Below are 72,089 nucleotides of genomic sequence, written 5' to 3'. Positions count from 1 at the left end.
TGTAATGCTATTATTTCATGTTAACCTATTAACACCAACAGACATGAGATTCAGGAGCTAAATATCAACATCTTATATATATCCACATTTTGCACAACGACTTTATATCAAAAGTAGATGTTAGGTTTAATTAATTTGAATTCCCATTTATACATGAGGGTTTAATTGAAGACGATTGTGTCACTGATCATAAGATTGTACATGTTACTATTAAATGTATATAAAGGTATTTAAAAGGTTTTATGTACCTAACTGATTCGAGCTTTATCCCTGTCAGAAACTAAGATAGGTTCCCCTATCATCGTTAAGGCAAGTAGAACTGGAATGTCTGAAACTTTTCAATGGAATAGTTTCAATCACTGACTAAAGAAAAATATAATTGAATGGTTAAATACTGGTTAACTATAAGCATGTTAGCATGTTAGCATGTTTGAAGATAAATACTTATCCCACTATATCTTTTTAGCACTGTAGAGCCTTATCAAGTTTCGATTTCTCAGAATCGTTTTACGTGATCGCCAACAGTATAATAATCAAAAAGATAGCAAGATTAATAGCAAGATTTCCCTGAACATGTTTTTAAATAAGTTATGGTCATAGGTGTCTTACATCGGCAGCACTGGTGGTGATGGGACCGATTACGAACAGATCGGTAGATAGGAAATGCTCAGCAGAATATAGTTCACCAAGAACTCTTCTAATTGTTCCACGTCCTTAATGCAAGTAATTGGATGTGCACTAACTGTAGAAGTCAATAAAAAAGCTAAACGAAAATATAAAATATTACAAATGAAGGTGTCGGCAGTTGCCTTTACTCGAGGTTTGACATATCTTATGGAAGTGCACTAAAGACAAGTGTTAAGGTATTTGCGTCCAGCATAAAGCTGTCAGCATGTCAGATCACCACAATGAATCATCATTTAGTTGTAGCAATTGAAAATTTACTTCTTTTTCCTCGAAGTGGTACGCAACCGATTAAACAGTGGAACGGCCTTCTCAATAGTAGTTTTATCCCTGTGGTTTCAGCCCGTGTCCATTATGATCAAAAGTATGTACTTTAGTTACTTCTACTGGGAAAAACTAAGTTCCTTGTTCGTTCTTCAGATAAATAAGAATATACCGCAGGGTTAATGGAATTATCTCGTCCTACTGGACTTAATGTGATAGGCGTACGATATCCACTCATTGGCCCAAAGTAAACTCTCGTCGAGTGCCTCTTAATCTTATGACACATTCGCAGAACAACAGTCAACATGTTCTGATTACAACATTTTTTAACTGGCAATCACTTTGCTTGGCAAGGTTTTTACTGCAGTGGTCAAATTTTGTCTGGTGCTTTACTCTGTGTTCAAGCCTCCTGGCTAGAGTTTAGAAAGACATCGTCAGCATTGAAGAATTACAGATTCTCGTTCAAAGAAACGAGACAAGCAAACACCACCAGGACAAATTGAGAAGTGAACTGTATCCATAGGACTAAGGTACTCTTGTTTTTTCATCCGGTCCCTGAGCACACAAATCATTATATATATATATATATATATATATATATATATAATTTTAAAAAGTATATATAAATTTAAAAGGGCCCTAAGTCACTTTTTTTTAGGTTTCGAGTTAAGGACAGTATTGAGTTCTTCATAGATAGACGCACATTTTAGTGTAAAAAGGTTTCTCAGTTATGCATTTTAAGTGTGTTATTTCCACTATACTTTTTTCTTACTGGGTGTTAAAAGGGCCCTGAGTCAGTGACTCAAGTACTTTTTAACACTCAACGATTGGGAGCACTGCCACATTTTGTTGCCAGTATTGTTGATCTGCTGTGTCAGTATTTTGTCAGAGAGCAGTTTGGGTTATGTTGTTGAATGTGTGATCTGATGTAGTGATATTTTTAATGCTGTTTTATTGTTTTAACTTAGTAAAATAATGAGTGAAAGTGGTGTAAACAGTGAAGTAGGCGACAGCCCAATAAAATCTAGAAAAAGACAAAAAATGCCCATAAAGTTATAAGCGGGATGTCATAAAAAAGATGAAGCTTGAAGGCAAACAGTACACTGGACACGGTGGAAAAGTAAATCAGGCCAGAAGAACTCAATCACCTTGCAGGTAAACTAGGCCTTCATTATTTTAACAACCAAATTCAAAGTTAATAAGTGGAAACATAAACATAGTAATTCTTGGTTTACCCTTACAATAGATTATGTAGGCCTACAGAGAACGTTTTGTATTGTTTACATCGTGTTTTTTAGGCGACTAATGCAAGCGTATTTGTTTACAAATGTCCTAAGAAATGTTTTGAAAATTTTGATGACGTAGAAAAGGATCTCATCATTCTGCATGGTTCAAACTTCAATGCATACGGACGATTGATACTGTCACACTCATTGATTGTGCTGTGGATAGTTTGAACAGGCTAGAAGTGCTTATAATATCTGAAAGGCCTTTAATTGCGAGAGTCAAGGGGCCTTGTCAAGTGTATAATAGTTGCACCAATTATACACAAGTGGTGTTTGAGGATTGCCGGCTAAATAGATTTCGTCATACCGTAATGGCAGAGAGCAGTGTGTGCAGATAGCGAAAAGCCTGTCAGGCCTAATAAATTGACATTTAGTGTCCCTCAGGGTTCAATTCGGGGGGGGGGGGGCAAATTTTTTTATCCTCTTTGCCAAGATCACGACAATCCAGTACGCCACCTAGGAAACACTAATTTAATAGACTAATCTGCATCGTGCTTCAAAGTAGAACCATCTAGAACATTAGATACCCCCTCAGTCACAATTGTACTCCGGAATTACTTAAAATCGAGTTCGCTGTAAAATTTTTATCTCATTTACAACATTGGCAACGCCTAAATTTAAAATAATTATTAATATTATCGCTAATTATTTACGTAAACATTTTCAAAATTAAATTCCAAACGTCATTTACAAAACTAACTTTAAAGAACATTTTTACCTTAAGTAATCATAGAGACAGTTAATGACATTACCAACTTTCTGTATATTTATGTAATATAAGTATTTGTGTATTTATCGGAAATCATTCTTGTATTTGATCTCGTATTTTTGGACATCCCTGCTTTGAAACAGTTGAATTCGATTCGACAATACAGAGGCTAGGCATGGTCAGTAGCCTTAGCTTTCCCAAAGCAATTTACGACCAGTGGTATTAATTTTGGAGTGATTATGATAGTTTTTTATCCTTGTAGCAAATTTGTATTTAGAACTTCTACCTTATAATCTCAAACTATAAAGAAAGACCAAGATAAGCTGTTTTCAGTACAGCTTACGAGCAGAATTGTACTAGTTCATGTAAGGCATTAGTGCCTGTAGCATGCTTTGAACAGACGTTGTTTATGTGCATTGTAAGTCAGCCTCCCGTTCAGGTGCATCCCCAGAAATTTGCTGAATTCGCCTTCTTTTAAGATAGCTTCATCATTATCAAAGTTGGTTGAATTCTTCTTCTTTTGACTGAGACAAATGTTACTCACTTTTATATTAACATAATTCGTTTTAAAATTTATTGGTCTTTGAGAATTGTCTGAAGTACGCATCCAGTTCAGCATAGATTTGTTCCTAAAACTTTCATTAAATTGTGTTTTATTCAGACAGTTTTTTCGTCTGCATAATGAATCCAATATATTTTAAATTATTGAATTCAAAATTTTAAGTAAAAATTAAGAAAATTGGATCTTCCAAATAAATCAAGTGTATTCTTAAATGTCAATGCCCTTACAGTCAGTGTCTTCCTTTTTTATTAATACACATGGAAAAATATGTTGCAGTTTATCTCAACTGCAATTTACCTTTAAATTTTGTTTTCTTTTTATTATGATCTATAACTAATTCCTCTTAGTAGATTAACTACTTTGCAAAATTATATATAATTTTAGTGACACAGCAGTGTGCTATTTTACATTTAAACCACAACGTTATTAAATACTACTATTGACTGATATTTCATTTTACCTGACACCAATACATATTTGTTGTAAACACTTCAACAATTAAGATATTTTAACTTAAAAACTTTAATTTAATTAGTTAACCTACATTCTAAGCCTCTTACTTTAAAGTTAGCAGCTACAACTATTAACTTACTGATCAATTGTACAAAATGATATTATTATCTTAACGAATGCATTTCAATGTTAGCGATTCACTCTAAAATAAAAATATTGCTAACAACTTTTTATTTATGAAATATTTTGACTCAGTTGTAAAGAGCTTTCATTTCATTAATAGTGACATAATTTGCTGTTTCACATATAACGGGTAGGTATGGTGGGAAGGCTTGACTCATTTTAAATGTTGATTTCAGCTCCGGTTCAACTTCATCTTATCACAGCGTCCGGAATCGGACACTGTCACAGACTGAATTCATTCACAAATAACATAAAGTGTACGGTTTTAAGATTAATATTTAGGGTGTAGCAAAAGGATTTCTGTCTTGTATCCTCATGTTCACAAGGAACTGCATGAACCACCAACTGGAATCAGTTGTCTCGGAAGCCGTCAGTGAAGTAGATTAAATAAATAGTTTTCAATCTTTTACAAAGAAACTTTATAAAAGTTGTCTGTTCAGTACATCGCCAAACAATAAACGTGATTTAAGGGTGTGCAGAAGAGCTCGATATCCAAATGGTTATAATGCATGATTATATCCCTAAAGAGCTTGTAAACGGCTCAATACGAATTCTATACGCACTCAAAGTTACTCAGCAATTTCTTAAGAGCCAAATATAAGTGAAATTATCAGATATGTGGCGTTTGAACTAAGTGTTGCATAATGTTGTTTTCTAAAGACTTTAGATCAGAAAAGTTATTTTTGATCTATTGACAACATCTGACGCGCTTGCAATCATTAACACCTTCATATAAATTTGATATTAAAACGAATGAAGGAAGAAATGTATCGAGGTTTCGGTTCATTTGGATTACGGTTCAAAATTTTAAAATATGCCACATAGTCAGTTTTAATTTCGTTTATTTGGGGAAGACTTTTAACTTAATTGACATGTATAGTTTTAGAAATATGACGATCAGTTTTACCGTATGAATGTTTTCACTTGAAGTGTATAATATATATTTACAAATCGCTAACGTTTAAGTATAATTTTCGTTTATTCATACATTTCATAAGCAAATTTAATGAAGGAGAAGTCAGTTTCCACATAAACCTTATTGTGCGCGTCCTAATGGGCCTCTGACAATCCTTTAGTAAAACTAGTAGTAAAACTCTCCTGTGTCCATCTTTTGGTAAAACTAATTCTAAATATAGCTGACCCAGATAATTAAACCTGTGATCAAATCATCAATAACTTTATAAACATATACAGAAATATAAAATTGATTAAATAATCTTGTTAGGTATTTTTTTTGAAGTACAATAACTACGAAAACGAGAATTTAAGTCAAAAATAATTTAATACAAATAAAAACTTGTTTTTGTGCATTTACATGCAGTTTGCATATATATATATATATATATATATATATATATATATATATATATATGTGTGTGTGTGTGTGTGTGTGTGTGTGTGTGTGTGTGTGTATCCAAACTAAGTGCTACGTATTATGAAAAATAGAGCCTAATATTTACAGGTTTTTGATAAATTAGTGTAAATTTGATTTTTAAATCAATAGATGAGATTTTTCAAACCATAGATGAAATTAAAATAACAAGAGCATTCTCTAAAATCTAAAACGATTTGATTTTTACATTACAATAGGCTTCGTAACATAATGTCACATTAAAGAAATGTAATACAGTAAATTTATTTTTTAACTGAATTCGGGAATTTTAATTTGACACATTAAGACCCAAATCATGTTATTTTATTATTATTTTCATGAAGCATTCTATAGCTTGATTTAATTACCATTGACAATAAATATGATAACATTGTTCACTAATTATATATCTTGCAGCAATAGGGTTTAATAAGCATTTGTTACCAATTTAAGATAAATAAGAGGAATCTTGTTACAATTTCTTACATTTATTATTATTATTAAGTTAGTTTTATTAGTTCCGTCTACACAGTTCTCTTATTATCTTAGCATATATCTTCATATAACATTTTGTTTTTCTTTTCTTGTTGCTTGTTTATTTGCAAAGTTACTTTACATATTATTCTGAAATCGGAGAGGGATATTTTATTCCGTCGTTTGTGTACAATACCTATTCTTTAACGATTAATTTTCCCTCTTTAAGTGAAAACACAAAAATGGTGTTTATGTATTACCTTTCTTAGTCTGAAATTGTAGCGGATACATGTGTTGTTAACATATGTCCCTCTTAAAGTACTCCTCAAGTTGTCATTAAAATCAACAGATAGGCTGGATATACATTAATTTTTGTGTAAATCATCGCAACAAAAAGGGTTATTTTGAAAATATTAATTTTTTAATCTGATGAGCATTAGTTCGTCTTTGAACCTTACCACAACCTATTCACATACATTAAGCTATATTACGACCTTCAATTCTTTTACTTCATCAATATATTCACAAGTACTCATTAAGACTTTTTCAACATAAATACTTGATCTTGTATAATGTTTTCCAGGATGTTTACAGAGATAAATGTACTGATTATTTCTTTATGTAGATAGTTAACATTAGGTATACCATATTTGCATTGCATTATTTTAGGAAACAGGAGAAATTCTGTATAAAATAGTAAGAAGGCTTATATTTCGGTTTCAGATAGGTTGGATTCATTTTTTAGTTTCCAAACTTTTTTCAAAACATGCTTTATTATTTCAGGGATTATTACACTATTTGTTATCGTGAACACTCTAGGCGGGTTAAGTATTAAAAAGATGTTAAATGGATACAGTTCTCAGCATAATTATTTACATTATAAATAGCTATTAAGTGGTAAAATAGGAATACTGGCTGTAGGCTGTACTGCTGGAGTTTGTTAAGATGAAAAGGCACCAAGTTGGTTTTCACTGCGGTAAGCATTTAATATCCTTACTAGATATTAAATGCTTCCTCCAGAGAGAGTATCGTCATGCTACTAGTCGTTTAAACTAGCTACCAACACCTTTATCGTTTCTAAGTCCCCATAAGATAACGATTATTTCGCTAACTGTTCCTTAACTTACAACGGCAATCTAAAATTTAAGGCTAATGTTGTTTCACTTTGTACTGCAGTAAGTTCTAGTTAACTTTCTAAAAGTAAACCGTTCTTTAAATGAACATATTTATCCTGACACACTTTGATCTCCAAAGAGAAACTGCGACTATTTAATTCATTGTAATCGTAGTCTAATAAAATAACTTTTCACTGAGGAGCTTTACTTCCTCTTTGTGATATATTCTTCTAGTAGCTAAATGTTTTCTCTCAAACACTATCATAGGGTTTTTCTAGTTTCATTTTCTGAAGAGATTATATTTATTTAGATACCTCTGTATATCAGTTCATACAGTAATTCGGCCTTTGATAAATCTTCTAACTTAATGGCACTGTGACTGTTTCAACTGGTTTCTTGTTGTTTCATGGTCTTTTAAAGACTTGCGCAGTTACTATATGAACCGAATGGACAAAACAATGGAGTGGATGTGTTGAGGTCACACACCAGTTATAGATATGAAATACAACTATGTAATGCAGCTGTTAAATTCGAAAAACGAAAATAATTGGTATATGAGGTTAGGCCAAGTGGTTCTAATGTTCATTCGAGCATGATAGTCAATTAATATTTTAAAACACTAAAATTGACCTATACAAATTACGGCGTTGACTGACAAACTACAAAGTCAGTGTCGATAGACTTGGCTTGGCATTAACTTTATACATCTAAGCTCAAAGGTTTTCAGGCCTAAATAATCGTGATGCGGTAAACCAAGTTGGGTATAAAATAATTCTGGTAGAAGAGAAGAGAACTCGTATATATCAAAATCGTGACGGGATTAGGCATTTACCAAGACAACATATATTTTCATAAATGTAGTCTCGTCAAACTTATATGACGATGCGGCGAGTGCCGCTACAGATTTGAATTTGGCGCGCGTAATCCTTCTGTAGCCGCGAACGCAATTGCCAGCTGCGCTGACCTCTAGCCCTTAGCTCAAACAATAGGAGCCTCCTACCATCCGGAATTCTTCTGGACATGTTCTAGTAGGATCTTTCCTGCTAGTTTAGCAAGCTGGGACCGGAGGTTGTGCGAGCGAGTCGTTGTGCAGCGATCGGGTGAAGCGGACGGGTAAAGTGAGTGTACGTGGCCTGGGACTTGATATAATTATTGTTAGGGAACCTTTCGGTACTATATCCAAATTATTAGTTATTGTTTAATCATCAAAGCTGGTTGGGTTTTGGATAGAGGGAATCTAGTGGCGGATCCACGGATTATTCCTCTGGAAGGTCCCCCCTTCCGGTCGCGACGACTCGAGGTTGCAAATATTGGTATTGCTGTATTTTTCTCAAAGCTAGGTCAGCCCAAGTTGTTTGAAATAATTGTTTTTTACTGTTATTGTTTTCAGACTCCTCTAGTCTAATAATTACAAAAGTAAACATATTGGTACCAGTTTCCCTTGTATAGCTTATTGTGTTCTTATTTTCGCTCTCTTTAAATATGTATAAACCAGACAATATCCCCAAAACTGTAGCGTGGATTAAAGAGTTAAAAGCAACTCAGGCCCGGGATCAATGCTCTCTATTAGGCATCACACCAGCAGGTACACTTGAGGGAATGAGAGTTCAGCTTCGTGCTTATATTAAAGAAAAATATAAATTAGGTGAAATCGACTCAGACGAAAATATTAATGAGTCCAAATTAGAAACTACAGCAGCCTCGACTGATGTTACACCAACAGTCACACAACAATCTGAGGTACAGTCCAACATAACATACACACCTTCACAAACAATAATAGATCCGAATATACAAAATTTGAGAGTGGCTATGCAACAACTTACACAAACAACAGTTGAACGCACTACAGAAGTAGTGTCTTCACAGATTGCCGAGTTATTCTCAAGCCATAATAGAGATAGTGATGCGACATTTCCTTCTGTTTGTTCGCGAAATGATTAGAGCCCTGCCTATGACTTCAGGTTCGTCCCTCCCAGACCTCGTACAATTTGTAATTAAAGCTACAGAAATATTCAACTTGAACCTTGTAAGTGACAAACTATTTATTACGAATACTATTCCGCGGACTGAGGGTAGACTTCGTGGTATATGGTTAAATGCTATCACGTCTAATCTTAGTTGGCTCTCACTGGTCCAGACAATACGTACTTCACTCTTAACTGATAGAACACTGAGGGAAGCTCAGAATCAGTTTTTGTACCGCCAGCAAACTAACTCAGAGTCCTTAGCTGACTATGTACACAACATTAGTGCCATGTTTACATTTTTAAACCCTACAGTAGATAATGCAGTTGTCTTTACTACTATTATGACAGGTCTCAATCCCTCCACTAGAGCCTGCTTATCAGGACTTATAACACCACACTGCATTAATGATCTTTTAAAAATGGCCCCCACGGTAGATGACCTACGTCTTACATATTATGACACTCCACAAACCAACGTACCCCCACGTACATCCCTTCATAGTTCCGTACCATATAATCAAAGTTTTCAACAGAACAACAGATTGTTTTACAACCGAAGTATTGGCCACTCCAACCATACTAACGGTCAACACCACTACCAAAATTACCGGTCACGTAACTTTAATCGATATAAACCTCAAAATAGTCATAATGGCGGTCATTCACACTTGGAATCAGGAAATAAACCATTCAGGCCAATATAGTACACCAAAAAACAACACAAGTCAGCGTAACTACCAAAACGGTCAGCAGAATAGGCAAGCTAATTATTCTGGTCAGTCCAATTCCAGGCCGAAACATTTAAACTTCCCAGGGAGACATTTTTAGACAGGGAAATTGTCTCCCCTAAACCGAAGGTGAATCGCCCTGTCCGCTCTATGGCACCTTCCTTGCCCAAAGTAGATCCCCTTACTATCTGGCTATCCATAAAAGAAATCAAACTTGAAGCACTAATTGATACAGGCTCCACATACTCAATAATATCTGGGTCAGTCTTTAAGGATCTACAGAAAGGTAAAGGGTTTTACGTCAACTCACTTAACAGCAGAACTCAGCGAATGGTACTTACATGAATTTCCAAAAACAGATTAAATTGCATTTTAAAATTTTACACCTTTCCTGGACTTTTCCTTTCTTTGTATCAGATAGCCTACCGGTGGCAGTTGTTTTGGGTTTGGACTTTGTAGATCACAGTAAAATGGTGATCAATGCGGCTCAGCGTAAAATAACTTTTTCCTTTGACACAACCTTAATTATTAATCAATTCCAGGATCAGTCAGCTCAACCCAACATAGAATCAACTCATACAGCACCAACATTAGGAGAAAACTTGAACACAAAACAAAAACACATTTTAAAAAACCTACTGCAGCAGTACCCGGATACCATAACACCATGCCTTGGCAAAACTAACTTAATATCTTATACCATCCGTATAACAACTAATAAGATTGTCCGCTCAAAACCTTTTCATTATGCTCCTCCCAAACTGAAAGAGCTAAACAGCCATATTAAAGACCTGTTGAGTAAAGGTATTATTCGTTCTAGTGACTCTCCATATTCAAGTCCGGCGTTTTTAGTCCCGAAAAAGAATGGTAAAAGTCGCATGGTGGTAGACTACCGTCTCATAAATAAGATGGTTGAGCTGGAGAACACTCCCATGCCAACGGTGGAGTCAGCATTCCAGTATTTAGGGAAGGCTTCTCATTTTTTCCCACCTGGACCTTGTAAGTGCCTATAATCAAATTCCTCTTGACGAGAATTCCAAAAAATTCACGGCTTTTGTCACAAGCACAGGTTGTTACGAGTACAACTATCTGTCCTTCGGCTTAGCATCCGGTGGCATGGTTTTGGCAAATCTACTTGACAAAGTCTTTGGAGATATAAAATTCAAATTCCTTTTTGTTTATTTTGATGACCTAGTTGTCTTCAGTAACAGTTTCAACGAGCATGTACAGCATCTTAAAATAGTTTTAGACAGGCTTAGAGATGCTGGTCTGACTGTTAGTCCTGAAAAAATGGTTGTGGCATCTCCTAGAATAGAATTCCTGGGTCATATATTTCATAATGGTAAAATCAGTCTAAATCCTGACAGAAGTAAACCTATCGACTCCTACCCAACACCTAAGAATTTAAAACAACTTTCTAGGTTTCTGGGAATGTGCTCATATTACTCGAGATTCATTAAAGGCTTTTCTCAGATTACGGAACCTTTAAATTCTTTAAAAAGAAAGGGCGTTCCATACATATGGGGACCTTCTCAGGAGGAGGCATTCAAAACCCTTAAAGCAATTTTAGTATCTTCACCTGTTTTGAGGCTACCCGACTTTGAAAAACCCTTCACGTTGCAGACCGATGCCTCTGGCACGGCTGTGGGTGCGGTCTTGTCCCAGGAAAACTTTGGATGGCAGCCTAGCACCTGTTGCTTACGCCAGTCGTGCCCTGAACCTCCATGAAAAGAACTACTCAACCTTTGAACTGGAGGCTCTCGCTGTTGTGTTTGCTTTGGAAAAGTTCAGAACTTACTTAGAGCATAGAGAATTTTCTCTTTTTGTGGATAATAGTGCTCTTTCCTGGTTGCTGAACCACCCCAGGCAAATTGGAAAAATAGCACGATGGATTGCCTTAATAAACACATTTAAATTTCAAGTCAGTCACATTAAGGGCAAAGAGAACGTTGTTGCAGACTGCCTCTCTCGTTTGTACGAGGAAGACTCCACAACTCCCCAACAAGATGACACAAGTTCAACACCTTCAAAAAACAAACCCAAAAATCCTACCTCAAAATGTTTAGTTCTTTTCTCTCTACCAGAAGCCTTCCAAGACATAAGAGAACATCAAGCCCTAGACCCAGAATTAAAAAATATAATTAAGTCAATTAAATCTGGACAACACCCTCCAAACTATGAAATAATTGATAATGTCTTAGTCTATAAAACCCCTTCCCAGGGCAGACCGCGTGTTGTTGTTCCCAAAAAACTACACCACATGCTATTTGCCATGTATCACACGTCCCCAGTTGGAGCACATTTGGGAATCTCCAAAACACTAAATCGGTTAAAAAGAATATATTACAGTTCTGATCTTACTGCAACAATAACTAACATGAATAAATCATGCTTGCAGTGCCAGCGCTGTAAGCAAGCCCCAAACACAAAATATGGTTATCTATCGTCTGATCTAGCACAAAGACCTTTTGAAAAGATCATGATTGACTATGTTGGTCCTCTCCCTAGAACAAAACGTGGTCACCAGTGGCTACTAACCATTGTAGACGCGTTTAGCAAATTTTCTGTCATGATCCCAACTAAGAATTCAACAGCTTTAACTACAGTAAATGCCCTTAAACGAGGCCTATTTTCCTACTTTGGGTTTCCCCAGTCTATTGTCTCCGATTCTGGCAGTTGTTTCAAATCTCATCAGTTCAAAAACATGTGCGATGAGCTTGGGATTAAACACATTAGGACTTCTCCTTATTACCCGAAAAGTTCGCACGCTGAACGTGTGAACAAAAATATCGGAGTTGCCTTGCGAATTTTCCACCACAAAGACAATACTCAGTGGGATGAAAACCTACATTATTTTCAAACCGCCTTTAATTCTTCTAAACACGAGAGCACTGGCACATCACCCTCTGAAATATTTTTGGGATACACTATCCGCACTCCTTTGGAAAATAAATGGAATCTTGACCAACTTCTAGAACCTAATTCTGAACCAAGAAACATGGAACAGAGATGGAGTAAAGCTCTAGACAATCTGATCCGTGCTAAGGATAAAGTATCCAAACAGTATAATAAAGATCGAGCACAGGTTCCCTTTAGAGTGGGTGATACAGTTATGTATCGACTATTTAACCTGAGTAATGCACCCAAACACATCTCAGCCAAGTTGCAGCCTATGTGGTCTAAACCTTTGGAAATTGAGACCTTTACTTCCCCTGTAACAGTTGCCTTGCGTGACCCAAAAACCAAGAAATTTGTGAGGTCAGCACATGTATCCCATATTAAAAAGTGCATTCTCCCAACTCCACGACAATGATCTGCCACTAGATATTTCCTCTATTCCGAAAAAGCCATTGTGATATTAGGTTTAATTTGAGTTTATTTTCATTCTTCTTTCATTTTACACCTTACAAATAACATTTCCTTTTCTTTTTCTACTCTTCTTTGGGACCCTGCATTGGTGGCTCTGCCTGGCACTGAGGTGGATTTGGCTAAGGAGTTCACCTGCGTGTGCTCTCCTCTTGCTACCTGGTGTTGGGTTTGGCAATTCTGATGTTTGGTCCAAACTGTCTACTATACACTTACACGGGGATGGGTGGTTATGAGATCTGCCGTTTAGATTTTGTTTGTTTGAAGTATTTACAGCTTCCATGATTTAGCATTTATTTATATATATTTTCTGTAATCAATAATGGGAGCAGCGACAGTCTCATTGCCTCCTATGCGCAAGCCCAAACACACTTCATTAACACATCTTTAACTATCTCTATCCTATTCATTTATTTTTTTTGTTAAGTTATAACTTAAGGCAATTAGGGATAGAGAATAATTTGTATCGATAGCAGCTTTAGAACCGACATTATTTAGCATTTCCCTTATAGTCGACTGTTCAACAAAGTATTCTCCTATATACAACTAGGCTAAAGCTATAGCGAAGCACTCACGCCAGTTAGTCAAACCTTATTTATTGCTATAAATGTTTATCTCTGTGTAATTTAGTGTTCGTGTATGGTTTTTCGTGATAGATATTACTTTGTATTTTTGAGCATGCGTGTTACGACCTTATAATGGTCAGTTATATGTATATTTATTTGTATGTGTTAGTTATATAGAGTGGTTATCCTATCCACAAATTAATGGTTATTACCAATCATATCCTGGCCTACTAACTCTGAGCCAACAGGTTTTTTTTTTCTCTTGAGTTATCGTTTGTTGGCCCATTCCTTCTCGATCTGAACACTCCATTTAGGGAAAACTACTCACCATATGTCACCAAACTATCTTGAGAAACTAATAGGGTAGATAAGTTTAAAGAACTGTGTTAGAAGACCAATTCTCCTCTTTCCTTGCCTCTTATGACTAGTCACTAGGAGACCTCATCATTTAGATTTGGATTTATTCCTCCAATGGCCATTTCATCTTTTCGCCACCTTTCCTGTATTTCAAATATTGAAAGAATATGAACAAAACAATTAATTGTATATGTTCTTCCAGAGAGGTCATGGGGACCTTTCACTCCCTCTCATTCTGCGTCCGGTAGATTGGCTTGTTGGTAGCAGGCTTGTCTCCCGCTGCGGGAGGGGGGAGGGAAGTAAGGGGAACAGGACTAGGATAATGGCCAGCTACGATGGAAGAAATATTCTAATGAGTTACACAAGATTAATATATCCTTAACCTCTCCTTTCCTACTTGGCCTATTTTTGGAGGGAAATCTGAGTCTGGTGATGGGGCTGAATGAAGGTTGTGATTCTCAGTCAAACACGGTATCCAGAATCCTGATTCCTTTTACCTAGATTATCTTCTATAATTTAATTAAACTTTTTAAAGTAGCCCAACCTTAACCTTGGAAGAGTTAGAAGTATATAGCAGGTATGTGACATATTGGTGATGGATAGATCTTTGTTGCTTTCCACTTATGGGTTGAATTTGTCTGTGGTTGAGGACTGGAGCTGTTCAGCGAGAACGGGCGCGGTTTCTGCACCGCCTTTCTGCATGGTAGTGTTTTTTTTTGAAAATTTTGTAAGCTCTGCGTTCTAGTTTAAGATATTTGGCTCAATTTAACTATAACTGGTTCACTTCCAGATAATTTTCCTCTCACCCATTCTACCACTCTTAATGGCTAAGCCTTCGAACTCCTCGGAGAAGGAGGGGAGGATGCGGCGAGTGCCGCTACAGATTTGAATTTGGCGAGCGTAATCCTTCTGTAGCCGCGAACGCAATTGCCAGCTGCCCTGACCTCTAGCCCTTAGCTCAAACAATAGGAGCCTCCTACCATCCGGAATTCTTCTGGACATGTTCTAGTAGGATCTTTCCTGCTAGTTTAGCAAGCTGGGACCGGAGGTTGTGCGAGCTAGTCGTTGTGCAGCGATCGGGTGAAGCGGACGGGTAAAGTGAGTGTACGTGGCCTGGGACTTGATATAATTATTGTTAGGGAACCTTTCGGTACTATATCCAAATTATTAGTTATTGTTTAATCATCAAAGCTGGTTGGGTTTTGGATAGAGGGAATCTAGTGGCGGATCCACGGATTATTCCTCTGGAAGGTCCCCCCTTCCGGTCGCGACGACTCGAGGTTGCAACCACAAGTTTAATCCTTTGAAATTTGGAAACAATATTCCTTACAGGTAACGTAGCTATAGTGGAAAGGTTTGATTCAATTGAATTTTCAGTTCAGCTCCAGTTCCCCTTCCTTTCATTGCAGCGTCTGGTGTTTGACGCTGTTTCAACTTAACTTTTGGAATCTGGAGTCTCATGTTCGTCTGAGATCCAAAGAAACTCGACAAAAAATAATCTAAAAACGAAATATTTACATCGTTTCGACATCAGAGACACCTAGAAATAGGTGAATTAGTAGCAACATTGTCTCATCATGTACATAGTTGAGTGAACTACGATTTGATAGACACAATCTCTACGGGCGGTGACCAACCCTGTGTTCTACACCTAACCCAGCTATGATAGGAAGGGTTGATTTAATTGAATTTTCAGTTTGGCTCCAGTTTACATCGTTTCATAATGTGAGACACCTATAAATAGATGAATTAAACGTTTCGTTTAGAGCTTCTTCGTCGTCGACTTTCTTTGGAGCTCTTCAAACGAACGTTACTCAAAATTCCAGGAGTCAAGTCTGAGATAGCGTCATATACCAGACGCTGCAGCAAAAGGACGATGAACAGGAGCTAATCTCAAAATTCAATTTCAGGTTAGTTAATTACTATTTACACATCCGAATAATTTATATACATTAAAATATCAGCTTCACATGAAAGGGTTAAATTATGATACGAAAAATGTTATTAATACTTACAGAAAAGCACACGAGATGTTTTCTAGTAGCCGGAAAGTCGTTTCATAGAGAAGAGATAAATACGTGTCCATTTTAGGTTATCACTTTACCAATAATTTTGTTCAAAGAACATTGGGGAAGAAATATCAATATCCAGTTAAGAGCAACAAAGTTGTGTAACATTTATGAAATAAAGATACGGTAGTTTCTATAGTGGAAAACGGGAATTATCTTCTTAATATAATTAAATATAATTCAATCTCATGTCCACGGGTTGAATGTTATTTTTAGCAAAAGTTGTAGGTTGTTTCATAATAAACCTTGGAGGATAACCGTTATTAGCGAATAATAATGAATAAAAGATAACAGTTGTGTTCTAAAACATAACTAATCACAATTAAATTTAATGCTAACTTCGAGGTAACGAAGTAATCGTTTTAGTAATTTTATTCCATTAAAATAACATTTTATTTTATTTTCTTACTGGAAAAGAGCTAATTTGATGTTTTAATATCTCAGGGGATATAATAAAACTTTAATACGTTTTAACGTTGTAGTTTTTGGATAGTGTAGATTTTTATGTCTTGAGTGATTTAGTTAAAAAATTTAAAATAGACAAATTTAGATGCTTTTAATTATACTATACAATAGAATATACCCACCATTTTAGAGAAAATGAAGGCCACAAGAATATACTGTAAGTACCATATTTACGTAAATAAATATTAAAGCCAAGTATATTGACTGTCCGTGAATACTGGGCATTTCATTACAAATATGTAATGTCCATAGTCCAGTTTCCAGGTGTAACAAATCCCGAGTATTATGATTATTTAAAATAATATTAGTGAAAATAATAGTGACAAGATTAACTCGCTCTACGAGTTCTTCAGACATTACAAATCAAATCAAATCACGTTTATTTCCACACACAAAAAGAAATAAAATAAAAAATAAACCTTTACATTGAAATGATAACAAATGTAGCATTTGTATATTATCTAATTCATATAAACATACAGAAGTATTCTAGTAATGTTTTCACACCTTAGTAATGTATTACACCTGATATTTATGATGTATTGACCAATTAATTCAGATTTGTGAAGACTTATTTGACAATACAGTACACAAATTTAAAAAAATACATTTAATTTTGTTTACAACATTAATCCCTATTTTTATTACTTTAAACCGAGTTATTTGTTGGCAGGGTTACACAATTAATATTAAGACACATAACGCAACAAGGATATTATAAATTTACAAAGGAAATGAGTTCACTATTATTGTTCACCATATTCTCAAGTTCTATATACCTAGAGATAAGCACAGTTTAAACCAAATGCATATAATGTGTAGTGTAAAGTTTAAAGTTTGCTTATCTATGAATTTTATTAAGAGATGTATTTTGTATAGAGCTGTGTTGACAGAACATTGGTAATAGTTTTAATTGATTCTGTTCGATTAATTATGGGTAACGCCCCGTTGGTAAATCGTTACGGATAGACAAAATATATGTTAACTATGATTTTAGAATTAATATAGTATATATTAATAGATCACCAATTTTTTCCCTTTTAAAAGAAATCCATTTTTTAAATATTAACAGTTAATTTGACCCGTCACCAACTAAGTAATTTAAGGTTTGAGCCCAGAAACTGGAATCGAATATAATTGCAATAGAAATAGAACAAAGTTTGTACCGTGACTTTTCGTATCGTAACGTAACTGACCCAGAAAGTTTCAGTCGTGAAATGGGGTAAAGTATTCCAGGGGTCGGGAGAAGGTAGTTAGAATGGTAAAACAAAAGGCTCAGATTGAGAGCAGTGTCAACCTAAGTGGACTCAATAAAAACGCTCGGTATCATCACAGCCAAGGCTCCAAGTAGGGTATGAGGAGGAGTAATGACAATAGTAATTTGGAAACAAAAGCGTTGGGAAAGAGTCTAACTAAAGAACTAGGGTTCCGCTCGGATTTCTCTAGCGGGGACAGAGAAAGAGGCGCTAGGATTACTCTAGCGCAGGGCGAAGGTTCCGCTTGAATTGCTCTAGCGGGTGAGGGGATAGAGGCGCTCGGATTTCTCTAGCGCAGGACGAAAGATTCCGCTTGGATTGCTCTAGCGGGCGAGATGATAGAGGCGTTCGGATTTCTCTAGCGCAAGGCGAAAGGTTCCACTTGGATTGCTCTAGCGGGCGAGAGGATAGAAGCGCTCGGATTTCTCTAGCGCAAGGCGAAAGGTTCCGCTTGGATTGCTCTAGCGGGCGAGAGGATAGAGGCGCTCGGATTTCTCTAGCGCAGGACGGAAGGTTTCGCTTGGATCGCTCTAGCGGGGAAAGACAAAGAGGCGCTTGGATTGCTCTAGCGCAGGGCGATCATCTTACCTGAGAGTGGCGAAGCGTGGTCGGTCTCGGAGAGCTTCTTGTGGTGGTCTCCCAGGATCTACTGAGCGTTGTATCCGTGGTGAAGTACCAGGAACGAATGAGCTGCTCTACCTGGGGTGGTCTCCCAGAAACAAATGAGCGCTGTATCCGTGGCGAACTCCCAGGAACGAATGAGAGCTGTGCTGGTGATCGGCTCCCTTATATAGCAGCCAGGTTGGCGCATGCGCAGAACCCCCAATATGTTCAGTAGCAGCGGTGCCGGCAACATCTCTCCGTAGGGTTATATGGTCTGCTTGTTCCAACCTGTTTGAAATGGCGACGCTGCTGTTTCTGAATACTCGACCGTATTTTTTATTGCAGGGATGGGGTCGATAGGGGTACGCTGCAGGACGTGTATGGGATGTAGGAATTAGGTGTGCATGTAGGAGTGTTTAGGAGAGGGTAAGGTTTATGGGGAAAGACGCGGAAGGCGATAAGGTAACGGGAAATTTCATCGGCGGCGCAGGGTACTGGCAAGGAGGAGATGTTTTAGGTGTAGCAGAAATAAGGATTTATTGGCGGAAAGAAAACGAAGGGTGTAGGGCTAGACGTAGGGCCGTGAGAGGAGACGCTAAGATATGATAAGTTAAGAACAACAGGATGTCGGTAATAGCGGAAGGCGGAAAATAAAAAGGTCAAGGGCAATAAGGGAAACTGCACTTTGGTAAACAGGGTTTCTATTTGAAAGGGTGAGGATTAAGGACGGGGACGAATAAGGGTCGTTACATCCCCCTCTTTCTTTCGGAAAGAAAAAGAAAAGCGAAAGAAAAAGAAAGATATCTTTAATACCAAACTAAATCTAAAATATAACTTCTAAAACAAATAATCGAAAGGTAACTATAAAAATACTAAAATAACTTAAATTTAACCCTGCTTTGAAAACTAAAAGAAACTATAAACTATAACTATGACTTTATTACTTCAGGTATTTTAAAAACAGGAATTACTGACCACTATGCTGTCACTGTTATGATACGTCTCCCAATTACTTCTCCTCGCGGTTTGGACTCAAACAACACGTACTTGGACATGAAGGTATTGGATGGACTGGTAGCGGCTCAGACGTGGGACCATTTCCTCGGCTTACAAGAAGTAAATGCTAGCTGTAATGCTTTCCTAAACACGTTTGACAAGCTTACCTTTGGCTTGGCTCCTGTGACTGTCGGGTGTTACAGAGGGTGAACCAGTACAAGTACCTGGGAGTCATCATGGATTCAAAATTAAAATGGGAACCACACATCCACATGTTAAAATCTAAACTAAGGAAAATGATTTACGTTTTCCATCAATTAACTGAAATATTAAATCCCAATGAAATTAAAACTATTTATTACGCCTATGCACAATCAATTTTACAATATGGTATTATAGTATGGGGAGGGGCTTACAGGTCTATTTTATATCCGTTAATGACTGTTCAAAATTTAGTTATTAAGGCAGCGTTCAAAAAACACAACAGATACCCGACTATCTTGCTTTATACAGAGACACAATTGTTATCAATTCGGCAGCTATATATTAAAAGCTTACTTGTCTTCGCGAGGAGCCACAGGCAGGAGATAGTCACCCCTGTCACACATAGATATTTTACAAGGAATGCTGTTAGCGTGGGCCTGCAGGTTCCCCGAGTAGTAAAATCGTATAATTACACCAATCCTTATTACATTGCAAATTTCCTACTCAGAAATATTCCGCAACACATAACGGACCTGCAGGTCCCGCTGTCCGCATACAGAAATCTTGTCTCTAACTGGTTGTTGGAGGTCGGCGCTGAACACGCTGAGTCGCTGCTCTCATCTATATACTAGACTAAAATATATGATCACGTTTATTTACTGGACTAACTTACTTTACTACACGCAACAAACTGTTTTTCACTATTGTTGCGATGGCCGTCTTGCGCCGTTTCGCCTCTCCGATGGATTTGAACAATAAAATAATTTATTGTTATTAAGGATAACTATTATGTATGATACCGCTGTGCACAGCAACTAGAAACTGACTCGTCACCACGCACAAGCCTCTATGGCCCATGTGGGAATAATTTCGTTTATATTATGTGTACTGTGCTTGTTTGCAAATTTTGAAATAAATTTGATTTTGATTTGATTTGATTTCCCGTCCGTAGAGCCGGTGATTCGTTTCCCGCGCGGCACGAACATGTCGTTGTAAGCTGCTTTTCCTTCTTACAATAGTAGCAACGTATATATTTAGGTCTTGGACATTCCCGAAATACATGTCCTTCTTCTTCACAATTCCAACAAATCGGCTTCCTTTCATTAGAAAGTGAGAATATAGGATTAGGATTCTCTATCTGGAATGTCAAATTTGAGGTCAAATTTTGTCTCCCATCCTGGAGATTACAAGGAGCTCGTTCTCCCAGAGATGATTCTTTTCTATGAAACCGATCTTGACGTAGAGAGTCTTCTCTTCGTTGATCCGTACACTGACGAGGTCCCGGACCGGCGAGATGATCTACGTGCTGTACTTTCGGCAAAGCGTCGTTTCCTAGGGTTTCTCTCTGGACCAAGACGTCTTTCTTTAGCGTCCCAATTTCGTCTCATTCCATAATTTTCACGTGATCTTTGTGAATCCTGAATATCTTCCTTCTGAAAAGGATGTAACGTCTCCAGGTACACTGGTTCAACAAATTCCAGCCTCCTTTTTCTTTTCGTATAGTAAGCGGTTTCCGGCGTAAGAGACTGTGACGGTGGTGGAGGATGACGAAATGATGCTCTACCTCTCAGTAAACTTTCGTACTCTTCGGCTCGACCAAGTAAGTCTGATAGACTTCGAATGTCTTTTCTTCGTATGTAAAATCGGTAATCAGGTCTCAAATTACTATAAATTCGATCCAAACGAGTTTGATCCTGAAAGCCTCCACGCCGTCGCAGAAGAGTGGAAATAGCAACTACAAACTCTCTACAGCATTCTTTCTCTCCTTGGGTCCTGTCTTGAATTTCTTTGTCCAATTTTTTATACTAGCCTGGAGGTAAGAACTTGAGTTCAAAACTGTGACAAAAGTCATCAAATGTTTGCCATAAATCCCGATTATTTCTCCACCAAAGAAGAGCATACCCTTTTAAAACTTCCGAGAGTGATCTCAAAATTAGGTTTGGAGGAACTTCATATGCCGCAATCAGTTCATTTAACCGTTCCAGGAACGACATGGGATCACTTCTGCCATCAAAGCGGATATTCCATTTGCTTACCAAATTACATAAATTTGCTGTATCTAATGAATGTCCCCTGGGGTTTGTTAACACAGCGGCGTCTGTTTGTTGGTTCTGCGTACATCCATCAAAACTATTCGTGTTCTCGTGACCGATATATTCTCGTTGTTGTGCGGGTAATTCTATACACACGTTTTTCTTGCTACGTCAGGTCCGATAGTCTTTGTCTTAAGGATTTCACATCGGAATTAGGAGGCAGACCAATAATCTCCATTACATTCTCAAGTATTTCATCAGTAGTAGGCTGTTGATAAGTTACAGGAATTACATCAGTTTTCCGTGAGCCACTTGTATCTAAGTCCGGTGTCACATTAGTCCAGGCTCCCTTTGCTCCGGCAAAAGGTGATACTGGAGTACGAATATTTTCCACCAATCTACGTCGAAGTTCGCGCATGCCGGCAGAGCTGTCTAGGTTGCGACGATCTACTTCTGCCTGAAGTTCCGATTTAGATAGTTTGTAGACCCAACTTACAGGTGCTTCGACGGTTCTGGAGGTGAAGGCGGTAGAATAATGAGGAGCTACAGATTCTCGAGTATACTCTGTTAGTGTGACGTTCGAAGTAGTAGGTAAATCCAAATCCGTCACTGAAGTCACCACTGGAGCTACGATGCTGCTCGTTGTCGTACTTTTGGCTTTCCATCGACGGCGGGGGGGCGGATAATGGGGGCTTCGGTGCTTTTGAAACGGAAGAAGATTTCTCCAACTGATCTTTTCCCATAATTTTATGATAAGTATACACTAAAGTAACTACGTAAAATATATCCAAACTAACAAAACAAAGTCCCTGTTCGGGCGCCAAGTTGTAACGTGACTTTTCGTATCGTAACGTAACAGACCCAGAACGTCTCAGTCGTGAAATGGGGTAAAGTATTCCAGGGATCGGGAGAAGGTAGTTAGAATGGTAAAACCAAAGGCTCAGATTGAGAGCAGAGTCAACCTAAGTGGACTCACTAAAAACGCTCGGTATCATCACAGCCCAGGCTCCAAGTAGGATATGAGAAGTAGTATGGACCATAGTAATTTGGAAACAAAAGCGTTGGGAAAGAGTCTAACAAAAGAACTAGGGTTTCGCTCGGATTTCAATAGCGGGGACAGAGAAAGAGGCTGGGATTACTCTAGCGCAGGGCGAATGGTTCCGCTTGAATTGCTCTAGCGAGTGAGGGGATAGAGGCGCTCGGATTTCTCTAGCGCAGGACGAAAGATTCCGCTTTGATCGCTCCAGCGGGGAAAGACGAAAAGGAGCTTGGATTTCTCTAGCGCAGGGCGATAGGTTCCGCTTGGATTGCTCTAGCGGGCGAGAGGATCGAGGCGCTCGGATTTCTCTAGCGCAGGACGAAAGGTTCCGCTGGGATCGCTCTAGCGGGGAAAGACGAAGAGGCCCTTGGATTTCTATAGCGCAGGGCGAAAGGTTCCGCTTGGATTGCTCTAGCGGGCGAGAGGATCGAGGCCCTCGGATTTCTCTAGCGCAGGAAGAAAGGTTCCACTTGGATCGCTCTAGCGGGCGAGGATCGAGGGGCCCTCGGATTTCCCTAGCGCAGGACGAAAGGTTCCGCTTCAAATCAAATCAAATCATTTCTTTATTGCTTTTAGACAATATATAACATTGTATAGCAGTCGTCATATATTCAAACAGCAAATACTCTACACACTCACACACAGTCAGACTTACATTTCACTCATTCACACTAATTCACACTATCTTTGGATCCAGATTTTAAATTTTGGTAATTTAAGATATTTTTAGATATCCCAGCGACTCATCATAAACTCCTCTAGCGAATAAAATGCTTTTGACACCAACAGGCATTTGAGACGAGTTTTGAATTGGATTTGATTAGTTGCATTTTTTACACTTTCAGGGAGCTTGTTGATTAAGCCGACGCCAACCTGATGCGGTAAATGCTGAGATACCGCCAGTCTATGACTATGGACTCTAAAGTTGTCCCTGGCTCTAGTTTCATACTGATGAAAGTCCCTGCCCCGGACTAGAGTGCACTTCGATTGACAGTACAGGATCACATGAAACATATAGAGACAGGGCAATGTCAGCAAACCCAGCTCCCTAAAAGAGTCCCTACACGACTCTCTGTAATTCAACTTTGCAATAATTCTAATTGCCTTTTTTTGAAGCCTGAAAACGCGTTCCATCTTGTGTTTAGCACAGCCCCCCCACAGTCTCAAGCCATACGCAAAGTGCGGATATATGAGACCGAAATATGCCGTCATTAAGACTTCAGGGGAACAGTATTTAGCTAGGCTTCGCAAGGCAAATATGCCAGAAGTAATTCTAGCACATATATTGTTAACGTGGTCGTCCCAGGTCAGACCTTGATCAATGTACATCCCCAGGAATTTCGTGGATCCAGTTTCCTCTAAAAGGACATCGTCCACAAATACAGCAGGTTGCCTTGCAAATTCCCTTGGTCTTAGGCAGAAATTGATGACATTTGATTTTGATTGGTTCGTTTTCAAATTCCTGTCAGTAAAATACTGAATGCATGAAGTCAGTTCCACAAATGATGTGATTTCCAAATCTTGTGTAGTTTTTCCTTTGAAGCAAAGAGTCGTGTCGTCGGCATACTGAATCAGATCACCATGCTGGATCACTGAGTTAAGTCTACAGACGTAAACCAAAAAAAGAATAGGCCCAAGAATAGAACCCTGAGGGACACCGTGGGCTATTTTAATTTTACTAGAGATGACATTCGAAATCTGCACGCATTGATATCTCGATTCTTAAGATAAGAAGCAAGCCACGCGTTTGGCAGACCCCGAACGCCACATTTTTGTAACTGGTGCATCTTTTTTTCCTGAAGCCAAATTGTTCAGGATTTAGAATTTCATTGCTTTCTAGAAAGCTTTCAAGTCTTTCACAGAAAACCTTTTCAGAAATTTTGCTGAAAACTGGAAGAATTGAAATTGGACGATAATTGCTGGTTTTGCAAGGATCGTCTTTTTTAAAAATCTGTATAACTTTAGCTGTTTTCATTAGAAATGGAAATGTTGCAGATTCAAATGAAAAATTTATCAATTTTGTGAGTGGCCTCAAAATGTAAAGCAACGTTTGAGTAACCAAACTGACATCCCGTTAGCGTCACACGATTTCTTTGAATTCAACCCCTGTACGACACGAGCTAACTCCTCCACACACACAGGGGCTAGAGCCATGGATGCAACCGGTTCCCTAACACCAATTTCATGATATCGAGGTTCTGAAATTGACGAATCAGTTAAGGCCACAGAAGAAAAATAATTATTAAACCCGTTGGCAACTTGCAACTGATCATCAATTACGCGTTCATTAATTTTGATTGATATAGACTCAAGGTTTCGGTCCAAGTTTGATTTTTGTGCCGATTCATTGATTATTTTCCATGCAGTTTTAGAAAAGTTTTCACAATTTCTCAAGGCTCTATTGACGTCATGAGCTTTAGCAGCTTGAATGACTTTTCTATAGACCCTTCGATATGATCTGTAAAATGTTTTAAAATTTTCGTTTTGTGTTTGGACAAATATTGAGTGAAAGAATTTGAGTTTATCTCTGGAAATGAGAATCCCTTTAGTTAACCAGGAATTATTTTTGGGTTTGAAATTGTTTTTGGTTTTTTTAAAAGGACACGAAACGTCTAAATAATAAATGAAACGGTCATTGAAAGCTTGATACATGTCATTGACATTCTCAAAGCTGTTCAAAAAGCTCCAGGTTTCGTTTTTTAATAAATTGTTCAAATTGGAAATGTTTTGGAAATTGAAAGCTCTTTTAATTTTAAAAGATGATTTTTGAGTTTCTATTTTACATACATGTATCACAACCTCCTGCGCAAAGTGATCGGAGACAGCCGTATTCAAAACAGAGACCGTGACGTTAGGAATGTTTGTAATGACGTTGTCGATGGCAGTACTCGTCATAGCAGTCATTCGTGTTGGGGAGTTCACGGACCAATTTAGATTAAAAGAGCTTAAAACATCCCGCAGCCGCTGGGTCAGGGGGTCGGTGGGATCCAAAACGTTGATATTTAGATCGCCAATTATAGTAAATTTCGATGAGTTTAAGAAAAGACCATTTATAAGATTTTCCAGGTTTGTAAAAAAAGATTCGGCACATCCATTGGGTGATCTATACAACCCTACGATTGATATTTTTCCAAGAGTATTAGATATGATCTTAACACCACTGGCCTCAAAGTTTAGATCGGTAATGTGATTAATTTTGAAATTTTCAAACTTCAATGGTGCTTTCACGAAAATTGCCACACCGCCCCCTTTAAAGTGCGTTCGACAAAAATTTGATGCCAATTCATAATTTTGAATTTTGAAAAAATTTATTGTTTCAGTTCTGAAACCGTGTTCCGAGACAACAAATACATCAGGTTTGAGTTCGTCACACATGAGCATTAGCTCATCTATTTTATTGGTTGCACGTTGGGCGTTTTGATGTACCAATATAAACTTTTCAGTTTGTTTTGAATTAGAAAACTTTTGAAATTTTGGCAAATTTTGAGTTGGGTATTTTTCTAAATTTTTAACTGGATCCAAAGTTTCTCCTAACCTTTCTTTAAACAAGAGTCGACAATTGAGTTTTTTTGGTTAGGAGAGCGTCCATTTTCATTTTCCCTTTCAGTGAAGGTTCCTGCTACGGCGTCAGCGTAGGTGTCAAACTTTCCGGGACGAACTACTGGATGATGTGGAGTGTTGTCCGTGCATGGAGTGTCTAGAGAGGGCACTCGAATGGGAGAAAGAGAGCTAGTTGATTGGAAGGGGGTGGAGATTGGTGATGACTGCAGTTTGTTTGGAGATGTTGAATCAGGATTATATTTTATAGGAGAGGAAGGGGATTTAGAAAACGGCAAACGACCCACTTCCACCAGACTTCTCACCAACAGTCCGGCCAGAATCCGCTTGCCCGACAACCTCAGATGCAGACCATGGCGAGTGAACCAGCGCCATTCTATGCTGATGATGTTTAGCAGCTGGGCTCCCTCGCATCTGGCACATAGCTCCTCGATATAATGGTTCACGGCGGTGGTTGTCTGGTTCACTATATGGTCGACTGGGAGGTCGTGTCTTTGAGGGATGGTGGCCACAATGGCCCGGGATGAGGCGAGGCGGGCGATTATTCGCTGCTCCAGATGTCGGTAAATGCTCTGAGACTCACCGGTTGCAATATCGTTAGTGCCGGCGAGTATGAAACAGCAGCTCCCAGGTGGTGGCGGGGCGCCGGACGTAGCATCGAGAAGTCCCGCTGAAGGCTTACAGATCCCACTTACTCTCGTAGGCAGTTTCACACGTTGCTGAACGAGACCGGCCAGATGACGTGCATGGCTGTTCCCCTCGATAATAACTGTCTGGAAGGGTAAAGACGTTGTAGGCTGCTCCTCTTGACGATGTTCAACCCCCATCGTATATCCCTCCCGACTAATGGCCTGAGTTGTAGACTTTTTCCGAGGGTTTCTCTTCTTCTTTTTCTTTTTCTTCCCTTTCTCCCCTCCATTCCTTGTTTTTGGAGAAGCAGTCTCATCGAATTCAGGTAAGGTGGCCAGGGGTGTAAATTTGTTTTGCGTCTCGATTGGGATATTCTTCATTGAGACGACAGTCCAAGTCTCAGTGCTCTTCCCGCGGTGGCACTCACATCTATCAGCCTCCGCTCTTAAACACAAGTTGTCGGCTTCTAAGACCTGGATAGTATTTCTGAGGCGTGATACAAGACTGTGAGTTTCCACACACCGTGGATCCTGACAGGCATTGGGCACCTGCTCACACTGCACAGCGCGGTCGATCTTGGATACGCATGATGATGGTTCGATCCGTGAAGTATCTGCCACGAAAATCTGATTGGTGAATTGCAGGAGGCGAGTATCTGATTCCACCGAGTGGTCTAGGACATCTTGGTATTTTCTTTGAAGATCCGCAATCTGCAACCTCAATCTCATGTTTTCGTCCTCTAGTCCACGTAGAGCCACTGGTGCATGTGACCCAACATGCCCCGCTGATGACGCGAGAGGCGTGGATGACGAGGGAGGTGTGGACGACGCGGCAGGTGTGGACGACGCGGCAGGCGTGGACGACGCGGCAGGCGCGGATGAAGCGTCAGGCGCGGACGTCGCGGCAGGCGCGGGCGAGGCAGCAGGCACGGAAGATGTACCAGGTGTGGGAGAAGATGACACACGTGAAGACATAAGGGATCTCATTGTTGACGGGTGAGATCCAGAATGTTTTTCATTAGAAGAGACAATCGATTCCCTATTTACATCCGTCTTCAGCGTAGCTCCACAAGTTCTACCCAAGCAACGCCATATAGTTTCTCCACTTTTTAGTGTATAACTTTCTCTATATTTATAATTATTGTGTATTATGTGAGGTTTGCCGTTTTTTGTTAATTCTATTGAGATACTCATGATTATTTATTTATTTAAATATAGGAAAATTTAAAATTATTACAAAGTTATGCACACGTCAAGTAAAATAAAATAATACATAAAATAAGGTTTAATATAGTTAATAAAAAGTCGACACAAAAAGATAACTGATAGTCCTTGGTATCGAACTCGGGCCCTTGAGTTTATCAGTCAGTGAGCGTTCCACTACACCAAACCTGATTGTCAAATCAATTGCAGGCAATTAATGATAAGGTGCGTCCGAAAAAACGTGCGCTTAGATCGCTCTAGCGGGGAAAGACGAAGAGGCGCTTGGATTTCTTTAGCGCAAGGCGAAGGTTCCGCTTGGACCGCTCTAGCGGAGAAAGACGAAGAGGCGCTTGGATTTCTCTAGCGCAAGGCGAAAGGTTCCGCTTGGATTGCTCTAGTGGGCGAGATGATAGAGGCGCTCGGATTTCTCTAGCGCAGGACGAAAGGTTCCGCTTGGATCGCTCTAGCGGGGAAAGACGAAGAGACGCTTGGATTTCTCTAGCGCAAGGCGAAAGGTTCCGCTTGGATTGCTCTAGCGGGCGAGAGGATAGAGGCGCTCGGATTTCTCTAGAGCAGGACGAAAGGTTCCGCTTGGATCGCTCTAGCGGACGAGAAGATAGAGGCGCTCGGATTTCTCTAGCGCAGGACGAAAGGTTGAGCTTGGATTGCTCTAGCGGGGAAAGACGAAGAGGCGCTTGGATTTCTCTAGCGCAAGGTAAAAGGTTCCGCTTGGATTGCTCTAGCGGGCGAGAGGATTGAGGCGCTCGGATTTCTCTAGCGCAGGGCGAAAGGTTCTGCTTGGATCGCTCTAGCAGGGAAAGACGAAGAGGCGCTTGGATTTCTCTAGCGCAAGGCGAAAGGTTCCGCTTAGATTGGTCTAGCGGGCGAGAGGATAGAGGCGCTCGGATTTCTCTAGCTTAGGACGAAAGGTTCCGCTTGGATCGCTCTAGTGGGGATAGACGAAGAGGCGCTTGGATTGCTCTAGCGCAGGGCGATCATCTTACCTGAGAGTGGCGAAGCGTGGTCAGTCTCGGAGAGCTTCCTGTGGTGGTCTCCCAGGATCTACTGAGCGTTGTATCCGTGGTGAAGTACCAGGATCGAATGAGCTGCTCTACCTGGGGTGGTCTCCCAGGAACGAATGACCGCTGTATCCGTGGCGAACTCCCAGGAATGAATGGGAGCTGTGCTGGTGATCGGCTTCCTTATATAGCAGCCAGGTTGGAGCACGCGCAGAACCCCCAATATTGTCAGTCTACTCCTAGCTGCGGTGCCGCCTACATCTCTCCGTAGGGTTATATGGTCTGCTTGTTCCAACCAGTTTGAAATGGCGACGCTGCTGTTTCTGAATACTCGACCGTATTCTTTATTGCAGGGATGGGGTCGTTAGGGGTCCGTCGGCATAGGGAAAAAAAGTGCCGACTTGTATAAAGCGACGCAGCAGGACGTATGGGAGGAAGGAATTAGGTGTGCATGTAGGAGTGTTTAGGAGAGGGTAAGGTTTATGGGGAAAGACGCGGAAGGCGATAAGGTAACGGGAAGTTTCATCGGCGGCGCAGGGTAGGGGCAAGTGACGGAGGGGCCGGACTGATCGTGGGAAAATAGGACAGGGCTTATTGTAACGTCGGAAAGCGAAGGACACAGGAATTATAAGAGGAAGTGTGTATAGGACGACGCCAACTACCTGAAGGCGACGCCCAAAGCGGATTAGTAGGACACGAGGATAGGAAACGTATAATGGTAAGCGGAAACATGGATAACTGCTAGGGTTCGGGCAAAAGGTCAGAGTAAAAGAGTTACGTGGAACTAGGGCACGACGAAGGGGTAATTAGGACTACGCTGGTTGTTTACTGATAGGAGGGGAGTAGAGGAGATGTTTTAGGTGTAGCGGAAATAAGGATTTATTGGCGGAAGGAAAACGAAGGGTGTAGGGCTAGACGTAGGGCCGTGGGAGGAGACGCTAAGATAAGATAAGTTAAGAACAACAGGATGTCGGTAATAGCGGAAGGCGGAAAATAAAAAGGTCAAGGGCAATAAGGGAAACTGCACTTTTGGTAAACATGGTTTCTATTTGAAAGGGTGAGGATTAAGGACGGGGACGAATAAGGGTCGTTACAAGTTATGGAGCTGGAATTGTGCAGCTAGCCTCGTGCACTGCTGATACAAATTGCTGACTCCAGGGCTAGCTAGCCTCTCACACAGGCCCTAATCCTTTTTAATTGGCCATGGCCGCTGAGGCGACGACCGCCATTTGACCTGCTGAGCCGGTGATCGTCAGTCGCGTTCAAAATTATAGTTAGTTAACATCTCGGTCCGCGTCCTCTCTCCCTCTTTAGTTAATGTAACATTGGTTAAAATCGTCTTCTAAATTTAGTTTGTTTCTAAAGTATTACTTGTATTATTTTATAGCATGAATTTAAAGACCGATTGTATTAGTGAGTAAAGATTCGAAATTAAACTTATTTAATCAAATCCTATCGCCATGTGAGTAGTTCTTCTACCTGAGTCAAAAGCATCGGAAGTTCTGATTAATTCTTTAAACGGGTTCAGTGAAGTTACATATGATTTAAAACTAGAACTTATATTTAATAAACTTAAAGTAATGCGGATATTTATTTATGCAGCCTAAGATTATTGTATTTAATTAAGTTAAAGTAATAAAACTATTTATATACTGAGTACATAACACTCCTACTTCCGTAGGTTCATAATAAAATATATGCCTTATTATCTCTAGTAAAAATACATTCTATATCAAATCCATTATGATGCCTCCAGAGAAAGTATATTGTAGATAAAATCCCTCTAATAGCCAGTAATACGACTATTATTTTCTATAAATAAAAATTATATAATCCAATGGTCCGCTTGAAATAGTTACATAACATCACATATCACTATAACATCTGTAGTATAACGTTACATTTATAGCACGCGATGTTTTATTAAGAATGTTTTCAAGGACGTGCTTATATGCGTGAAAAGACTAGTCATATACGTACCCACTTATAACGGATACCAGGAAATTAGCCATTAACCGGGATGTTGAATGTTGGGAGTCAGTAATTAACTAAATTTAAGGTAAGAGTAAAACATTCATATTGCCGCTTTTAATTTACTATTTTCAGATGTTTCTTAGCTTAGTAACCTTTAGTAATTACGCATAATTAAATATTTATGGCCACTCACAGGGATAAACGTAAGTCTGAGACGACGGGCTACTCTCTGTCTAATGGATATCCTCACCTACTGAAGTGGGGTTTATTAGCTGAGCACGTATAGAATAGAGAGTTTTTCACTATTACTGTGATGTCGTGACGTCCTCAATACGTATAATCTTTTATATTACTATATAACAAAATTATAAAAAAAACTTAATACAAAAGTTTTATTTAACAATGCAATACAATATTACCATATTTTGTTGTATTCTACTATAAAGGTGTTGCTATTGTTTGAAGGTTTTGTAGTGTTTGTGTTTGTATTAGTAATAAACATTAAATGTTATAATGTGAAATTTAATTACTTGAAGTAACGTCCTGAATTTTCTGCAAAATTTACAGTTTTTTATTAAAATATTTGAACACAAACTTTTTATAACGGATAAAGCTTTTAAAGTGCGGGTTGCGGCATACTAAAGAAGTGAAGAATTTATTAGGCCATTAAAATTACGTGCATTTCAAACTATGTTTACATTAAAGAATTTACTGACTCCTCGTAGACCGTTCCCCTATAATAATACTACTATAGTAATAATAATAATACTACCTTCACCTGGTATGGTACAATAAATTATGCCACTCTTGAAATTCCACATAAGATCGGTGTCGAAATTATTAGTTTCGCCACTCTGTTTATAATTAACCTTTTTGAGGTCTGATTTCCAGCATGAAGTTCTACTAATTAAGATCTTTAAAACGGTACGCACATAGACTTATGCTTGCATTTAAGATTTTATGGGCTATACTTCTGAGGTGGCGTAAAACAAATTAATACAATATGTCTACGTATAAAGTTTTATGGTTTTACGTTTACGAGTACAGAAGATATTAGACCGTTTCAAGACTTTTCAACACCCCTGTATGTTTTAGTAGCTATATGGAATTTTACATTAGGATGATCAAAAATTGCAGCGATAAAAAATTTAAAATTAAATGTAATCTTATTTCGGCACATGCAATCAAGCACCACAACAATTGTATACATTCTTTTTTTTAAAGGGTATTTAAGCATATAGAAAATCCAAACAAACTTAAAATTAATTATTTTTAAATATTCAATCAGATGATTCCACAAAATAAACAACCCGATAATTTTAAACTGGATATATGGATAATTATTGAGATAAAATTAACAACTTAAATGAGACAATTAAAACATTCAATAATTATTTTAGTAAATGATATTTCTTGCGCAATGTAAGTTTAAACTCTTTGTAATTAAATTAGTTTTACATCGTATGATTTTTATTATATTTTTGTTAGTATTTATTTATTTATATATCCAACAATCAATCAGATATTACTTACAGTATAATCTACTTTTAATTTATAAACATTCGATTATAAACTGGGGATGATTCATAGGCACAAACATGATTGCATGAGTGTATAGCCATTTTAAGATATAAGTCGATCAAAATTAAAATATAAAAAGATATAAATATAAAAGTTAATATTTGAACGCCAGAAGTCACTAGGGAAAGATCATTTACGCCATCCTGCCATCATATATTTATCTTGTTAAAATACACCCAGAGAAATAGACAGGGATTACGAGCTGTATTTTGCCTTAAATTCTCATCCAGTTAAAATAATCCACTCCTCTTAAAACCAAATCAAGATATGATTACATAATATGTAGATTTCAGTCCCATGCAGTTGACAATTAGCTTCCAATAAATGAAATTGCTCTAGTGTAATCATGTGTTATAATAACTTAGTTCAAATTCAAAAAATAAATCTTAAACTATATTAACATTTATATAAAACCTTTAAGTCATAATAATTATTTAAAAAAAATCTGAATCCATAGTTCTTTTTTTGCAGTCAATAGATGTCCTGATATTAAATGAGAAGCAGCAGCAAATCAAAAATCTCAATATTTTGCCGTCGTTGGTGTAATAATTATTTCAAAAGTTTTTCTACGTTTGCAGGATTTTTTTATGAACGGAAAATAGTCACGTTAAAGACCGAGGTCGAATATCAGAACATTGAAAGTCTGTCCTTTTTAGTTTACATAAGCTACTTACAAGAGCTAAACGTATCCGATTCACTGCATATTTATGTACGCGAATAATGTAACTAAATACATATTTATGAGTAAGTTAGCTGTCAATAAGAAAATAATGAACAACTTTCAGCTGTATGAAAGGCCAGATAACAAAAAGCAAGTTATAGATACATTCATGTAATCCATTATTAAATAACGATCCTTTTTAAATGGAATTCTTTTTTGAACAGTATTTCGTTACAAAACTAAAATTTTGTTAAAAATAATAACATATCATAAATTACTGTCAAGTTGCAGTTACTTTAATTTATTATTAATTCAAGCCAATATAACCAACTAAATTATAGGATTCTACTGGATAATCTAACATTAATAAATATACCAAGGGGCCCAGGTAATTATAAACAACCTATATACGTGTTTGGAGCGAGGGCTGGCTTTCAATCAGACACTCTTATTAAGTGAAGCAGGTTTAATGTTTTAGTAACAATATTCTAACCTAGCCTAAGTTTGAAATGGGAATAAAAAAAAAACATTTTCCTTATATTTATAGTTTAAAAATTTGAAAGCAATAATAAACAAATATTGAAGTAGTAATAAACAACTAATCAATCGTCAATAATTGCGTTAATAACGTGGATGCTTTAAAAATGTTGGACTTGCTTTTAACTTATTGGAGTGTATTTTAGGAGATGGAAATATGACCATGTCGGAATCTTTTTTCACCAGCATTACTGCCAGGAATATTGTGATAGAAATAATAGTCCTATGCTCAACAAAATGGAACATATAATGTTACAAATAATGTGTATATATATATATATATATATATATATATATATATATATATATATATATATATATATCAAAGATATAAAGATTTTACTTTTGTTAAGTAGACTAACTAGACGTATGTCATTGCTTCGTATTTTATTTCATCACTACAAGTTTCATAAAGAGCAAAACGTTTAATAATTAATAGTTAATTGAATTTTTATTTTATCTCCAGTTCACCTTCCTGTTATTGCAGCGTCTGGTATCTGACACTGTCTCAGACTTGACTCCTGGAATTTGGAGAAACCGTGTCTGATACCAGACTCGACAATAAAAGGAAGGTGAACTGGAGCAAAACTCAAAATTAAATTTAATCAACCCTTTTTACCATATCTACGTTACGTGTAGAAGTTTATTGTTATTGTTCAGAGTTATATTTCTAAGGCAGTTGTAATAGTCATAATTCTTTCAGTTCACATACCGAACAAATATCAATGTTGGTATTTAAGCCGTTTTATTTCCATAAAATATAAAAAAGGACACACAAATATTTCAAGTTAATCATATTCGATGTGAGGAATGTTTTATTTCTTAGCTGAATTCATTGGGTGGAGTACGAAAACATTACTGTTTACACGCCTACTACTCTACTACTTACTGTTATAAAAATTACAAATGCCAACGTGCCACAAGAGTATATATCCTCTCAGTTAAACACGACTTTTACACTTGATTACAGGGCTATGGTAGGAATATTAAAAATACAGTTATTTACGAACAACCCGGAACTGCATTGCGATTCATTCAGTTGAAAAACTTGTGAATGGTGAGTTTATCTCTAGTTCACCTTCCGCTTGGTGCAGCATCCGAAATCTAACTCTGTTTCAGGCTTGACTCTTGGAATCTGGAGTCATGTCCGTCTGAATGCATCCAAAAAAGTCGGTGACGAAGAAGTGCAAAACGAAATCTTGGCATTGTATCGAAATCAGAGACACTCAGTCTACAAAAGTGTAATCTAGGTGAAGAGGTGTTCTCACTGTCTCATCAGTGCACTTATTTGTGCCGATATTTTGTATCTCTTCAGACGGAAATAACTACAGATTAACAAATCAAGTCTGAAAACTTTAGATTTCAGGCGCTTCACCGAGTGGAAGGTGAACTGGACTAAACTCAAAATTCACATTGAATTAACCCTTTTCAGCATATCTACGATGTCTACCAGTAGAATTTTAAACTTAATTCAAGAAATGTGTTATTCGCAAAGTGGATATCTAAAAATATGTAAAATGTGCTTTGAAATCTATTTATTCATATTACATTCCCTCCGTGAGTTTAATAGCCATATTAAAATTGGTTAAATGTAAGGGAATATAATCAAAACATTACGTATAAAAATCGTGAAATATTACTTAAACTACGTTCAAACAACGTACGTAATTATGTTATAAATACCTGTTTCTTATAAATTCAAACTGCCAATTGTGTTGCTATTAATTGAAACCAATATAGTTTATAACTGTTTTGTGTACTAAAGTATATTTATACCAGAATTATTCACTTTTAACAATTGGTGTAGTGGTTTTAGATTAATTATCCACCGACACGAAGTACTCGTAATGTAAAGAAACATTCTTTCCGCAATTCAGTGTGAATTGTTTGCAGCAAAATCTCGATATAAAGCGAAATCAAATCTTTTACATATCCGCATTATTAACTCTTCTTTACAATTTTTTTGTTTATCCAATAAAAACATATAACATACATTAAAAGATAGCTTTAATTAGGCATACGTTCGCTATTTAAGTAAACAACCAGGCCCGTAGCTAGGCTGGGGCAACCGGGGCATTGCCCCGGGGCCCCCGGCCAGGGGGGCCCCCAAATGAAGGTGGAAAAATTGAAAATGAAATTAAAGTTTATGTGAAATTTATTGATTACTGTAGGGTCGTAGGGATATTTCATCGAATCATCAAAATGTCTTTATAAAAAAATATTTAAATAGCTTTTCAATATAAAATAATGGACAGATATTGTTCTCACAGAGATTTCGTAACAAAAATAGACAGACTATCAATCAGCCTGTCAGTTGTTAGGCAATTAAAGAAATGCAGTTTGCACTTTTAGTTCACCTTACTCCCCCATCCCCAACAGTAATAAACTCGTCCTGACGTCGACGTGACGTAGACGGCTCCGTCTGCCGACTGCCTCTGCCACAGCTGACAGACGACAGTGAGAGTGACTACGACTAGTGAGCTAGTGACAGACAGCCCGGATAAGGTTATGTTATGTTGATGGTAAACTAACACCAAAAACTGACGTTTTGGCGTTCGTCCGTTACTCGTTTGTTACGGTGTTAAAGTGTTATACAATTTGTATTCTTATTCTTGTATTTGTTAAAATGAAAAGAAGCTATCAAAGTGGGGCAAAGAAAAGGCAAGACAAGAAGAAAAGAGAAGAGGATGCTTCAAAGTGTTCTTCCACCCTATCTGCTTGGTTATGTCCTACTACTAGTACTACTACAACTAAAAGTACTAATGTCACATCTACATCTAGTACTGAAACTAGACCAATAATTGGTGAGTGGTTTGAATTTAGATACGGTATTTAGGCCTAATTAATTAGCTTGGCCAATAACTATATAATTAATATCTTAAAATTTAACTATGTTAAAATTAACTGTGTTAAAATTTAACTAGAGTTTGGATGTTTGATTGAGTTTAGACCACTGTGTCTGACTCAGACTGCAATCTATTCTAATCTAATAAGCAATGTTTGTTTGTGAATTTATCACTAGTCATATATAGGCTACATATTACCTACTATTGTGTAGTGGTCATTTAATTTTTTATGTGATTTTTATGATTCCTTTGGTTTCTACTTCTTTCTGTGTAGGTATTTTATTTGTTTATACATGCACAGCATGAATATCTATCATAGTAATTTTATATCTTTTTGTGATAATATGATGTAAAAAATGCACCACACTCGCTTGCACATTCATTATTTATGAGGCCATGTATCTACTCTTTTTATATTTTTTATATATTTTTATATATTTTTATATATTTTATTATATCTTTACAATGTTATTAAAATTGGCTTTAAATTATATGTTATATGTAACTTAATGTTATTTTGACTTGCTATTTTTTATTGCAGCCTCAGTCCCAGGAAATGAGATTGAAGAGGAAGTTACAGCTCAAGATAACGCTGAAGAAAGTATTGATGAAGAAGTAACATGCCTAGGGCTAGGGCATCAACAAGAAAATTGTGCCAAACCTCCAACAAGTCCTACGTCAAGCAGTGAACTGATCGGCGTAAATGATCAAGTAAGTAGACATGCCAAGTACAGAATACTTATATTATATTTTTCAACATAACAACATATGCTGTTTTATCGCCCTAAACATGGAATCCCTACGATAAAATATTCCATGGTTACATGGAAGTAAACAGTATTACTTCCATGTAAACATGGAATTACAGTAAGTCCCTATTGTTATGATCATGTTTGTAAGAAAAAAAATACTAATGCATTGCAATCTACTTACAGGTGGAATGTAGCCGGACGAATAAAATTAATGAAACTTGTTTAAACACCGGAGAACCCCATTTTCCAGACCAGATCATCGATCCAGAGGTGAAAAAACGAATTATTGAATTAGGACTAGGACCCTATCAACCAGTTGGCCCATTTCCATATGATGGAAAACAAGGTAGGTCCTTTTCAGACAATTATTTTACCCTGAAGTCAAAGTCTGGGCTCAAACTGAAAAGAACTTGGTTGTGCTATTCGTCCAAATTGGATTGTGTTTATTGCCAACCTTGCTGGTTGTTTCCCCAGAAAGGACCTGTAGGAGGATGGGATTCAGGATTAAGGGACTGGAAACATTTGTCTGATCGCATAAAGACACATGAGAATTCACAGCACCATGCTGATTCCTGCTTGGTTTATGAGCAATGGCGACGTCATGGCTCAATAGACGATGCACTAGAAAAAGGTTTGAAGGAGGAGCGGAATTTTTGGAGGAAAGTTTTGAAGAGGGTCTTAGATGTCTCCCTTATGTTGGCAACATGCAACCTTCCTTTTCGTGGGGACAGTTGGCATATCACTGATAGAAATAAAGGTAATTTTCTATCATTGATTGAATTGCTGTTAAAATATGACACTATCCTAGAAGATCTAATTACAAGGCCAAGTGGTACTGTTAATTATCTCAGTCCAACAATTCAGAATGAAATTATTTCTCTGATGGCTAGTGAAGTGCTTAGTGGAATTAAAGAAGAGCTTTTGAGTGCGCCTTTTTTCTCCATAATTTACGACACAACACAAGATGTAAGTAAAGTAGATCAGCTAAGCGAAGTTTTTCGCTATGTAAAGATTGACCATGACCAACTCGGAAAACCTTGTGAGTTGAGAATTTGTGAAACGTTTACATCTTTCACAGCAGTTACTGACCAAAACCGCTTCGGGGCTAGAAGACGTCATCATAAAATCAATTTCAGAAAAAGGCCTTGACATAACAAAATGCAGAGGACAAGGATACGATGGTGCATCGGTCATGAGTGGTGTGTATAATGGAGTACAAAAGAGAATCCAAGAACTTGCACCCCATGCCTATTTCATTCACTGTGCCAGCCATAATTTGAATCTGGTTCTTAAAGATGCCGTTGAATGCAATCGAGAAATAGCACAATTTTTTGAGACGGTGCAAAATATTTACAGTTTTTTTTGGCCACAGCATTGTTCGGTGGCAAGAACTAAAAGTCGTTTCTGGTTGTACAGAGAATCCGAAGGCTCCTGTTCCTAAAGACAAGGTAACATTAAAGACTTTAAACCCTACACGTTGGGCAGGGAGATATGAAGCTGTGTACGCTTTAAATGAAAGGTTCGGTGATGTAATGAAAGCCTTAAATAAAATAATTTTGACAAGCAAAAAGCCAAAGGAAAGGAATGAAGCTGAGGGGCTCAAAAAAAGGTTAGAATCTTTTAGTTTTGTTTTGCTCTTGACTGTCCAGTGCAAAATATTAGGGGAAATAAACATTGCCTCAAAATCCTTGAAAACGGAATCTATTGATTTAATGACAGCGTACGATCTCCTAGGCAATGCTTTATTGAAAGTAACCGAACTTCGTTGGTCCTTTGAAGAAGTCTGTAGTGAAGCAGAAGAAGTATGTTCAAAATGGGGGATTACGATTACCCATGAATTTATTGGCCAACGTGCAAGAAAGGTAAAAAAGCACTTTGATGAACTTTGTGAAGACCAAAGACTGACAGATCCTAAAAGCAATTTCAAAGTGACAATATTCTTCCCAATGGTTGATACTATAGTGTCACAAATTGACAACCGTTTTAAAGGCATGAAGCAAGTGATTGATGCCTATAAAATTGTTCACCCTTCTTTCCTGGCCTCATGTTCAGATGAAGAACTGCGTTGTGAAGCTGATAATTTTGTAAGCAGATTTTCAGATGATGTAACGCCATTGTTCAAAGCTCAGATTTTATCAGTAAGGAATGCTTTTCAATCCAAATTAAAGGATTTCAAAGAAGTAAAAGAAGTTGCAAATCTCCTACTCATTGAAAACAGTTCCCTAGCATCAACCTACCCGGATGTACTAACAGCATGCTTTATGTACCTCACAGTCCCTGTGACAGTAGCCAAAGCAGAGAGATCATTCTCAAAATTAAAACTCATCAAAAACTACCTGCGAAGCTCCATGTCCCAACAACGTCTCACTGATTTGGCTCTTTTGTCTATTGAAAATGACAGAGCCCGAAAAATAGATTTTGACCGAATTATTGATGTTTTTGCTAGTGTCAAGTCAAGAAGAAAGTCTTTTTAGTAAGTTCAGTTGCATTCTCACTATCAAACTAGTTGGGCAATTTTAAACTTGAGAATGAGTGGGTATTACCACCATTGATCATATATAATTAATGGTATTACCAGTATTACCATAAACACCATAAATAAAAAATTTATTGCGTATTCAAAGGTATTACATAATTAATGATATTACTTGTATGTTTATCTACTAAACTACATTGCTTGGATGTAGGCCTAAGAAGAGACTAAAAAGTTTTAAGACATCAGCACTTATGTCTTTATTTATTTATTATCTATTGTGAATAAAATTTGAAAAAATAATTATGTTTTTCATTTTCCTTTCAGCACTATAAATAGAATACCAATCACAATGGTAAGCTGAAAAAATAATGGCTCTAAAAACCAAACTAATGGCACCAGGGCCAGGAGTCATACAAATTTGCATATAAAATCATTACCAGTTTATGACTTACCGTAGAAATTTGTAAACATAGTTTAAGCAAACAATTAAGTATTATAGATTTAATAAGAAAAAAAGGTAATAATAATAATAATAGGATAATAATAAAAAAATGCACATAAATTCTAAGCCTAAAGATCCAATTACTGTATGCTTATATCTATTAATTAAAAAAAGTGCGAAATATATAACAAAGGGGGGCCCCGAATGGACTTTCTGCCCCGGGGCCTCCAAGGGCCTAGCTACGGGCCTGTAAACAACACTTTCAAAAGTGGTCTTATTAGGTCAAACTTGGTATTGACAGGACAAGACGTTATGGTATTGTATTAACTCAAAATTATATGCATAGTAAACGTTTAAGAGTGATTTATATTTTTTTTTTGATGCTAATTAAGAGATTGGAAGGTTCGTGACATTTCATAATTTTGACGTTATTAGGAGAGTAATATCACTAACTTTAGCACAATGGTTTCTATTATTATATAACAACATTCTAATAAACATTTATTTCCTCTTAGTGTACGGTAAATAAAGATATGATTTACACAGATTGTAAAACCTCAGTATCCAACGGTGTTTGCACTTTCCTGTTGGTATTTCAATTCATCATGTATTTTCGAATGTTTAGAAACAAACATAGCAATTTCTAAAAAAAAACGAATAACTATGACTACCCTCTACTAAGTATCACAGTATATATTATGTGTTCATTATTCAAAATACGATCAAGTGCTCGTGTTCATACGACTTATCTGGTGGCGTTGATTTGAAACGCTCGTTTCTTGGTGTACTGGATGAAAGTTTAGTCTAATAAACTAAACAAAGTTATATTTGCGTAGTGGCGCGCCAACGGAAAAATCGTCGACCACCAAGGAAACGGAGTGTGTCCACCCCGACCTTTACCAGATATATAACTCGATAGTTGTTATCGGATACAATAAAGTAGGCTACCGGATGATGAAAGCTGAAGTTCAAGATTCGTCCACCTGAGCTTCGGAGTTCCTGGTCTGTTTTAGCGGAGTGCAGAGTTAAGACAGGTGATCGACCCTCTTCAGCTCCGTGAGAGGATTTCCCTAATTTTCTATATTTTTGAAGAGGGTTCTGGTTTCGTTCCGGACTGTACGTCAGGCAAACTGCACGCGCCTGGACATTGAGCGGCACAGACTGTACGCGGGGTCTACTGTGAGCTTCGCTGACTGTGAGGAGTACGCGCACCTCGCTTCCTTGCGTCACGACTTGACTGGTTGTGGAGTCACGGGCCTGAGAAGTGACTGCGACACGATAAGTCAAACTTTTTTTAAATTCTTGTATGGCCATACTTAAATATTGAACTTGTGTAGGCCTACACATTATTTGAAAGCAGCTGTGGACTTTGTTGACAGGTGCGGGACTCGCTCGCCAGTGGAGTGTCTTCACACCAGCAAGGATATTTTGCTTTCGTCTTTTAGTTTAGTTTTGCCTTAACATTTATGTGTAAAATTGGTACCTATATTTATCTGTGTATTGTCTATGTTTAATTGTATGTCTAGCATGGTGGCCACCTACGTCTTAATTTTCATGCCTCTTATTTATAAAATATTTTACCAAGAATTGGATGGTTTAACTGAAACTGTAGTATTTACACAATTGTTTTGGGTTTATTTGTATAACAAAACTAAGTGAAGTTTGGCACTTCCAGAACATACCTGTTAAATATATTACTTGTCGAGAGCTAGCTAATTATTATACTATTTCTGGTGAAATTTTGGACCTCAGATGTACATTATTTAGTTTATATAAAAATAAAAATCTGCTCTTAAAAATCTTGTTTTAAATTTACATCATAATCTTAATGTGATTAATAAATTCAAGTTATTGATTGGAACTTGGTTGTCACTGAAGTTTACCTTTTCTTATAATTATCTAAATAGTTTAACTAAACTAACATGCGGATAATATTAAAGTACTGAGAATAGGAAACAATTACTCAGAACTTGTGGTATAGGAACTGCTAGATACTTAGAAAATTTTCTTTATTTGTTATAAAAACCAAGCCTAGGCCTAATTTAATTCTAATTGAGAAAGCTATTGGTTTTCAGTTTTGTTCAGGTCCATAAATTAAGTGATTTTGTTGTCGAGGTTTGCATGCATGAATGGTTACTTGTTTAAACTAAGTCTGCCTTACCAGTGAGAGCTATACCAACTACGGGAGGGACAGGTCCCCGTATTGTCCCTAAACAAAGTAAACCGCCACGGGGTGGCGCCCTGATAAAAACCTACATTCAGCCTACACTTGGTATTGGTACCTAGTAACCATAACACTGCCTGCTGACTGTACTATTTCAACCCCGCCTATGCAACCGACTGGGACCCGGGTCGTTTCAGATTTGGACTATGACCAACTTGCTTCTTTTTAACGTAATATTAAACTATAGCATGATAGTCTCAATTACACTCTAACCATTGTAAAAACATTTTTAGATACTATTTTTATGAATTAAACATGCTAATAAAAAATCATGGAATTAGTAACTATTGCAATTGTAGACTATCTTCTTGTATATGTCTGTGTATTAAAGGACTCCACATGTTTCCTCCCCTGTCCGCATATTAGCCATGCTGTATATTGGGTTTTATGTAGGGCTCCTAAATTAGCTGAAATAAGAATTCATTCACTTGACTGAATATCTGCTAGCATGCCAGTTGATATAATAGGCATGATGGCCTTAGGAGAGCATCTGCAGTCATGTAAACTCCAGTGGTCGCTCCAAGAGGCCTCTTATGAACTTGACAGAATTGTCACAAAATAAACACGTTTGATCTTGAAGCCAAACACGTAACAACCTATTCAAGCTATTTTCAACCTATTCGAGTACCACTTCGGTCTTTTCGTTTCTTTATTTTACATGTCAAGAGAGTTACATTCATTAGGTGTAGGAATCAATGAAATGAAGTTTTATGTTTGTTTCAAGAAGTCAATAAACTGGAGGCAACAGAACTTATACTACTGATATTGCAATCCAAACATGATCGCTCTTAAGATCAATAAAGGTTGTTCGTAACTCATAAAATCCAGGTATCGTATGCCTGAGAAATGTTGATTACAGTCTTGAACAGTAGATTACGTACATTGAAATATTGTACTTTGGAATAGAATATTCGTCATAACTTCAAACTTTGTAAACACAATCTCTTGTTCATTCTGTATCTATTATAGTTCCACTTTATTCCCATTGCTTTTAAAGTTATGAAAGCAATGATTGACTACAATTAAGTGGAAAACATTAGAATTTACATATTTTATCATTGTATTTCAAAAGACATTCTTTCATAGATTTAACTGTGTTTTCACCATTAATACATCGGAAAGATTATTCTTTGTTGACATTTCATTATTGACGATAGATTACTTGAAAAGATAATAGTATTTTGGACTGTTACCATCGTTACATATTACAAACTCAGAACACTACGTTTCAAGGGTTTGAAACCTATGCTCTTTTTCAATGCTAGAAAGTCTTAAGACCTAAGGTTATGTAAGCCCAAAATAATATATGATCATTAACTTACCGAATACTTACTTAATATCTCATGAAATAATACTTTAGTTTATATTCTACACCACTACTGTTTTTCATAAAGGAATTTTTATAAAGGAAGAGTTAAAGCATTCAACAGAAACGGAATAATATATTCAGGAAATAACTCTTCTTATTTTGCTAGTCTGATTCTCTATGTCATGCTTTATTATATATATATATATATATATATATATATATATGTGTATATATATATATATATATGTGTGGTGTGTGTGTGTGTGTGTGTGTGTGTGTGTGTGTGTGTGTGTGTCATATTGTAATTTAATTTTTACTAATCCACGTTAAAATTTTATTTAAAATACATGTATACTAAATTCTAATTAGGTAACTTTTACCAGTGTTTGGGATGATTGAAAAGTACTTAAATATGCTATTTAAAATCACAGATAATTGTCTTAGTATGAAAATGAGCAGAACAATAAAACGTGATACTGTACTGCCCTGAGTAATACTTTGTATTAAGAATAAATATCACACACACACATATACAACTTTATGTTTGTTTAATTCGGTTTAAATTCAGTATAACTCCTAGTTGAGTGATTCTTTCACAAAATGTGCACGGTCATATTGCCTTAGATTTAAAAGTGAATGATATATTTTTATCTAAATAAAATTTATTTTACTTCAACACCATCAAACTCAAAATTGCCTTATCAATATCATACTGATTAAACAAATGACATAAATGTTTAAGAAAATAAGAGCAAGTAAACTACGAGGGGCGTTCAATTAAGACTGATAGTGCGACGATATTCGAAAACTGAATTTGGAAAGACTGGGTCCTAAATATTAAACGAGGTCGTGAAACGTTGATTGGAAGGTAGGCATACGATATTAACACCAAAACACCGTGCCGCTTCGTAGAGGGAGCGGGCAGCCAGCTTTGATTTTGTAACTCCGACCACAGAAAACTCCAAGATGTCCTTGCCCTATCGAAGTCAGAAGAGAAGAGGACAAGAAACCTAATTCCAGATATCTAGAAAACCTGAAAATACTAGAACCAATCAAAAAGCCAGAAAGCCACAGAAACATCTAGAAAGAGAACAACCATCTGGTAAAACAGATGGCTCGACCAGCTGTAAGGAAACAGCTCCCGGTCCGTCCAAAGACCAACAAAATAAAGTGGCAAACGCCACATCCTCCCCCTCTACCCCGGGAGAGAAAAGAAAAAAACTCAAAAAGGATAAGGTAGGAAGACAAGGACGGAAAGATTAGAGACTACAACTGGTACTGCTGTCGTTAGCAAACAGCTAGAAATAGCTCTAGTATGGATATCCTGCACGCTCGCGAGGCGCTCCAAAAGCGTAACGGCTAGAATCCATTCCGACTGACCACACTACTCAAGATTAAATCTTTTTAGTTTAAAGAGGCTTGAGGAAAAGCCTAGTAGTAGTAAAAAAAACTTGAACAAAATTAACTACTTTCTGTGGTAGCTACCAATAAATAAAGGTCTGAAGTGTTGACACAAGGATGGGTTTTTTCGTTTGTTTCTACATCACTAATACGCTTGGTGGTCAAAAGGCTACAAGAGGGTGTTCCAGTAAGGTTGGGAAGGAAATTAAATAAGTGTACACTTATTAGCCAAAGCTTATTAGCCAAAGCACTTCCTAAAGTCTCCACCCTCCGGGTATCTCCACCCCGGAACCCAAGGGCCACTTAAGCACCCGAATGGAAACCCCGAACGGCTGGCGGAACTCCTTGGACCGCCGGGAGAGTATTACTCCAGACATAAGGTCTGTATTTTTTTTCTTCAAAGATGGGAGGAACAGAAGGGATGAAGAGACCATTCCAAAGCGAAAATTAAAAATATGAGAAAATTACACCCATCATAATATCAATAGACCCAAGTTCGTGTTGTAAAGGCTAATTAGGTAAAAACCTGGTACTGGCAAAATTTAGCAAAAGTGGGCCAGTACTCTCCTCCCCCTACGGGACGGCTGAGAAAAAAAATTGGTGGCCAGTGGGAAAAAGACAAAATAAAGTTTTATTTTTCCATACTAGTTTTTTAAATTTAGAGACTTGGAGCAAATAAATTCAGGCTCTTAAAAAGGCGTGAAAGAAAAACTGTAGAGCTACGGGAAGAGCTTAACGGAGTAAGGAAAATCATTTGGTCGTGGTAAAGTGGTTTAATTAGGAACTTTAAAAACAAAAAAAAACAACTAGTTTCTAAGTGTTGGCCAGGAAAGGCAAAAAAAACCCTGAAACCTACGGAAAAGAGACCCAAAAAAAAACTAACTGGGCCAAAACCCAACAAAATTAGGTTAACAATCAATAAACCTCTAAAACAATAACAATAAAAAAAGCCTTCAAAGGATAACAGTAACAACAGTAAAAAAAACACTTCCAATATAAACACTAAACAGCAAATAAATAAGATAGCTGCTGGAACATTTAGCAGCTTCAGAGACAAAATTATAAAGTCTTAAAGACACAAAGAGATAACAACAACAACTAACTACAAAAAATATATAGACAAACTACAATCTTCAACAATATTTTCAACAATAAAAACTAAACCTATCCATCGCTGCTAACTTAGCTGAATAACAAAGAAGAATTCCACCTACAGCCAAAAGACTGACCCTACTAAGCAAGAGAAAGACAAAGAAAAGGAAAAGGGAAAGAAAATGTAAGCTTGTGTTGTAAAATGTAATGGGTTGGCCGAACCAAGGATAGCAGGCTGCGCGACTGCATTAGGGAATGTTAAAAATAAATAAACATAAAATTCACTCCCAATGTACAGCCTAGAAAAATTGCCGAAGCAAAAAAAATTCTCTAAACAGCCAATGCTAATCCTGATCCCCCGGTGTATATGTACTGTAAAAGAAGAGGAGTAAAAGTATCAGAGTGTTAATGTGGTGTAAGGAAGAGAAGAAGAAGAAGAAGGAGGGGGAAAAAACTAAACTAACATCACTATGCCCTAAACCATCCCTATAAACGTCCCGGCAGCGGTGCTTTGGTCTTAGATAGGCCCAAAATATTTCTTTAGGTGGGAAACATGGGCCGACCTAATAAGTTTCCCTGACTTGGGACACCTCAATGTCACGGTGACTGGAGAGGTAAAATCATGAATAACCAGAGGGCGTGACCACAGAGGTTGCAGTTTGGCTGAAATTTGATTAGCCGCATTACTCAAATTTACTCGTCGAAACATTGCCAAATCACCGATACGAAAATTAACTGGTAAACGACCTTGGTTGTACTGCCGAGCAACTTTTCGGTGTGCAACCTCCAACCGATCCAAGGCCTGAGACCATCTCCTCTGCATGTCTCTGGAATCTTGTGTTTGGAGGAGATCATCCAAATTCCAATTGTTTTCCAGGGGAGAAGTAATTTTGTAGCCAAGGAAAATTTCAGCAGGAGAGGTGCCAATTGACTCATGCTTAGCCGAATTAAAAGCGACTTTGGAATAAATGGAGATTAGTGTCCCAGTCAGTATGATTTTGAGAATGGAAAGCAAACGCCACAATAGTACTCTTTCAATACCTTTAATATAAAATGTTAAACTTTAACACTTTTATCTCCTTCTACATAGTCACCATTTAAAGCCACACACTTGTTCTACCACCCCTGCCACCCCTTGAAGACGTGTTCAAAGCCCTCCTTAGACAGAACCTTCAAAATCGCCTCTAAAGTTTTAATAGCGGCAGTAGCAGTTGGAAAACGCGGAACTTTGAGCTCCTTTTTGGCCTGAGGATACAAAAAAAAATCATTTTTGGCCAATTCAGATTTTCATAAAACTTTATCGCATATCTTTGCTCAGGAAACTCAGCCATAGTAACCTTTAGTGGCAAATATTTGCAAACTCCTTATTAATAGGTTGCCACGAAAACAATAAATACGCAATAATGTTAACCACTGATTTGCTTGTTGCTAATACTCAATGTTTCATACCAACTTAAAAAACGAATTATTGTACTTTGTCTGTTTAGATGTACGCTACTGCCAGTCTTTATTGAACACTCCTCGATATTGCACTAAAGCCTATTTATTATAATTTTGTTCCTACTACGAACATACTAATTATATTTCCTACATTATTTTACAAAAAAGGAATACACTTAACATACATTCATATTATTTCATATTATTGGCATTCTTATTATACATTCTGAATGGGTTACTCAGTAATATATCAAAATTTATCAAATCTAAACGTTTTGTTAAATCCTTAGCAGATTTTTTCAATTTAAAGCCATTTTTGCCTCACTTCAATTTTGTAGTGTATTTTACAGATCTTACAATAGTTAGGTACTTGTTAAAGGATTTTCTTATATAAAGCCAAATGTACGTCTTCTTTCAATTTCAAGTAACTTCATGTTTTATTTTCCTGGTATTAGACATTAATAGTACACTGGAATTTTTGTGTTTGTTGGAATAGGTACTTTTCTGCTCAATTAAATACATAATATTTCTAATAACCAAAATAATGTCACCAAAACTATAAAATTTTGCATTGTCCCAATCATCAGTTTTAAGAATAGATTTATTAACATATCGATACTTTCAATCAGACACTCTTATTAAGTGAAGCAGGTTTAATGTTTTAGTAACAATATTCTAACCTAGCCTAAGTTTGAAATGGGAATAAAAAAAGACATTTTCCTTATATTTATAATTTACAAATATGAAAGCAATAATAAACAATTATTGAAGTAATTATAAACAACTAATCAATCGTTATTAATTGGGTTAATAATAACGTGGATGCTTTAAAAAATGTTGCACTTGCTTTTAACTTATTGGAGTGTAGCCTATTTTAGGAGATGGAAATATTGCCATGTCAGGAATCTTGTTTCACTAGCATTACTCTCAGGAATATTGTGATAGAAATAATAGTCCTATGCTCAACAAAATAGAACATATAATGTTACAAATATGTATAGATATCAAAGATATAAGGATTTTACTTTCGTTAAATAGACTAACTAGACGTATGTCATTTGTTTCGTATTTTATTTCATCTCTACAAGTTTCATAAAGAGCAAAACGTTTAATAATTAATAGTTAATTGAATTTTTATTTTATCTCCAGTTCACTTTCCTGTTATTGCAGCGTCTTCTATCTGACACTGTCTCAGACTTGACTCCTGGAATTTGGAGCAACCGTGTCAGATACTAGACTCGACAATAAAAGGAAGGTGAACTGAAGCAAAACCAAAATTAAATTTAATCAACCCTTTTTACCATATCTACGTTACGTGTAGAAGTTTATTGTTATTGTTCAGAGATATATTGCTAAGGAAGTTGTAATAGTCATAATTCTTTCAATTCACATACCGAACAAATATCAATGTTGGTATTTAAGCCATTTTATTTCCATAAAAGATAAAAAAGGACACACATATATTTCAAGTTAATTATACTCGATGTGAGGAATGTTTTATTTCTTAGCTGAATCCATTGGGCGGAGCACGAAAACATTACTGTTTATACGCCTACTACTCTACTACTTACTGTTATAACAATGGAATAGTTTGGAATAGGTACTTTTCTGCTCAATTAAATACATAATATTTGTAATAACCAAAATAATGTCAACAAAACTATAAAATTTTGCATTGTCCCAATCATCAGTTTTAAGAATAGATTTATTAACATATCGATACTTTCATCGGCAAGATTTAAAATAATTATCTATATTTGCTTAAAGAGAGAATTTAGCCTAACTTTGTGTTGAGAACTTTGATGTTGTTTGGTTCAACTCAGGATTTACAATTACCTTTTTAAAGGATTATTCAGCAAAATATCATAGGTTGCTTGTTTATGTTTGTTACTGAACATGGATGATTACAAGGATAACAAGATTTTTAACATTAGCATTGTTAATGTTTTAAAAATAACTTTTCATGAGTTAAAACAAAGCAGCACGATTAATGGTGTAGGTTTTTTTCTTATGATATTTCTATATAACATATACTAATATATATTAGAATTTATTACTTACATTTTCCTCCAAAATTTAGTTATATAACTATTTTAAGTATTTACAAATATTTTTACATTTAGGAATAAGGTTGCTCTATGGTCTCTGGATATTAACGTGCATAGACCATCAGCTTTGAAGCTATTGTGTCAAATATTTTCTAATACCTTCTAAATATACTACAGACTTATCAGCACTCATGCGCAAACCACATTAAATTAGAGGAGGCATTTTCATTCTCAAACGTGATGATGTCCTGATTCCCGGTGAGCCACAAACCCATCATTGACATATGACTATATTACTCCTTATAACACGGCATAAAACCTTCGTGTACTAGAAAACATTCATATTTTCTTAACTAGTAGTTTAATTTAGGAGAAACTTACCTTAGACCTAGTCTCAATATCTATTACAATGATAGTAAGCCTTTATTAAAGAGAGCAATCGACTTATCGGCTCTGCTCCAATCATGTGAGTACCAATAATACATATGAGCCGTCTCTTACACACACAGAAACGAGGCTCTTTTATAAAATCAGAAAGTTATATTTACAGAGTATATCATATTAAACACTATCTCTTAAAAACATTAAACTTTTACTCTTCTCCTCTTCTTACATTCTTCAATTGGATCTTTTTCTAACTATATTTTTCCAATTGGCCTTGCACTTTAAAACAAATTTTCTCTTAATTTATATTCACGTTTGTCAAATTAAATCCCTTTAAAACTTTCGTAATTTAAAGAGTGTTTGACGTCTATTACAGGCTATTTTAGATTATGTACAGCTTCCACATACAAATCGAATAATTGCATATATGTAACAAACATGATTCAATACAACAAACAACATGCATGCTATATCACAACGGTTAGCGTGACCTGCATGAGTTTTCTTCTATCTATGGAATCACGTTAGCAACATCAGTCTACGGATTTATAGCAGCAAGGCCGACATCGATCAACTAAACGCAACCCTTCTCTTGTGTAGTATATTTCCATTGGAGGACTTTGATTCTAACGTAAGCTAATCAACGTACTTCAATCAATACATAAATACACAGTCAAAATGAACGTAATACGTAATCGTAATATCAACAAGAGTTAAACAGCTTTTTTCTCGGTTCTGCATCAAAAGTACCGGCAGACCCAAAAAGAAGACTCCAGGTTGTTCTCGCATTGTATTATTGCTGCTTCTTACTTCATTATTAACGATAGAGAGCTGTGACGTAGCTTTTAACTATGTACTGATCGCCATGATATTCGCCAACCAATCACAATACGCCACATATTCTAGTTGTCTTCGTCACATTATCCATAAATTAATCGTGAGTTCTCAGATATGTTAAGGTTTCCAGTGTTGTAGGCGATATTTTTAGATTTTGTTGTAAGTTGTTTCCGATTCCTTTCCGGTCTCTCTAGGTCCTTAGTGAAATGTTTTTTGTATTTTCAAAATGTTCGTGCTAAATATCTAAATTGTAATTAAATTTAACATTGTTGGAATATTCCAAAGAAGATTAATATCATTAACGATAGAGCCGCTTAATCCATTATAATCAAAACGTTGTTTTATCTCACCTCTTCTTCTACAATAAATAATAGCTCTTAAATTAATTCCAAAACCAAATCAATCTACGTTGTTACCTACTTAAATTTGTATACAGCTGAAACAAACTTTTACTGGTGACATATACAACCTTTGCAGTATTTGAAGAGATCAAATGTGTTTGGTGGTGGTATCTTAATCAGCAGTTCCTAAATGAAACTTTATCATAAACTAAGTGCTTGACTATTTTGATTATACATATACGCAGTCGGAACACAAGTGAAATCTACAGCGGACAGTCACATGAACTTTAACACTTTGTATATTAATATGATTTATTATGGTTACGACCAGTATAAAAACAGTTGAAATAAGATTTAAACCTATTTAGAATTATTCAATCTCAGTTCAGATATAATAAAATATGGACTTTATTAATCTTTCCTAGATAAGAGTAAACGCGTAAAACCTATTGCGTAAATCACTTTATGTTATTACTAGTTTAAAACCTTTATGTCTAAGAGTTTAATTTTAGGATTTATAGTTTTTAAAACACGATAAAACAACTTCAAATTCTTTTGAATGGCATGACATACAAGTGATTTCAAGAGAAAAACTGTTTTGTTTTATTATAGTACTTTATTAACTTTTAAGATACCAATTTCTATATACGAAGGAATAAATTAATATTTTGATGAATGTCAAATATAATATATGGATGGGGAGAAATACTTATCAGTCACATCATAAATGTCTTTATTAAGTCATAGAAATGGTTTTTTGTACATTAGAAAACTTGAAACCTCTCTTTTATACGCAATACTGCTAGGAAATTTTCGTTTTCTCTGGGTATTTTCAAAAAACCGAATAATGAAATACTACTGTTGCATTTAAAAGGTCTTTGGAAACCTTCTTAAGGGGTATGCAAACAATTACACCAGTGATTCGACATAAAATTGCAACGAATTAACTAATTTTACTAAGAATAATGGTACTTATTATACAATTGGATGTATTATAAACTACCTGAGGAGTACCGACTATTAGGAGTTTTAGACCTGTTAATATTTCTCATTACATGCCGCAATAATCCCTAGACATAACAATTACACATGAAATACGAGGTAATGGAAATTTACCATTTTCATAGGAGAATTCTTGCACATAACTTTTTGTTATTTGTCATAAATTTCAACTAAACCATACTGTTAACTATGTTGAAGTGTATTATGAGTCAAGTTCTGGATAATATTGATATTAAAGTCATAATTATCACTCTATATCGTCTGGAACCAATGTGATTCTTCGTAACAGTTCTAGGACCTCTCTCTTTTTCATACTATTAAGAACTAAGTATAATAATTCATAATAATAGCTCTTCATGTAAACATTTATTGAAAATAAAGACCTCGTATAAGAAATATAAGCATTAAAAATATTAAGTCATTTTAAGCTTAACATCAATTCTTGGTTTTGAATTTATAACTTGATCCGTTGCTACCGACATTCACATCAATGCATTAATGGTGCATTAAAGTCTCTTTTTCTATTAAACTAAAATGTTTAGAGTTTATATTTGGTTCAATGTAGTGACGAGGTTCAGTGGAGTGTGGGCCCAGAAATATTTCTAGTCACAACGCTACTGACTTTAATCGTTCGGTAATATACAAATTGTTCCATTGCAGGATACTAATAAATTAATTAATGCCGTAAAAATTAGAAATAAAGTACTATTTATTCGAAAATTCTTTTATGTGTAAATGTGTGTTTTTGTGTATACATTATAAAGTAGAATGTTTATTTTATACACTTTTTATTGTACAGTACTGGCATTTCAGATACATAATTTGAGTATGTATTCTTAAGTACCGTTGTGAGTAAAACATTATACCCTTTACTACTTTAAAATGGAACAGGTTTCAATGTTCAAAATCAAATTACATGAATATTGAAGACAGTAAAACTGAAATTAATAAAAATAATTCCCGAAAAATATCAATCTAATGGTAAAAAAATATTTCCATATCTGTCGAGAAAGAACAGGCTTATTATCCGTTTCCGATGAAAGCTTCCAAAGTATTATAGAAAATACTTATATAGCTTAAGTATAACAAGTATTGCAGTACTTACATTTCTAAATGAGCTAAAATTCAGCTCAAAATTATGTTTTCCCACGATAATGCACGTCCTCATACAGCCAAACATACACGACAAGCCTTGGAAGACATTGATTGAGAAGTGTTTGATCATCCTCCTTATAGCCCAGATCTGGCATCAAGCGACAACCACCTCTTTCCATCGATGAACATCTGGCTCGCAACACAGCGCTTCGATAGTGACGCTGAACGTCACGCTAGCTTTAATCAGTGGTTAAGATCTCAGGCGGCAGATTTCTACAAAAAATGTAATCAACAACCTTGAGTCACGTTATGATAAATGTCACAATTTGAACGGGGATTACGTTGGAAAATAGCCTAACACCTTTTAAATGTAAATAATTAAATGTTCCTGTTTCAGTTGCGTCATTTTGTTTCAAAACGTCTGTTACTTTCGAGATAGCCCTCGTATTTAGAAGTTGATCTTGATAAATACAACAACACTCTTGGCAAATTAAATATGTAAAAAATAATAATCTTGTTAGTGTTATCCCTCCACTAATAAAATATGAAAGTCCTTAAACATAAGCACTGTTAGAAAATAATCAAAAACTTTTAAACCAAAACATATAATAATTAATGATCCATCTTATTACAAAGTGCTGTTGTAATACAATCTATAAATTTAGTAAGATTATTTTATAGAAATTATAGTAAGTCACTCAACCAATGTAAAGTGTAACAAATTTGATATATTTGGTTTTGTCATTACAATGAATACTTTTATTAATTTAGTACATATTAATATATCCTTCATTTTTCAGGAATTTGGCATTAAAAATTGAGAACTATCGCAATATTTAAACTTGGAAATGACATATTGTTACTGCTAAAGAATTGGAAGATAATTAAAATACGAGAGTGTGTACCAACTTTTAGTGATATTCTGTTAAATTAAATTTGTGTTATAAAAGTATTTTCACATACAACATTTCTGGTATATTGATAAAACCTTGTAGGACACATTGTATACAATCATTGAACATAATTATTTGTTGTATTTCTTCACTTTAGTTACTGAAAAGTTACCATGTGGGAGCGAGATCAGTACCCATATAGTACAATATAGTTATTTTTCCATATCCAGTAATACAGTAAATACGCAATAAAATGTGTAAGTATGTGTATTGTACTGTAGTCTGTTGTTTGTATACAAAGTAAAAATGTAATTCAAAAACTTTGTGATAAATGACAAAGAAGAAAACAAATTAAAACGTTGTAACCCACAAAAAAGTGGAGAACAAATGGTTGACTCTGAGATGAAGGGGATAGGAAGGGATAGGATAGGGTAGTGTAGGATAAGTAGGGTGTGTGGGTTAGTGTTAGTGTATAGGAAAGTTTGTGTAAGTGTAATCGAGCCCTATTGGGCTCTCACCAAGAGCCTTCGGTCCTCCACTTGCAAATCCACGGACTTGGTATTTATTTCGTCATCACAACACAGCACAACACCGAGATGTGAAATTTTTGAATAATAAGAACGATTAGCAATAGACAGTAGGATTTTTGTAAATAACTCTCGTTTGTACCTTACAACAAATTAAAAATTAATATATAGTCGAAATTGCAATATTCTTTCGTTTAAGCAATTATTACACGAACACCAGCGAAAGTCGGTAAGGAAGATTCTGGGGGATAAAGAAGATCATCTGTTCTGATTCGTGGTATAAAAACAGTGCATTTTTTCAGGATTTCGATTCAGAAAATGCTTTGTGTGCCTGCCTGCGTGCGTGCGTGTGCACATGTGTGCGTGTGCGTGGTTGCGTGGATGTGTGTGCGCGTGTGCGTGTGCATGTGTGTATGTGTGGTATGTGAGCGCGTCGGTACGTGTCGGTGTGTGAGCGCGTGCGGGCGTGTCGGTGTTTGTTGGCATTATCCATATGAATATAATACTACGACATATTATATTTACAAAATGAATATTATTTTACAACATATATTATATATAAATATATAATCCAATAATGGGATGGTTTTAATTCCATCGTTAACATAAAATTACATATTATTAGTAGTTCAGATATTGTTGCCATATAGCCTCTGTGATATAAAAATTGTCATATCAGCGTTTAAATTATTGACTACTGAAATGAAATAAGAGTACTATTGCTATGTTTTATAAATACAATTAAATATAATTAAATTGAAAGTTGTTAGTACTGTAACAAATATTTAAATAATTAAAATTATATACTACGTGTCTGAACATGAGGTGTTATTCAATTTGTTATTCAACATGAGAGTCCGTGAAATGGTGAGGTTTTGTAGAGAACTGAGATTTCGTGAAGCCCGTTAATGTAGCTTTGGAGAACTTTGGTTAAAAAAGGCTAAGATATTGTAGAGAATACAAATAAAATGCGAAATATGAATGTTGGTAGGAATTATTTTTATACAATATTAATTGCAAGAGTTAAAGCTAACTGTGACTGTCACAATTTTTCCTTTAAAATTCTAGAAAATGCATGAACTGAGTGCACACAATACCTACAGTACCATAACTACCACAGTCCGTGTAGGTGCATCTTATAATATCTCAAACTTTCCCCAAAACAACAGAGATGTAAACCAATTTAATGGTGTGGGTAAAGTTTCTAATAAAATACTCCAATGATATAAAGCATTTCTTGGTAACTTACAAACCCCTCTATAGTTAAAAAAAAAATCATTATAAGTTGTGTTTCTACAGTCATAACAATAGTGTGGGTTACTCATACTCATTATATAAAATGGCTTCAATATACGGTCTTAAACATTTATCACTATTATTATTAATATTAGCTACTTTCTTGAATAAATCAACAACATTACCTCCATTAGTTATTCATTATATATAAAAATGGAAATAATAATACAAAAACATTGCACTATAATACCACATACATACCACCCATAAATACCACATTAATGACTGTAAACCAAATTATAATAAATTAAATACTTGTCTAATAAAATAATTATATCTTAAATAGTAAACGAATCTTAGCAATATATATTAGATACTAGTACTTGAAGTTAATATAGCACAGAAACTATTTTGAAAGTCAATTATTATTTTACACAAAATCTTTATTTGATACACTGTACAATTGATGAAATCTTTTTTAAATAAAACTCTATGACTCACTACTACAAGCTAAAGTACTCTGGAATACATATTACATCACTAGGTGTTAACATGTTGAATAAATCTCCTTCCACAGTGTTCTATTAACGTCCGCTACGTTCCAATCAGATTTAGGACTATTATCTTCAGTAACGTTTCTCAGGCATAGTTATCTGGCCGAGACCTAAGGCGATGAGTTCCCTCTCTCCTAATACTGCAATGTACTAATGACACTCAATTGACACTTACTCAGAAATGCCACCTAAAGTTCTATGGAGCAACTTGTACTCCTACACATGTCAGTGTATTCTTCTAAAACTCTGCAGCTACTTTAATAAAGTTTAGATTGAAGTTTTAAGTTCAAGGAATGAATTAAATGAAAGCATCAGAACAGCCACATCTGTCAGTGGGATATTTATGTTAAAAAGAAAAACCGATTACATTGATCGCTATAATTTGATGAAATACTTCTGTTACTGTACTGTTAATTTCTCATTTCTACCGTACGGTCTACATTAGTGTTGGTATTCGTTAACAACTCTGTACTGTTCACCGTCTATTATTGTGCCAGTTATTATAATATAATATAATCTGTGAGCGATTTTTATATTATTTGATGTCCTAGACAGACCTTAATCTCCCTGTTTTATTTTACAGGGAACTTATATTACGAATGCAAAATTAACAACAGCAAACCGATATAAACTGAAATCTTTAAATGGAGTAATAACGTTTGTTTTTATTCAATAGATAACATAGTTATCTACAGGTTCTGTGTTATAGGCCTAAATATTATTTTAACACATAAACCTAGATCGGATTCGACTTATCATGAAAATAGCATGAATTTACAAGGATCCAGAGAGCACAACTCTTGTTTACTGAGGCTTGTTGACGCTCTTTCACAGTTAGAATTCGTTCTGCTAATGTCTTTGTTTTTTTCAGAATTCTCCTTATTTGTTCTACAGTAAGTAGACGTTCTAGTTTCACGATGCGATGAAATGTTATCTTGTCCTAAATTAAAATTATTGTCGAATATCAACACCTTAGGAGGGGTTTTTCAGGCTGTTAATAAATTTACAACTTATAAAACCAGGTTGTACACCGTTCCTAGTACTGAAGCTATGAGAGTATTCGTCTGTTTCCAATTGTCATTATATTAAACTGTTTCTAGTTCCAAAAAAAAAACAAAAACAAAAACACTGAGTATTTCTCTGTTTCAACTACCGTTGATACTATAAAACTATCAGAGCATTTCTCTGTTTCAATTATCGGTGTATTGCTCTGTTTTCAAGTAATTAATACTTAAGACCACAGAAACCCTTCCTGTTCTTTGTCTCACGAAAGCCTGCCAGAACTGGTTACGACAAATCTAATAACTACAACTATATAATAATTTTGTTGTCTCTTCTACCTATGACGCCGCTTTAATACGTCCCAAATAATTTCAAGCTCCTCGCAAGTTCAGGTTACAGGCCTACGGCTACCATACTGTATGGAGCTCACGAGTGGAGTAGCTGGTGACATGCGCCCTCCACCTGTCAGGACTCCCTGTCAATCATTTCTGATGCATTTCTAAACACATTGAGCAAGCTACACCATGAATAGACTTACGTTTTTATTAAAATAACATTATGTATATCAATAAGTCAATAAATCCATGTTTTATTGCGAAGACATGTTATATATAGTACATTTATAGCAAAAGTCAATTCGAGTTGAGAGTTAAAACTTTTAACATTCTTACCACATCAGAATAAAACTCAAATATACAATTCAGCAATTATTCATCCATTTGCCAATTTTCCATCTACAGCGCAAAATTCAAACTCCTGATTGGTAAATTTCTCCTGTCAAATGCCAAAAACTCGGTATCATTATAAAATGCTTGTGAAGTTAAAAAGCGTTAACAAAAATTATACGTTTAGTAACTTATTGATGTAATGCTATTATTTCATGTTAACCTATTAACACCAACAGACATGAGATTCAGGAGCTAAATATCAACATCTTATACATATCCACATTTTGCACAACGACTATATATCAAAAGTAGATGTTAGGTTTAATTAATTTGAATTCCCATTTATACATGAGGGTTTAATTGAAGACGATTGTGTCACTGATCATAAGATTGTACATGTTACTATTAAATGTATATAAAGGTATTTAAAAGGTTTTATGTACCTAACTGATTCGAGCTTTATCCCTGTCAGAAACTAAGATAGGTTCCCCTATAATCGTTAAGGCAAGTAGAACTGGAATGTCTGAAACTTTTCAATGGAATAGTTTCAATCACTGACTAAAGAAAAATATAATTGAATGGTTAAATATTGATTAACTATAAATGTTAGCCGTACATGTTTGATGATAAATACTTATTCCACTACATCTTTTTAGCACTGTAGAGCCTTATCAAGTTTCGATTTCTCAGAATCGTTTTACGTGATCGCCAACAGTATAATAATCAAAAAGATAGCAAGATTAATAGCAAGATTTCCCTGAACATGTTTTAAATAAGTTATGGTCATAGGTGTCTTACATCGGCAGCACTGGTGGTGATGGGACCGATTACGAACAGATCGGTAGATAGGAAATGCTCAGCAGAATATAGTTCACCAAGAACTCTTCTAATTGTTCCACGTCCTTAATGCAAGTAATTGGATGTGCACTAACTGTAGAAGTCAATAAAAAAGCTAAACGAAAATATAAAATATTACAAATGAAGGTGTCGGCAGTTGCCTTTACTCGAGGTTTGACGTATCTTATGGAAGTGCACTAAAGACAAGTGTTAAGGTATTTGCGTCCAGCATAAAGCTGTCAGCATGTCAGATCACCACAATGAATCATCATTTAGTTGTAGCAATTGAAAATTTACTTCTTTTTCCTCGAAGTGGTACGCAACCGATTAAACAGTGGAACGGCCTTCTCAATAGTAGTTTTATCCCTGTGGTTTCAGCCCGTGTCCATTATGATCAAAAGTATGTACTTTAGTTACTTCTACTGGGAAAAACTAAGTTCCTTGTTCGTTCTTCAGATAAATAAGAATATACCGCAGGGTTAATGGAATTATCTCGTCCTACTGGACTTAATGTGATAGGCGTACGATATCCACTCATTGGCCCAAAGTAAACTCTCGTCGAGTGCCTCTTAATCTTCTGACACATTCGCAGAACAACATTCATCATGATCTGATTACAACATTTTTTAACTGGCAATCACTTTGCTTGGCAAGGTTTTTACTGCAGTGGTCAAATTTTGTCTGGTGCTTTACTCTGTGTTCAAGCCTCCTGGCTAGAGTTTAGAAAAACATCGTCAGCATTGAAGAATTACAGATTCTCGTTCAAAGAAACGAGACAAGCAAACACCGCCAGGACAAATTGAGAAGTGAACTGTATCCACAGGACTAAGGTACTCTTGTCTTTCATCCGGTCCCTGAGCACACAAATCATAATATATATATAATTTTAAAAGTATATATAATTTAAAAGGGCCCTGTCACTTTTTTTAGGTTTCGAGTTAAGGACAGTATTGAGTTCTTCATAGATAGACGCACATTTTAGTGTAAAAAGGTTTCTCAGTTATGCATTTTAAGTGTGTTATTTCCACTATACTTTTTTCTTACTGGGTGTTAAAAGGGCCCTGAGTCAGTGACTCAAGTACTTTTTAACACTCAACGATTGGGAGCACTGCCACATTTTGTTGCCAGTATTGTTGATCTGCTGTGTCAGTATTTTGTCAGAGAGCAGTTTGGGTTATGTTGTTGAATGTGTGATCTGATGTAGTGATATTTTTAATGCTGTTTTATTGTTTTAACTTAGTAAAATAATGAGTGAAAGTGGTGTAAACAGTGAAGTAGGCGACAGCCCAATAAAATCTAGAAAAAGACAAAAATGCCCATAAAGTTATAAGCGGGATGTCATCAAAAAGATGAAGCTTGAAGGCAAACAGTACACTGGACACGGTGGAAAAGTAAATCAGGCCAGAAGAAACTCAATCACCTTGCAGGTAAACTAGGCCTTCATTATTTTAACAACCAAATTCAAAGTTAATACGTGGAAACATAAACATAGTAATTCCTGGTTTACCGTTACAATAGATTATGTAGGCCTACAGAGAACGTTTTGTATTGTTTACATCGTGTTTTTTCAGGCGACTAATGCAAGCGTATTTGTTTACAGATGTCCTAAGAAATGTTTTGAAAATTTTGATGACGTAGAAAAGGATCTCATCATTGAGTTTCTGTATAGCAACTGTCAAACTAATGATGAGCAAGATTTACATTTACAGAGGATGATTAAAGTTAACGATGTTCAAAACCATCGGAAGAATGATGGCACTTCCATTTCCAGGGAAAATCTTTCAAATATCACATACGTCTTAGGGAAAACAAGATACAAGTTTGTCGTGATGGTTTTTTTAGGCTGTATGACGTTTCTGATAAACGTATACGTAAGCTCCTTTGGAAGGAAAATTACCACGCGATAAACGAGGAAAGCATCCATCTACTAATAAAAAAGTGCAGATGAAGTACTAAAAATACATGAACATATTAGTTCATTTCCAACTAAAACGACTCATTATTCATCTCGTGAACTAACATATTTGTCATCAGAGCTAAGCGTAAAAAATGCACGAATTGTTCAAGGAAAGATATCCACAATCGAAGATAAGTTATGAGTACTATTTTTAATTATTTTAATGATAATTTTGACCTTAAATTTGGTAAGCCCCAAATCGACAGTTGTTGTTTCTGTGAGGAAAGAAAAGTGCGTATACATAATCCTCACATAAACGAAGTAGCAAAACGGGTTGCTGTTGCAGAACTCATGGTGCACCGGAGACGTGCGAAAAAGTTCACTTCTTCTCTTCAGGACAGTACAAAACAATCCAAGGCAAAAGGAAACGTATTACGACTTGTTTTTGATTATATGCAGAACATTAGCCTTCCAAAAATTCCTGTTCAGGAAATTTTCTATTTAAGACAATTAACGCTCAATGTATTTTGTGTATTTAACTCAAGGACATACTCTGCCCACTATTATGTGTATCACGAAGGCCAAGCTCATAAAGGAGCAGAAGAAATATCTTCTTTCTTTATGCATTATATTAAAAACCTTGTTCCGGAATGTGTTACAGAACTCCACCTATTTTCTGACAATTGCCTAGGACAAAACAAAAATCATACGTTGTCAAGAGTTTGTCTTGGGCTAACAGACACTGGTAGGTTTGAAACTGTCAAACAGTTCTTTCCACTTCGGGGACATTCTTACAACCCGTGTGACAGAAAATGCAGCGTGATAAAAAGGCCTATAAGGAAATGCGACCGAATTTACACACCAAGGGAAGTTTGTGAACTGATTGCAAATGCCGAGAAATCACATCCAGGTACTGTCACTCCTGTAGAAACTGACATGATTGTAGCCTACTCCAAATGGTGGCCTACTTTTTATTAAAATAATGCAGTGTCGATCGAAACAAACCATCTACAAAAGATCCAAAAAGTCATGTTTAGCATCTCCAAGTATCACTACTTTGAGTATTCTACTTCCCTCAAGGGAACAATCAAGGCTAGTGAATTCATAAGAACTGGTGAATTACTTTGTCTCGATACATTTTTCCTAAAGAAAGCTGGCAATGTAGTCATGCCAGAAGAAAAAACTTACCCTATAGGAAAGGTACCAATTAAAAGAAACAAACTAGCTGACATTATGAAGGTTATGCCATATATAGTAGATGAACATAAGACATTCTACAGTGATATCATCAAATGGCCTACTACAGAAGAAAGTTCAGTTGATGCATTTGAGTAAATCGTACTGTTCAACAAAAACAATTAGATAAATGTTGTTTTTTATACTTTCTAATACCTGTAAACCTATTCCGTATTATTGAACCTGTTCTTAAAAATGTACCTAAACAATTTAGTAGTAAATGTGATCATTATTTACACATTTCTGATAAATACTCTATATCGTTATCAAATTAATCTTGTTCAGTGTTAAAAAGGACCTAAGTCAGCAGGTTTTTAGAAAGGATCAAAGTAAAAAAAAATTAAAAACTATTCAAATTAGTGTAAAATATGCTTGTAGAATAACACATAATATTTAAAATGCATTATTAAATAAACTGCATGTTTAAGAATGTTTTTAAGTTTTTCTCAAAACCTTGAAAATGTGACTTATGTCCCTTTTAACAATCACCGATTCAATATATATATATGCATACCCACTTGTTCAGTAAATATTACTGTACGTGCAGCTACTTTGCATTTATAGTACTTAGTACTATGAATTTATAGTGCCTGTAAATCCCTTTTCGGTCCGTGCTAAAATCTATGTATCGTAAAGAGATTTATGTTCTTGGCAGGGATCGATGATTTGGATCTCTACGAATATTACTGTTCTAAGATATTGATTTCAACCATAACTGAACTACATTTAATATAGAACAGTTTTTAAAACCGTGGAATATATCCATCTACAACACTGCTCCCTTTGTAATTGAATTTAGTCAAACGATACAACCTAAATGTCGTCATATTCTAACTTAAACATTAGCTACATCACGGCTTTATCCGCAATTCGATCTGACTTTGTCTTCTTTTCTGAGCTGAAACATTTTCAGTCGTAAAAAATCTTATATGTTCAACCTCTCGTTCATAGGATCGATTTTGAGATAAAGCGTCAGTTAATTTTTTAAAGGCTCCTTTCCGGTATTGTATCTCCACGTCATATTGCTGAAGTTTCAGCACTCAGCGGGTCTGCTGGCTAGAAGGAGTCTCTATTTGTATAACCATCTCAAAGCCTGACGGCCGATTCCACAATGACATTATATTCCTCCACTTAGAGCAACATTTTTAACGGATCAGATAAACGATAATCGTTCATTTTCCGTGACTGAGAATTTGCGATCATGCCTGCCAACAATGTCCGTTTTATGTTGATGTCCATAATGCACGTAGGCCATCGCCCAAGGCGTCTACTCTTAAAACAAATATTTGTCCATAACCAGGACAGGCTAGTAGTTAATTTTTATTTCAAACACGTGAACGAACGCTCCTGTTCCTCCGTCCATTGCCATCTGGCATCTTTATTCAAAATTCTTGTGAGAGGGAAGTTTTAGAGATGCGAAGTTAGGCACGAATCTTCGATATCAAGAGGCCCTTAGACTTAGTAAGTCTAATCCACTGTAATCTACTAAGTTTGATTCCTTTCTCATCCATAAGTATAAGTATGCAGGTTGGAAATAATGTGAAACTTTATGAAGACCTTGATTCTGTATGGGAGACATAAAGTTCACTCCCTGGAAGCTTTACTTAAGGAGTACCATTGCTATTACTATCAACTGAATTTCTGTGTGGTTTATCAAGAGCCTCAAGAGCTGCTTCAGAACGATCTTGATGCCTCTCATTAAATTAATAAACCTTTCCGTCACCCAAGACGTTTTCCAATCTGCATTGAAGAGGGATACTTGAATCGCAAAAACTACCGGCACGTTTCCATCCTCCGGTCCTGAGTTTGAAACTAACTTCATTCGACGATTTGATGGTTACATTTATTGGTTCAAACTTCAATGCATACGGACGATTGATACTGTCACACTCATTGATTGTGCTGTGGATAGTTTGAACAGGCTAGAAGTGCTTATAATATCTGAAAGGCCTTTAATTGCGAGAGTCAAGGGGCCTTGTCAAGTGTATAATAGTTGCACCAATTATACACAAGTGGTGTTTGAGGATTGCCGGCTAAATAGATTTCGTCATACCGTAATGGCAGAGAGCAGTGTGTGCAGATAGCGAAAAGCCTGTCAGGCCTAATAAATTGACATTTAGTGTCCCTCAGGGTTCAATTCGGGGGGGGGGGGGGGGGGCAAATTTTTTTATCCTCTTTGCCAAGATCACGACAATCCAGTACGCCACCTAGGAAACACTAATTTAATAGACTAATCTGCATCGTGCTTCAAAGTAGAACCATCTAGAACATTAGATACCCCCTCAGTCACAATTGTACTCCGGAATTACTTAAATCGAGTTCGCTGTAAAATTTTTATCTCATTTACAACATTGGCAACGCCTAAATTTAAATAATTATTAATATTATCGCTAATTATTTACGTAAACATGTTCAAAATTAAATTCCAAACGTCATTTACAAAACTAACTTTAAAGAACATTTTTACCTTAAGTAATCATAGAGACAGTTAATGACATTACCAACTTTCTGTATATTTATGTAATATAAGTATTTGTGTATTTATCGGAAATCATTCTTGTATTTGATCTCGTATTTTTGGACATCCCTGCTTTGAAACAGTTGAATTCGATTCGACAATACAGAGGCTAGGCATGGTCAGTAGCCTTAGCTTTCCCAAAGCAATTTACGACCAGTGGAATTAATTTTGGAGTGATTATGATAGTTTTTTGGTGTTTTTAATCCTTGTAGCAAATTTGTATTTAGAACTTCTACCTTATAATCTCAAACTATAAAGAAAGACCAAGATAAGCTGTTTTCAGTACAGCTTACGAGCAGAATATTGTACTAGTTCACGCAAGGCATTAATGGCTGTCACATGCTTTGAACAGACTTTGTTTACGTGCATTGTAAGTCAGCCTCCCGTTCAGGTGCATCCCCAGAAATTTGCTGAATTCGCCTTCTTTTAAGATAGCTTCATCATTATCAAAGTTGGTTGAATTCTTCTTCTTTTGACTGAGACAAATGTTACTCACGTTTATATTAACATAATTCGTTTTAAAATTTATTGGTCTTTGAGAATTGTCTGAAGTACGCATCCAGTTCAGCATAGATTTGTTCCTAAAACTTTCATTAAATTGTGTTTTATTCAGAGAGTTTTTTCGTCTGCATAATGAATCCAATATATTTTAAATTATTGAATTCAAAATTTTAAGTAAAAATTAAGAAAATTGGATCTTCCAAATAAATCAAGTGTATTCTTAAATGTCAATGCCCTTACAGTCAGTGTCTTCCTTTTTTATTAATACACATGGAAAAATATGTTGCAGTTTATCTCAACTGCAATTTACCTTTAAATTTTGTTTTCTTTTTATTATGATCTATAACTAATTCCTCTTAGTAGATTAACTACTTTGCAAAATTATATATAATTTTAGTGACACAGCAGTGTGCTATTTTACATTTAAACCACAACGTTATTAAATACCACTATTGACTGATATTTCATTTTACCTGACACCAATACATTTTTGTTGTAAACACTTCAACAACCAAGATATTTTAACTTAAAAACTTTAATTTAATTAGTTAACCTACATTCTAAGCCTCTTACTTTAAAGTTAGCAGCTACAACTATTAACTTACTGATCAATTGTACAAAATGATATTATTATCTTAACGAATGCATTTCAATGTTAGCGATTCACTCTAAAATAAAAAATATTGCTAACAACGTTTTATTTATGAAATATTTTGACTCAGTTGTAAAGAGCTTTCATTTCATTAATAGTGACATAATTTGCTGTTTCACATATAACGGGTAGGTATGGTGGGAAGGCTTGACTCATTTTAAATGTTGATTTCAGCTCCGGTTCAACTTCATCTTATCACAGCGTCCGGAATCGGACACTGTCACAGACTGAATTCATTCACAAATAACATAAAGTGTACGGTTTTAAGATTAATATTTAGGGTGTAGCAAAAGGATTTCTGTCTTGTATCCTCATGTTCACAAGGAACTTCATGAACCACCAACTGGAATCAGTTGTCTCGGAAGCCGTCAGTGAAGTAGATTAAATAAATAGTTTTCAATCTTTTACAAAGAAACTTTATAAAAGTTGTCTGTTCAGTACATCGCCAAACAATAAACGTGATTTAAGGGTGTGCAGAAGAGCTCGATATCCAAATGGTTATAATGCATGATTATATCCCTAAAGAGCTTGTAAACGGCTCAATACGAATTCTATACGCACTCAAAGTTACTCAGCAATTTCTTAAGAGCCAAATATAAGTGAAATTATCAGATATGTGGCGTTTGAACTAAGTGTTGCATAATGTTGTTTTCTAAAGACTTTAGATCAGAAAAGTTATTTTTGATCTATTGACAACATCTGACGCGCTTGCAATCATTACACCTTCATATAAATTTGATATTAAAACGAATGAAGGAAGAAATTTATCGAGGTTTCGGTTCATTTGGATTACGGTTAAAAATTTTAAAATATGCCACATAGTCAGTTTTAATTTCGTTTATTTGGGGAAGACTTTTAACTTAATTGACATGTATAGTTTTAGAAATATGACGATCAGTTTTACCGTATGAATGTTTTCACTTGAAGTGTATAATATATATTTACAAATCGCTAACGTTTAAGTATAATTTTCGTTTATTCATACATTTCATAAGCAAATTTAATGAAGGAGAAGTCAGTTTCCACATAAACCTTATTGTGCGCGTCCTAATGGGCCTCTGACAATCCTTTAGTAAAACTAGTAGTAAAACTCTCCTGTGTCCATCTTTTGGTAAAACTAATTCTAAATATAGCTGACCCAGATAATTAAACCTGTGATCAAATCATCAATAACTTTATAAACATATACAGAAATATAAAATTGATTAAATAATCTTGTTAGGTATTTTTTTGAAGTACAATAACTACGAAAACGAGAATTTAAGTCAAAAATAATTTAATACAAATAAAAACTTGTTTTTGTGCATTTACATGCAGTTTGCATATATATATATATATATATGTGTGTGTGTGTGTGTGTGTGTGTGTGTGTGTGTGTGCGTGTGTGTGTGTGTGTGTGTGTGTGTGTGTGTGTGTGTGTGTGTGTGTGTGTGTGTGATGAGATTTTTCAAACCATAGATGAAATTAAAATAATAAGAGCATTCTCTAAAATCTAAAACGATTTGATTTTTACATTAGAATAGGGTTCCTAACATAATGTCACATTAAAGAAATGTAATACAGTAAATTTATTTTTTAACTGAATTCGGGAATTTTAATTTGGCACATTAATACCCAAATCATGTTATTTTATTATTATTTTCATGAACCATTATATAGCTTGATTTGATTACCATTGACAATAAATATGATTACATTGTTCACTAATTATATATCTTGCAGCAATAGGGTCTAATAAGCATTTGTTTCCAATTTGAGATAAATAAGAGGAATCTTGTTACAATTTCTTACATTTATTATTATTATTAAGTTAGTTTTTTATAGTTCCGGCTACACAGTTCTCTTATTATCTTAGCATAAATCTTCATAAAATATTTTCTTTTTCTTTTCTTGTTGCTTGTTTATTTGCAAAGTTATTTACATATTTTTCTAAAATCGGAGAGGGATATTTTATTCCGTCGTTTGTGTACAATACCTATTCTTTAACAACTAATTTTCCCTCAAGTTGTCATTAAAATCAACAGATAGGATGGATATACATACATTTTTGTGTAAATTATCGCAACAAAAAGGGTTAATTTGAAAATATTAATTTTTTAATCTGATGATTTAGTTCGTCCTTTGAACCTTACCACAACCTATTCACATACATTAAGCTATATTACGACCCTCAATTCTTTTACTTCATCAATATATTCACGAGTACTCATTAAGACTTTTTCAACATAAATACTTGATCTTGTATAATGTTTTCCAGGATGTTTACAGAGATAAATGTACTGATTATTTCTTTATGTAGATAGTTAACATTAGGTATACAATATTTGCATTGCATTATTTTAGGAAACAGGAGAAATTCTGTATAAAATAGTAACAAGCCTAATATTTACAGGTTTTTGATAATGTAGTGTAAATTTGATTTTTCAATCAATAGATGAGATTTTTCAAACCATAGATGAAATTAAAATAATAAGAGCATTCTCTAAAATCTAAAACGATTTGATTTTTACATTAGAATAGGGTTCCTAACATAATGTCACATTAAAGAAATGTAATACAGTAAATTTATTTTTTAACTGAATTCGGGAATTTTAATTTGGCACATTAAGACCCAAATCATGTTATTTTATTATTATTTTCATGAACCATTATATAGCTTGATTTTATTACCATTGACAATAAATATGATTACATTGTTCGCTAATTATATATCTTGCAGCAATAGGGTCTAATAAGCATTTGTTTCCAATTTGAGATAAATAAGAGGAATCTTGTTACAATTTCTTACATTTATTATTATTATTAAGTTAGTTTTTTATAGTTCCGGCTACACAGTTCTCTTATTATCTTAGCATAAATCTTCATAAAATATTTTCTTTTTCTTTTCTTGTTGCTTGTTTATTTGCAAAGTTATTTACATATTTTTCTAAAATCGGAGAGGGATATTTTATTCCGTCGTTTGTGTACAATACCTATTCTTTAACAACTAATTTTCCCTCAAGTTGTCATTAAAATCAACAGATAGGATGGATATACATACATTTTTGTGTAAATTATCGCAACAAAAAGGGTTAATTTGAAAATATTAATTTTTTAATCTGATGATTTAGTTCGTCTTTGAACCTTACCACAACCTATTCACATACATTAAGCTATATTACGACCCTCAATTCTTTTACTTCATCAATATATTCACGAGTACTCATTAAGACTTTTTCAACATAAATACTTGATCTTGTATAATGTTTTCCAGGATGTTTACAGAGATAAATGTACTGATTATTTCTTTATGTAGATAGTTAACATTAGGTATACAATATTTGCATTGCATTATTTTAGGAAACAGGAGAAATTCTGTATAAAATAGTAACAAGGCTAATATTTCAGTTTCAGATAGGTTGGATTGATTTTTTAGTTTCCAAACTTTTTTCAAAACATGCTTTATTTCAGTGATTATTACACTATATGTTATCGTGAACTTTTGCGACTAACACTCTAGGCGGGTTGAGTATTATATAAAGATGTTAAATGGATACAGTTCTCAGCATAATTATTTACATTATAAATAGCTATTAAGTGGTAAAATAGGACTACTGGCTGTAGGCTGCACTGGTGGAGTTTGTTAAGATGAAAAGGCACCAAGTTGGTTTTCACTGCGGTAAGCATTTAATATCCTTACTAGATATTAAATGCTTCCTCCAGAGAGAGTATCGTCATGCTACTAGTCGTTTAAAATAGCTACCAACACATTTATCTTTTCTAAGTCCCCATAAGATAACGATTATTTCGCTAACTGTTCCTTAACTTACAACAGCAATCTAAAATTCAAGGCTAATGTTGTTTCACTTTGTACTGCAGTAAGTTCTAGTTAACTTTCTAAAAGTAAACCGTTCTTTAAATGAACATATTTATCCTGACACACTTTGATCTCTAAAGAGAAACTGCGACTATTTAATTCATTGTAATCGTAGTCTAATAAAATAACTTTTCACTGAGGAGCTTTACTTCCTCTTTGTGATATATTCTTCTAGTAGCTAAATGTTTTCTCTCAAACACTATCATAGGGTTTTTCTAGTTTCATTTTCTGAAGAGATTATATTTATTTAGATACCTCTGTATATCAGTTCATACACTAATTCGGCCTTTGATAAATCTTCTAACTTAATGGCACAATGTGACTGTTTCAAACTGGTTTCTTGTTGTTTCATGGTCTTTTAAAGACTTGCGCAGTTACTATATGAACCGAATGGACAAAACAATGGAGTGGATGTGTTGAGGTCACACACCAGTTATAGATATGAAATATATAACTATGTAATGCAGCTGTTAAATTCGAAAAACGAAAAATAATTGGTATATGAGGTTAGGCCAAGTGGTTCTAATGTTCATTCGAGCATGATAGTCAATTAATATTTTAAAACACTAAAATTTACCTATACAAATTACGGTGTTGACTGACAAACTACAAAGTCAGTGTCGGTAGACTTGGCTTGGCATTAACTTTATACATCTAAGCTCAAAGGTTTTCAGGCCTAAATAATCGTGATGCGGTAAACCAAGTTGGGTATAAAATAATTCTGGTAGAAGAGAAGAGAACTCGTATATATCAAAATCGTGACGGGATTAGGCATTTACCAAGACAACATATATTTTCATAAATGTAGTCTCGTCAAACTTATATGACCACAAGTTTAATCCTTTGAAATTTGGAAACAATACTTCTTACAGGTAACGTAGCTATAGTGGAAAGGTTTGATTCAATTGAATTTTCAGTTCAGCTCCAGTTCACCTTCCTTTCATTGCAGCTTCTGGTGTTTGACGCTGTCTCAACTTAACTTTTGGAATCTGGAGTCATGTTCGTCTGAGATCCAAAGAAACTCGACAAAAAATAATCTAAAAACGAAATATTTACATCGTTTCGACATCAGAGACACCTATAAATATGTGAAGTAGTAGCCACATTGTCTCATCATGTACATAGTTGAGTGAACTACGATTTGATAGACACAATCTCTACGGGCGGTGACCAACCCTGTGTTCTACACCTAACCCAGCTATGATAGGAAGGGTTGATTTAATTGAATTTTCAGTTTGGCTCCAGTTTACATCGTTTCATGTGAGACACCTATAAATAGATGAATTAAAAGTTTCGTTTAGAGCTTCTTCGACTTTCTTTGGATCTCTTCAGACGAACGTTACTCAAAATTCCAGGAGTCAAGTCTGAGATAGCGTCATATACCAGACGCTGCAACAAAAGGACGATGAACAGGAGCTAATCTCAAAATTCAATTTCAGGTTAGTTAATTACTATTTACAAATCCGAATAATTTATATACATTAAAATATCAGCTTCACATAAAAGGGTTAAATTATGATACGAACAATGTTATTATTACTTACAGAAAAGCACACGAGATGTTTTCTAGTAGCCGGAAAGTCGTTTCATAGAGAAGAGATAAATACGTGTCCCTTTTAGGTTATCACTTTGCCAATAATTTTGTTCAAAGAACATTGGGGAAGAAATATCAATATCCAGTTAAGAGTAACAAAGTTGTGTAACACTTATGAAATAAAGATACGGTCGTTTCAATAGTAGAAAACGGGTATTCTCTTCTTGATATAAATAAATATAATTCAATCTCATGTCCACGGGTTCAATGTTATTTTTAGCAAAAGTTGTAGATTGATTCATAATAAACCTTGGAGGATAACCGTTATTAGCGAATAATAATGAATAAGAGATAACAGTTGTGTTCTAAAACATAACTAATCAGAATTAAATTTGATGCTAACCTAGACGTGACTTAGAGGTAATCGTCTTAGTAATTTTATTCCATTAAAATAACATATTTTTTTTTCTTACTGGAAAAGTGCTAATTTGATGTTTTAATATTTCAGGGGATATAATAAAACTTTAATACGTTTTTAACGTTTATAGTTTTTGGATAGTGTAGATTTTTGTG

The 72,089-nt window shown here is 35.6% G+C and overlaps 1 protein-coding gene across 1 annotated transcript; it reads left to right on the top strand.

Annotated features, from left to right (window-relative positions):
• Positions 1-36,228: 36,228 nt before the first annotated feature.
• On the top strand, positions 36,229-41,877 carry LOC124369558. The gene is made up of 4 exons (XM_046827586.1): positions 36,229-36,720; positions 37,304-37,473; positions 37,698-38,480; positions 41,812-41,877. Exons 1-4 carry the CDS (start codon positions 36,543-36,545, stop codon positions 41,875-41,877), a joined length of 1,197 nt encoding a protein of 398 aa, XP_046683542.1. The 5' UTR covers positions 36,229-36,542.
• Positions 41,878-72,089: the final 30,212 nt, after the last annotated feature.

Source organism: Homalodisca vitripennis, chromosome X, assembly GCF_021130785.1.
Source record: "Homalodisca vitripennis isolate AUS2020 chromosome X, UT_GWSS_2.1, whole genome shotgun sequence".
NCBI lineage: Eukaryota > Metazoa > Arthropoda > Insecta > Hemiptera > Cicadellidae > Homalodisca > Homalodisca vitripennis.
This window is presented reverse-complemented; position numbering and strand designations above follow the sequence as displayed.

What these genes read in the sequence shown, in the direction of transcription:
- LOC124369558 (XM_046827586.1), top strand. Translation starts at nt 36,543, where the DNA reads ATGAAAAGAAGCTATCAAAGTGGGGCAAAGAAAAGGCAAGACAAGAAG. An exon ending in TGAAACTAGACCAATAATTG is followed by an intron (nt 36,721 to 37,303) that starts GTGAGTGGTTTG and finishes TTTTTATTGCAG; the next exon opens with CCTCAGTCCCAGGAAATGAG. An exon ending in TGATCGGCGTAAATGATCAA is followed by an intron (nt 37,474 to 37,697) that starts GTAAGTAGACAT and finishes ATCTACTTACAG; the next exon opens with GTGGAATGTAGCCGGACGAA.